Source organism: Crinia signifera, chromosome 9 (assembly GCF_055691185.1).
Source record: "Crinia signifera chromosome 9, ASM5569118v1, whole genome shotgun sequence".
Lineage (NCBI taxonomy): Eukaryota > Metazoa > Chordata > Amphibia > Anura > Myobatrachidae > Crinia > Crinia signifera.
This window is the reverse complement of record NC_139225.1, coordinates 135,561,361-135,633,449: the sequence shown is the minus strand read 5'-3', so window position 1 is coordinate 135,633,449 and position 72,089 is coordinate 135,561,361. Positions and strand designations below refer to the sequence as shown.

The 72,089-nt window shown below is 44.6% G+C and overlaps 1 pseudogene; it reads left to right on the top strand.

Annotated features, from left to right (window-relative positions):
- The first annotated feature begins 17,728 nt into the window (after positions 1–17,728).
- LOC146036933 (polymerase delta-interacting protein 3 pseudogene) lies at positions 17,729–36,067 on the top strand (annotated as a pseudogene).
- The last annotated feature ends 36,022 nt before the right edge of the window (positions 36,068–72,089 follow it).

The following is a 72,089-nucleotide window of genomic DNA, read 5'->3' as shown; positions in this document are numbered from 1 at the left end:
CTGCCATCTACTGTACTTACCCCATCATGATCACATACTGTCATCTACTGTACTTACCCAATCATTATCACATACTGACATCTACTTTACTTACCCCATCATTAGCACATACTGTTATCTTCTGTACTTACCCCATCATTATCATAAACTATCATCTACTGTACTTACCTCATCATTATCACATACTGTCATCTACTGTACTTACCCCATCATTATCATATACTGACATCTACTGTACTTACCCCATCATTATCACATACTGTTATATACTGTACTTACCCCATAATTATCATATACTGTCATCTACTGTACTTACCTCATCATTATTACATACTGACATCTACTTTACTTACCCCATCATTAGCACATGCTGTCATCTACTGTACTTACCCCATCATTATCACATACTGTCATCTACTGTACTTACCCCATCATTATCATATACTGACATCTACTGTACTTACCCCATCATTATCACATACTGTTATATACTGTACTTACCCCATCATTATCACATACTGTCATCTACTGTACTTACCTCATCATGATCACATACTGTCATCTACTGTACTTACCCAATCATTATCACATACTGACATCTACTTTACTTACCCCATCATTATCACATACTGTCATCTTCTGTACTTACCCCATCATTATCATAAACTATCTTCTACTGTACTTACCCCATCATTATCACATACTGTCATCTACTGTACTTACCCCATCATTATCACATACTGTCATCTACTGTACTTACCCCATCATTATCATATACTGACATCTACTGTACTTACCCCATCATTATCACATACTGTTATATACTGTACTTTCCCCATCATTATCATATACTGTCATCTACTGTACTTACCTCATCATTATTACATATTGTCATCTACTGTACTTACCCAATCATTATCACATACTGACATCTACTTTACTTACCCCATCATTAGCACATACTGTCATATTCTGTACTTACCCCATCATTATCATATACTGTCATCTACTGTACTTACCCCATCATTATCATAAACTATCATCTACTGTACTTACCCCATCATTATCACATACTGTCATCTACTGTACTTACCACATCATCACATACTGTCATCTAATGTACTTACCCCATCATCACATACTGTCATCTACTGTACTTACCCCATCATCACATACTGTCATCTACTGTACTTACCCCATCATCACATACTGTCATCTACTGTACTTACCCCATCATTATCACATACTGTCATCTACTGTACTTACCCCATAATTATCACATACTGTCATCTACTGTACTTACCTCATCATTATCACATACTGTCATCCACTGTACTTACCCCATCATTATCACATACTGTCATCTACTGTACTTACCCCTCATTATCACATACTGTCATCTACTGTACTTACCCCATCATTATCACATACTGTCATCTACTGTACTTACCCCATCATTATCACATACTGCCATCTACTGGACTTACCCCATCATTATCACATGCTGTCATCTACTGTACTTACCCCATCATTATCATATACTGTCATCTACTGTACTTACCCCATCATTATCATATACTGACATCTACTGTACTTACCCCATCATTATCACATACTGACATCTACTGTACTTACCACATCATTATCACATACTGTCATATACTGTACTTTCCCCATCATTATCACATACTGCCATCTACTGTACTTACCCCATCATGATCACATACTGTCATCTACTGTACTTACCCAATCATTATCACATACTGACATCTACTTTACTTACCCCATCATTAGCACATACTGTCATCTTCTGTACTTACCCCATCATTATCATAAACTATCATCTACTGTACTTACCCCATCATTATCACATACTGTCATCTACTGTACTTACCCCATCATTATCACATACTGTCATCTACTGTACTTACCCCATCATTATCACATACTGTCATCTACTGTACTTACCCCATCATTATCATATACTGACATCTACTGTACTTACCCCATCATTATCATATACTGTCATCTACTGTACTTACCTCATCATTATTACATATTGTCATCTACTGTACTTACCCAATCATTATCACATACTGACATCTACTTTACTTACCCCATCATTAGCACATACTGTCATATTCTGTACTTACCCCATCATTATCATATACTGTCATCTACTGTACTTACCCCATCATTATCATAAACTATCATCTACTGTACTTACCCCATCATTATCACATACTGTCATCTACTGTACTCACCACATCATCACATACTGTCATCTACTGTACTTACCCCATCATTATCACATACTGTCATCTACTGTACTTACCCCATCATTATCACATACTGTCATATACTGTAGTTACCCATCATTATCACATACTGTCATCTACTGTACTTACCCCATCATTATCACATACTGTCATCTACTGTACTTACCCCATAATTATCACATACTGTCATCTACTGTACTTACCTCATCATTATCACATACTGTCATCCACTGTACTTACCCCATCATTATCACATACTGTCATGTACTGTACTTACCCCATCATTATCACATACTGTCATCTACTGTACTTACCCCATCATTATCACATACTGTCATCTACTGTACTTACCCCATCATTATCACATACTGCCATCTACTGGACTTACCCCATCATTATCACATGCTGTCATCTACTGTACTTACCCCATCATTATCATATACTGTCATCTACTGTACTTACCCCATCATTATCATATACTGACATCTACTGTACTTACCCCATCATTATCACATACTGACATCTACTGTACTTACCACATCATTATCACATACTGTCATATACTGTACTTTCCCCATCATTATCACATACTGCCATCTACTGTACTTACCCCATCATTATCACATACTACCATCTACTGTACTTACCCCATCATCATCACATACTGAAATCTACTGTACTTACCTTATCATTATCACATACTGTCATCTACTGTACTTACCCCATCATTATCACATACTGACATCTACTGTACTTTCCCCATCATTATCACATACTGACATCTACTGTACTTACCCCATCATTATCACATACTGTCATCTACTGTACTTACCCTATCATTATCACATGCTGCCATCTTCTGTACTTACCCATCATGATCACATACTGTCATCTACTGTACTTACCTCATCATTATCATATACTGTCATCTACTGTACTTACCTCATCATTATTACATACTGTCATCTACTGTACTTACCCCATCATTATCACATACTGTCATCTACTGTACTTACCCCATCTTTATCATAAACTGTCATCTACTGTACTTACCCCATCATTATCATAAACTATCATCTACTGTACTTACCCCATCATTATCACATACTGTCATCTACTGTACTTACCCCATCATTATCACATACTGTCATCTACTGTACTTACCCCATCATTATCATATACTGACATCTACTGTACTTACCCCATCATTATCACATACTGTTATATACTGTACTTACCCCATCATTATCATATACTGTCATCTACTGTACTTACCTCATCATTATTACATATTGTCATCTACTGTACTTACCCAATCATTATCACCTACTGACATCTACTTTACTTACCCCATCATTATCACATACTGCCATCTCCTGTACTTACCCCATCATTATCATAAACTATCATCTACTGTACTTACCCCATCATTATCACATACTGTCATCAACTGTACTTACCACATCATCACATACTGTCATCTACTGTACTTACCCCATCATCACATACTGTTATATACAGTACTTACCCCATCATTATCACATACTGTCATATACTGTAGTTACCCCATCATTATCACATACTGTCATCTACTGTACTTACCCCATCATTATCACATACTGTCATCTACTGTACTTACCCCATAATTATCACATACTGTCATCTACTGTACTTACCCCATCATTATCACATACTGTCATCTACTGTACTTACCCCATCATTATCACATACTGTCATCTACTGTACTTACCCCATCATTATCACATACTGCAATCTACTGTACTTACCTCATCATTATCATACACTGTCATCTACTGTACTTACCCCATCATTATCACATACTGTCATCTACTGTACTTACCCCATCATTATCACATACTGCCATCTACTGGACTTACCCCATCATTATCACATGCTGTCATCTACTGTACTTACCCCATCATTATCATATACTGTCATCTACTGTACTTACCCCATCATTATCATATACTGACATCTACTGTACTTACCCCATCATTATCACATACTGACATCTACTGTACTTACCACATCATTATTACATACTGTCATATACTGTACTTTCCACATCATTATCACATACTGCCATCTACTGTACTTACCCCATCATTATCACATACTGTCATCTACTGTACTTACCCCATCATCATCACATACTGCCATCTACTGTACTTACCTCATCATTATCACATACTGTCATCTACTGTACTTACCACATCATTATCATATACTGTCATCTACTGTACTTATCCCATCATTATCACATATTGTCATCTACTGTACTTACCCCATCGTTATCACATACTGCCATCTACTGTACCTACCCCATCATAATCATATACTGTCATCTACTGTACTTATCCCATCATTATCACATATTGTCATCTACTGTACTTACCCCATCATTATCACATACTGTCATCTACTGTACTTACCCCATCATTATTACATACTGTCATATACTGTACTTACCCCATCATTATCACATGCTGCCATCTACTGTACTTACCCCATCATTATCACATAATGTCATCTTCTGTACTTACCCCATCATTATCATATACTGTCATCTACTGTACTTACCCCATCATTATCACATACTGTCATCTACTGTACTTACCCCATCATTATCATATACTATCATCTACTGTACTTACCCCATCATTATCACATACTGTCATATATGGTACTTACCCCATCATTATCATATACTATCATCTACTGTACTTACCCCATCATTATCACATACATTCATCTACTGTAGTTACCCCATCATTATCACATACTGTCATCTACTGTACTTACCCCATCATTATCACATACTGCCATCTACTGTACTTACCCCATCATTATCACACACTGTCATCTACTGTACTTACCCCATCATTATCACATACTGCCATCTACTGTACTTACCTCATCATTATCATATACTGTCATATACTGTACTTACCCCATCATTATCACACACTGTCATCTACTGTACTTACCCCATAATTATCACATACTGTCATCTACTGGACTTACCCCATCATTATCACACACTGTCATCTACTGTACTTACCCCATTATTATCACATACTACCATCTACTGTACTTACCCCATCATCATCACATACTGTCATCTACTGTACTTACCCCATCATTATCACATACTGTCATTTACTGTACTTACCCCATCATTATCACATACTGCCATCTACTGTACTTATCTCATCATTATCACATACTGTCATCTACTGTACTTACCTCATCATTATCACATACTGACATCTACTGTACTTTCCCCATCATTATCACATACTGACATCTACTGTACTTACCCCATCATTATCACATAATGTCATCTTCTGTACTTACCCCATCATTATCATATACTGTCATCTACTGTACTTACCCCATCATTATCACATACTGTCATCTACTGTACTTACCCAATCATTATCACATAATGTCATCTTCTGTACTTACCCCATCATTATCATATACTATCATCTACTGTACTTACCCCATCATTATCATATACTATCATCTACTGTACTTACCCCATCATTATCACATACATTCATCTACTGTACTTACCCCATCATTATCACATACTACCATCTACTGTACTTACCCCATCATCATCACATACTGTCATCTACTGTACTTACCCCATCATTATCACATACTGTCATTTACTGTACTTACCCCATCATTATCACATACTGCCATCTACTGTACTTATCTCATCATTATCACATACTGTCATCTACTGTACTTACCTCATCATTATCACATACTGACATCTACTGTACTTTCCCCATCATTATCACATACTGACATCTACTGTACTTACCCCATCATTATCACATAATGTCATCTTCTGTACTTACCCCATCATTATCATATACTGTCATCTACTGTACTTACCCCATCATTATCACATACTGTCATCTACTGTACTTACCCCATCATTATCACATAATGTCATCTTCTGTACTTACCCCATCATTATCATATACTATCATCTACTGTACTTACCCCATCATTATCATATACTATCATCTACTGTACTTACCCCATCATTATCACATACTGTCATCTACTGTACTTGCCCCATCATTATCACATACTGCCATCTACTGTACTTACCCCATCATTATCACACACTGTCATCTACTGTACTTACCCTATCATTATCACATACTGCCATCTACTGTACTTACCTCATCATTATCATATACTGTCATATACTGTACTTACCCCATCATTATCACACACACTGTCATCTACTGTATTTACCCCATAATTATCACATACTGTCATCTACTGTACTTACCTCATCATTATCACATACTGTCATCCACTGTACTTACCCCATCATTATCACATACTGTCATCTACTGTACTTACCCCTCATTATCACATACTGTCATCTACTGTACTTACCCCATCATTATCACATACTGTCATCTACTGTACTTACCCCATCATTATCACATACTGCCATCTACTGGACTTACCCCATCATTATCACATGCTGTCATCTACTGTACTTACCCCATCATTATCATATACTGTCATCTACTGTACTTACCCCATCATTATCATATACTGACATCTACTGTACTTACCCCATCATTATCACATACTGACATCTACTGTACTTACCACATCATTATCACATACTGTCATATACTGTACTTTCCCCATCATTATCACATACTGCCATCTACTGTACTTACCCCATCATGATCACATACTGTCATCTACTGTACTTACCCAATCATTATCACATACTGACATCTACTTTACTTACCCCATCATTAGCACATACTGTCATCTTCTGTACTTACCCCATCATTATCATAAACTATCATCTACTGTACTTACCCCATCATTATCACATACTGTCATCTACTGTACTTACCCCATCATTATCACATACTGTCATCTACTGTACTTACCCCATCATTATCACATACTGTCATCTACTGTACTTACCCCATCATTATCATATACTGACATCTACTGTACTTACCCCATCATTATCATATACTGTCATCTACTGTACTTACCTCATCATTATTACATATTGTCATCTACTGTACTTACCCAATCATTATCACATACTGACATCTACTTTACTTACCCCATCATTAGCACATACTGTCATATTCTGTACTTACCCCATCATTATCATATACTGTCACCTACTGTACTTACCCCATCATTATCATAAACTATCATCTACTGTACTTACCCCATCATTATCACATACTGTCATCTACTGTACTCACCACATCATCACATACTGTCATCTACTGTACTTACCCCATCATTATCACATACTGTCATCTACTGTACTTACCCCATCATTATCACATACTGTCATATACTGTAGTTACCCATCATTATCACATACTGTCATCTACTGTACTTACCCCATCATTATCACATACTGTCATCTACTGTACTTACCCCATAATTATCACATACTGTCATCTACTGTACTTACCTCATCATTATCACATACTGTCATCCACTGTACTTACCCCATCATTATCACATACTGTCATGTACTGTACTTACCCCATCATTATCACATACTGTCATCTACTGTACTTACCCCATCATTATCACATACTGTCATCTACTGTACTTACCCCATCATTATCACATACTGCCATCTACTGGACTTACCCCATCATTATCACATGCTGTCATCTACTGTACTTACCCCATCATTATCATATACTGTCATCTACTGTACTTACCCCATCATTATCATATACTGACATCTACTGTACTTACCCCATCATTATCACATACTGACATCTACTGTACTTACCACATCATTATCACATACTGTCATATACTGTACTTTCCCCATCATTATCACATACTGCCATCTACTGTACTTACCCCATCATTATCACATACTACCATCTACTGTACTTACCCCATCATCATCACATACTGAAATCTACTGTACTTACCTTATCATTATCACATACTGTCATCTACTGTACTTACCCCATCATTATCACATACTGACATCTACTGTACTTTCCCCATCATTATCACATACTGACATCTACTGTACTTACCCCATCATTATCACATACTGTCATCTACTGTACTTACCCTATCATTATCACATGCTGCCATCTTCTGTACTTACCCATCATGATCACATACTGTCATCTACTGTACTTACCTCATCATTATCATATACTGTCATCTACTGTACTTACCTCATCATTATTACATACTGTCATCTACTGTACTTACCCCATCATTATCACATACTGTCATCTACTGTACTTACCCCATCTTTATCATAAACTGTCATCTACTGTACTTACCCCATCATTATCATAAACTATCATCTACTGTACTTACCCCATCATTATCACATACTGTCATCTACTGTACTTACCCCATCATTATCACATACTGTCATCTACTGTACTTACCCCATCATTATCATATACTGACATCTACTGTACTTACCCCATCATTATCACATACTGTTATATACTGTACTTACCCCATCATTATCATATACTGTCATCTACTGTACTTACCTCATCATTATTACATATTGTCATCTACTGTACTTACCCAATCATTATCACCTACTGACATCTACTTTACTTACCCCATCATTATCACATACTGCCATCTCCTGTACTTACCCCATCATTATCATAAACTATCATCTACTGTACTTACCCCATCATTATCACATACTGTCATCAACTGTACTTACCACATCATCACATACTGTCATCTACTGTACTTACCCCATCATCACATACTGTTATATACAGTACTTACCCCATCATTATCACATACTGTCATATACTGTAGTTACCCCATCATTATCACATACTGTCATCTACTGTACTTACCCCATCATTATCACATACTGTCATCTACTGTACTTACCCCATAATTATCACATACTGTCATCTACTGTACTTACCCCATCATTATCACATACTGTCATCTACTGTACTTACCCCATCATTATCACATACTGTCATCTACTGTACTTACCCCATCATTATCACATACTGCAATCTACTGTACTTACCTCATCATTATCATACACTGTCATCTACTGTACTTACCCCATCATTATCACATACTGTCATCTACTGTACTTACCCCATCATTATCACATACTGCCATCTACTGGACTTACCCCATCATTATCACATGCTGTCATCTACTGTACTTACCCCATCATTATCATATACTGTCATCTACTGTACTTACCCCATCATTATCATATACTGACATCTACTGTACTTACCCCATCATTATCACATACTGACATCTACTGTACTTACCACATCATTATTACATACTGTCATATACTGTACTTTCCACATCATTATCACATACTGCCATCTACTGTACTTACCCCATCATTATCACATACTGTCATCTACTGTACTTACCCCATCATCATCACATACTGCCATCTACTGTACTTACCTCATCATTATCACATACTGTCATCTACTGTACTTACCACATCATTATCATATACTGTCATCTACTGTACTTATCCCATCATTATCACATATTGTCATCTACTGTACTTACCCCATCGTTATCACATACTGCCATCTACTGTACCTACCCCATCATAATCATATACTGTCATCTACTGTACTTATCCCATCATTATCACATATTGTCATCTACTGTACTTACCCCATCATTATCACATACTGTCATCTACTGTACTTACCCCATCATTATTACATACTGTCATATACTGTACTTACCCCATCATTATCACATGCTGCCATCTACTGTACTTACCCCATCATTATCACATAATGTCATCTTCTGTACTTACCCCATCATTATCATATACTGTCATCTACTGTACTTACCCCATCATTATCACATACTGTCATCTACTGTACTTACCCCATCATTATCATATACTATCATCTACTGTACTTACCCCATCATTATCACATACTGTCATATATGGTACTTACCCCATCATTATCATATACTATCATCTACTGTACTTACCCCATCATTATCACATACATTCATCTACTGTAGTTACCCCATCATTATCACATACTGTCATCTACTGTACTTACCCCATCATTATCACATACTGCCATCTACTGTACTTACCCCATCATTATCACACACTGTCATCTACTGTACTTACCCCATCATTATCACATACTGCCATCTACTGTACTTACCTCATCATTATCATATACTGTCATATACTGTACTTACCCCATCATTATCACACACTGTCATCTACTGTACTTACCCCATAATTATCACATACTGTCATCTACTGGACTTACCCCATCATTATCACACACTGTCATCTACTGTACTTACCCCATTATTATCACATACTACCATCTACTGTACTTACCCCATCATCATCACATACTGTCATCTACTGTACTTACCCCATCATTATCACATACTGTCATTTACTGTACTTACCCCATCATTATCACATACTGCCATCTACTGTACTTATCTCATCATTATCACATACTGTCATCTACTGTACTTACCTCATCATTATCACATACTGACATCTACTGTACTTTCCCCATCATTATCACATACTGACATCTACTGTACTTACCCCATCATTATCACATAATGTCATCTTCTGTACTTACCCCATCATTATCATATACTGTCATCTACTGTACTTACCCCATCATTATCACATACTGTCATCTACTGTACTTACCCAATCATTATCACATAATGTCATCTTCTGTACTTACCCCATCATTATCATATACTATCATCTACTGTACTTACCCCATCATTATCATATACTATCATCTACTGTACTTACCCCATCATTATCACATACATTCATCTACTGTACTTACCCCATCATTATCACATACTACCATCTACTGTACTTACCCCATCATCATCACATACTGTCATCTACTGTACTTACCCCATCATTATCACATACTGTCATTTACTGTACTTACCCCATCATTATCACATACTGCCATCTACTGTACTTATCTCATCATTATCACATACTGTCATCTACTGTACTTACCTCATCATTATCACATACTGACATCTACTGTACTTTCCCCATCATTATCACATACTGACATCTACTGTACTTACCCCATCATTATCACATAATGTCATCTTCTGTACTTACCCCATCATTATCATATACTGTCATCTACTGTACTTACCCCATCATTATCACATACTGTCATCTACTGTACTTACCCCATCATTATCACATAATGTCATCTTCTGTACTTACCCCATCATTATCATATACTATCATCTACTGTACTTACCCCATCATTATCATATACTATCATCTACTGTACTTACCCCATCATTATCACATACTGTCATCTACTGTACTTGCCCCATCATTATCACATACTGCCATCTACTGTACTTACCCCATCATTATCACACACTGTCATCTACTGTACTTACCCTATCATTATCACATACTGCCATCTACTGTACTTACCTCATCATTATCATATACTGTCATATACTGTACTTACCCCATCATTATCACACACACTGTCATCTACTGTATTTACCCCATAATTATCACATACTGTCATCTACTGGACTTACCTCATCATTATCACATACTGTCATCTACTGTACTTACCCCATCATTTTCACATACTGTCATCTACTGTACTTACCCCATCATTATCACATACTGTCATCTACTGTACTTACCACATCATTATCACATACTGTCATCTACTGTACTTACCCCATCATTATCACATACTGCAATCTACTGTACTTACCTCATCATTATCATATACTGTCATCTACTGTACTTACCCCATCATTATCACATACTATCATCTACTGTACTTACCCCATCATTATCACATACTGACATCTACTGTACTTACCCCATCATTATCACATAATGTCATCTTCTGCACTTACCCCGTCATTACCCCCCCCCCCCCCCCCCCCATGGCCGTAACCAGCACCAGGCTGAAGAGCCTGGGCTGGTATTAAAAAATAAGGAAACCAACCAGATAGGGCTTCGCTGATTTTTTAAAACCAGCCCCAGGCTCCAGGTCCGGGGCTGGTTCCCAAAATACGGGGGACAAAATGACTAGGGGTGCCCCGTATTTTAAGAACCAGCCCCAGGCCAAACCAGCCAGTAGGGTAATGCCACAGCCGGGTTGGAGACTTTTTATACAAGTCCCCCCGGCCAAAGCATTCAACCCTCTGACCGGTCAGCCTGGCCAGGGGTCCTGGGGGAGTGGGGACCCCCCCCAATTAAGGCCCCCCCCTCCAGGACTTACCTGACCAGGCTGAAGCCTGGTGCTGTCCTCGATGCCCCTGGGCGGTGGGCATCGAGCTGATCTTTGTGTAAAAAAATAGATGAAAAAACTATTGTTTTAAACCGTGGAACTATGAGTCCCAGCAAGCCTCCCCCGCAAGCTGGGACTTGGAGAACCACAAGTCCCAGCCTGCGGGGCATTAAAGGGCCCACTGGGTCTTGTAGTTCCACAGTAAAAAAAAATAGTTAAATAAATACACACTGACACATTAGAAAAATAAAAGTTTAATACATACATTACACAAACACACTGATACTTACCTATCTTGATCCAGTAGGTAGGTCCCAGGGTCCGGTCCGGTGGCTTGGTTCCGGGGCTGGTCCGGGGCTCCAGGGCTGAAGAGTCCGGGGTCCTGGATCCGTAGTAATCCAAAGGGTTACCTGGGGAAGGAAATCCTACTCAACTGTCCTGTGGCGACCACCCCGGCATCTTCTGTTGAAGTCGCGCTGCTCCCGGCTGCAGTGGTACCCGCTCCGCCTCCGCTGTACAATAGAGACGCAGAGATCCTTCTTCCTCTGCGTCTCTGCTCAGAATGATTTCTGGCCAATCAGGAGCCGAGAAAGTCGGCTCCTGATTGGCCAGAAATCATTCTGAGCAGAGAAGCAGAGGAAGAAGGATCTCTGCGTCTCTAGTGTATAGCGGAGGTGGAGCGGGTACCACTGCTGCCGGGAGCAGCGCTACTTGCAGAGAAGATGCCGGGGTGATCGCCACAGGAGCAGGTGAGTAGGATTTCCTTCCCCAGGTAACCCTTTGGATTACTACGGATCCAGGACCCCGGACTCTTCAGCCCTGGAGCCCCGGACCTGGACCAGCCCCGTAACCAAGGCCCCGGAACCAAGCCACCGGACCGGACCCTAGGACCTACCGACGGGCTCAAGATAGGTAAGTATCAGTGTGTTTGTGTAATGTATGTATTAAACTTTTATTTTTCTAATGTGTCAGTGTGTATTTATTTAACTATTTTTTTTCTGTGGAACTACAAGTGCCAGCGGGCCCTTTAATGCCCCGCATGCTGGGATTTGTGGTTCTCCAAGTCCCAGCATGCGGGGGAGGCTTGCTGGGACTCATAGTTCCACAGGGAAAAAAATAGTTTTTATTCTATTTTTTTTACACAATGATCAGCCCGGTGGCCACCGGGGACAGCACCAGGCTTCAGCCTGGTCAGGTAAGTCCTGGAGGGGGGGACCCCTTTATTGGGGGGGGTCCCCACTCCCCCAGGACCCCTGGCCAGGCTGACCGGTCAGAGGGTTGAATGCTTTGGCCACGGGACCTTATATAATAAGTGTCCCCCGGCTGTGGCATTACCCTGCTGGCTGGTTTGGCCTGGGGCTGGTTCTTAAAATACGGGGGACCCCTGGTCATTTTGGCCCCCGTATTTTGGGAACCAGCCCCGGACCTGGAGCCTGGGGCTGGTTTTAAAAAATCAGCGAAGCCCTATCTGGTTGGTTTCCTGATTTTTTAATACCAGCCCCGGCTCTTTCAGCCTGGTGCTGGTTACGGCTGTGGGGGGGACCCCACGCCGTTTTTTTTTTTAATAGGTAAAAGGGTGACAGCTATAATTATGCCCTAACACAGCCCATTATGATAATTTTGGTCACATGTGACGTGTCAATAGCCCAAATCGAGACAGTGTGTACGGTGGTACAATCTTTTTCTTGCGACTGTTTGGACGGGAGTACATCCGATGTCGCTAGTAAAATTGTACAGGTGTGTACGCGCGTGTCGGCTGTTGTTTGTGGACGGTCCGACGGGAGTACGGTCGGCCGAACGGTTGCCAGAAATAGGGATTGTATAGATGTGTACCCAGCTTAAAGCTGGCCATACATCAGAAAGATCGATCTTAAGAACGATTGCGCTCATGATTGTGTACAATTTCCCTTGAAATCCCCGGCAGTCCTTGGTGGTTTTTGGACACACAATCTACTCACAATCCATCATACAATCAGTCATACAATCCATCTGCTGCATGATTGTGTACACAAGATGTGCACACAATCTGCATACAATCCATCATACAATCAGTCATACAATCCATCTGCTGCATGATTGTATGATTGTGTACACAAGATGTGTACAACTATAGAGAGCAAGTATTGAGGAAAGTATCTGATCTCGCAGGCCAAATCTCAGTATGACTTCACGCATATAAGTCCAATTGAGACGATTGAAGGCTTTTTTCCGCATCGAGCGATAGAAAGAGAAGGCCCTGGTCTTTTGAGAGGGAGTCAACAAGATCAAATACCCTACGGGTGTTGTCAGATGCTTGTCTCCTAGGGCAGTATTCTTTGTCTGGTCAGAGGCCATTTGCAAATTTGTATATGAGCGATCAGGCCTGAATTAGGCCCATAGTCAGTAAGTCCCCTGTGGGATCGTGGTATGGAGGTCCCTGGGGCACCTGCGTGGGGAGGCAGCCCCATACAACCAAACTATGGCCTTCATTCAGGGGCGGATCCAGGATAAAATGACAGGGGGGGCACGTGCCCGGGTGCGCGCCCCCCCCCCCCCCCCCCCCCACCTTGAATCCGCCACCTCCTTCATTCAGTATCGGATGCAGAAGTTTGAAAATCTCACAGAAGCGATTTTTGGACTTCTGTGCACGTGCGGCAACTACAGCGCGCCTGCGCAACCTTTAAAAGTCTGATTGATAGCAATGGCTGTTGGGGGCTGGGGGTTGGGTGTCAATGTGTTTTCAAGGAGTGTTCCGGACATGTTTGGACCGTTTTTTGGGGGGGACTGTTCGAAGTTACAGGCAGCTGTAGGGACAGATGGCAAAGGTGCCCCTGCCTTCGCTGCCAGGTTGCACGGGAGGGGTCACCCTTATTTTCAGGTTCTGTGAAGCAATCGCATGTTTTATCTAAATTGCAACTGATGCTGAACAAGTCTCTAAGCTCATTCAAAGTAAATAATTCCTTTCTATGGCTCCGATGTATTGTTCTTAAAATGAATGTGTGTTCCTTTACAAATGTCGCACCTCCGACCTGCGTGCACAGAATCCTATTCTTACTGCGACAAAGGCGGCATTTCATCCTGGAGTGACCTTTGCCCCCCGTACACACAAACAGTGATGACCCTTCTGGCAGAGGGGAGGCGATGTTTAATTAGGAGATCTGCTAATAGTCTGGAAGAATAATTTATTCGCTGTGCGGAAACCTTCTGGGACTTTTAATGGGTGTCTAATAAGGCATCAATTATATATTTGCATAAATTTAATAAGGAGGCTGGTTTGGAGAATTCATATTGCCAGAATTAAAATGTGAACAGCATCCTTTACAGTCCCGAGAGACAGGGGAGGGGGAGACAGAGAGAGAGAGAGAGAGAGAGAGGGGGTAATGCAGAGCAAAATCAATAGTTATATATTTACAGAAAGAGAGAAAAGGCACTTAGCAGAGGACGCAGTTAAGTTCATGCAGTAAAATACAGACATTTACATTCTTACGCATCATTTTGGCGGAGTCCTGCAAAAAAACCTTTGCAGGATAATATACCCTGTATTATATCAGCAGTTATCATGTTGACAAGCATTAAGTTGACATGTAGCATGTCAAAATGCTTAGCATGTCAACAGTCATCATCTCTACACTGACGACATGTCAGCATCAGGGCTGCCGAGAGTGGGGGAGGGGCGAGTACTAATTACACGGGCCCGGGCTTGCTGGAGGGGCCCAGCGGGGGTTCTGGTCCAACCACCCCTTCCCCCTCCGTCCCCCCCGGGCAGCAGCACACACCTACAGTATGTGCTGTGCTGACAGCAGTCTCCGCATCAGCGTCTCACTGACAGTGTGAGAGCTTGTGCTAAGCTTGCTGTCAGCACAGCACATGCTGTAGCATATCTTCCAACTTTGCCGGACCAGGAGACGGGACGTTGCTGATGCGCGCCGCCCCAAGAATAGGCCACAGCCCCCCCCCCCCCCCCCCCCCGGAAGGTGCACACACCCAGCGCATGCGCAAAAATGCTCATGCGCAAAGCGCTAACATCGGCCCCGTGCAAACGCACATGGCCATGCGAACGGACCTGAATAAGGCCATTATGTATTCTTAACCATAGTGTATGTCAGGGATGCAGAATGGGAGACAATTACTGATTTCCCGTTGGGTATCCGGTGGATTGATTGACAGCAAATAGGTCGACCACTTATTGGTCGACGGGCAATATGTTGATACATGAAAAAGGTTGACATGGTCTAGGCTGGCATTGATCATAGGTCCTCTGTGGGAATGCTGGTAGACTCACGGATTTTGGATAGACAGGTCCACCTACGTTCTCCAAGGGCTCATTAGTGCGATTCATGGCGTCTCCTCTTGTGTACGTCTTGTGTGTGCACATTGCGCTAAATTGTTGTATTGTATAGGAGGGTTACAATGACGCAAACCACAGCACCTCCCACCTGTTCCCCCTTCCTCCAGCATCTTCCAGGAGACCAGGTGATAGGTCAGTGAGTATCCCGTAACAGGCGTTCTTATTATCCATCGCTTCTACATCAATACAGTCGACGTGAGTTTTTCGCTTTTTTTGGTGTTAATGTTGACACCGTAATTAGTCATTTTCGGCTCTCCATGCTTTGAGCCAGGAGCCGGTGCTTTACCAATCGGAGTCAACATGGAAGGTAAAGTAAAAAAATTGCAAAAATAAGCGGCAAAAACCTTTTATGTGTCGACCATTACCAGGTTAAAATATTGTATGTGTCGACCTTTTGACAACGTTGACCATACTGTATGTACTGTATGTATATAAACCAAATGTTATATCATGTTATATCATGTAGTGTGCATACTAAATATTGTTACCGATGCGTGCTCCCGTGCATCGTTAATGATGATTGATATCTTCCGAACATGCAGGATAATTTAGTAATATAGGCAAACCACCTGCGTGTTAAGCAGCCGGGGCTGTTGAGAGGGGAGAGCTACTAATTACCCAGACCCGGTTGTTGCTGGAGGTGCCCGGCGGGGACTCTGGTCTGACCCTTCCCCCTCCCTCTCGCTTCCTCCCTCTCGGGCAGCAGCAGCACACACCTACACAGCAGGTGCTGTACTGACAGCAGGCTAAGCATGAGCTTCTCGCTGAAAGCTATTGATGTGCTGTAAGCACAGCACATGCTGTAGGTGTGTGTGCTGCTGCGGAGGGGATACTAACACTCGCCCCTCGACTTCTTTAGAGGGTTTTTTAAACTCTTCTCCAACTAGGGGGGGCATGGCCATGCCTCCCGTGATTAGACCACGCCCCCAGAATTTTTACAGGGCCTGGCATACCTCTCAGCAGCAGCCATGAACGCAGGTGTTCCCAAGCGTATTAGGGGGTAGGATTCCGACATCAGCTCCAGCCTCAATCATGCTGATGGCTACTCCTAGCTTTGACTGGTAACCAGTGGAAAAATCATTTACTGGTGAGCCTCTAAGGAATAGAATTTGACATATTCGATTGGCTGCATTTTTTACCCTTCCAAGCCCATTAATTTGCAAGGCGGGATTTCAGTGTAGTGGCACAGTATTGACCTGATCGCTGTCCGCTGCTAATTGGGCACAGCAGAGGTCAAGTTTGAATCAGGCCCATATTATCACTATTATTATTATTATTATTCTCCAGCACTTCACTGTCAATTAACTTGCTCCCTATATATATTGTACAGGGAAACGGGACATTCACAGACCCTTTGAATTTAGTGCTAGCTGGTTTAGAATTCTTTATGCTATGTTATATAAAGGAAACCCTGTGTTTGCCCCTGGACAGCAGTGGAGCCTGCACAGTGCTCTGCATCAGACATCAGGGCATGTAGAAGATGAGTTATTCATTTTGTTTTACAAAAGTTCCAGTAGATGGCCTTAGAGGGAGAGTGGGCAGTATACTAAAGATTTTGGCCGCTGTGTTAAGAAACCTTACACCATCCCTACCTGCATGTGACATATCTGTAGGGATGGCCATCGGTCCAGATGCCATCGATGGTTGCCATTGATGGCAATTCTGCACCCATCCATCGATAGTGGCAAACTATTTGATTGATAACCATCGATAGTTTTAGCTATCGATGGTCAACCATTATATTTAAAGGGGGGGTTACACACTGCGCTCACCTTGTGTTTAGTCTAGCTATTCGCAGGCACTGCTTCCTCTTAAGGGTGTCCCAGTCCCTTTTAAGCTGAAATCATATAGATTGGGGAGGAGAAAGCGATGTCCTACTTGTGTTGGTAAAAAAACCTAGTCCCCATTCCCAGTTTCCCTAACTCACTACAGCCCGGTACGCACTACCATACCTAATGCATTTTACATAAATAAATTATCTTAACTACTTCATTTGCACTCTCTCTTATGGTTTTTTTACCACACGCATCTCAACACAAGTAGGACAGCGCTTTCTCCTCCCCAATCTATATGATTTCAACCATTATATTTGACTGAATGGCCTGTGAGCACGGGGGCGGGACTTCCAGGTGTCGGGGGGTGGAGCTATGCTATAGCTAAGCTATTATGAAAAAATAGGAAACATCGCTTCTCCTTTGCCATCGATGTAGGGAAACCATCTGGTACTCCCACATTGATGGCAAAAGTATTCGAGGTACTTGTGTAATATCTGGGCGCCGGATTTTTTCATTGTATTGCATCGCATCGCATGCAATATAATGGCATACAATTCATGCGTTGCGATATTTCATTGTAAAGACCCGATTTTTAATTGTATAGTCACCCATGGGTGATTTCATACCCCCACTATCCTTCTACGCATGGAGCTGATTTTATATAGCGTGGCGAGCCACCGAGCCCAAAGCGTGGCGAGCGCAGCGAGCCCCGTGAGGGGACGCAGAATACATGTAAAGTAATCCGCGTCCCCTCGCCACGCTTTGGGCTCAGTGGCCCGCTGCGCTCGCCACACTATATAATATCAACTCCATGTGTAGTTGGATAGTGGGGGTATGAAATCACCCATGGGTGACTATACAATTAAAAATTGGGTCTTTACAATGAAATATCGCATGCCTTGAGTAGTGGCATGCGATGAAAAAATCGGGCGCCCAGATAATACACAAGTACCGTATTCGACATCGGCCACAAACCATCGATGATTTTAAATCATCGATGGTCGATGGCCATCCCTACATATCTGTGAGAAAACACACCCTCATTAAACTTTCCCTGCAGCCCTCCAGATGTAAGGTATGATGCTTGCAAAATGCATGTATATATAAAATGTTATTGCAATTATTAAATTGAAAGACATATTTACATACAATTAAAAAAAACAGATTGTGGGGGTGCTAAATCTCCATAGGAATCCATTGCAAACCACAATCAAAAATATCTATATCATCTTAAACTACTGTATGTTACGTGCACCCCATGTGAGATTTACATACCAGATAATATGACAAATGATCATCCTGCATACTTGGGGACAATGGTCTCACTATCAGAGCATGCAATGCCAAGCTTAATTGGTTGTAAGATTTTTACTACTATTATTATTGTGTTGCATATTTAACATCAAACTGTCTGTCAGCCCTCCAGTCTGCATACAAGCACGCGCCGCCACAGCAGCACTAATCCCCGATTATACTCCTCCATGCTTTGCCAATGTGACGTACTGGAAGGACTGCTAGGGGCCGTGGGCTCTTCGACCTTATCTGAGGATGCCTTTGCCAGGCTGGATGGGGAGCTGCAGGCTGTAGAGGAGACACCGTAATGCCATCTGCAGACACAGATTAGCTCAGCTGTCACTTGCAAATTCGGGCCTCTAAACCGAGCCCATAGAGGACACTGGCAGCAGCTTTCATCTTCAGCAATCACACACGTGCTTGTAAGGGAATGTAGAGAACCGGTGTCAGGGGGTGAGTGCATGCAGGGGAACGTGACACAAAATCATTATGGAAGGCACTACTAGCTCACAATGCAGCATCCAAGCCGTTTGAAAGAGAATATTGTCCAGGATGATGAACATTTGTTCTTCCAATGTGAAAGCACTTGGAACCATTGATAAATACTTTGGATCTACACAGTGACAGAAGTTTCAAGGTTACTAAATCAGCCCGCACGATTTATCTTTCAGCAGACTAGCGCCGGTGCCATTATCACCAGCATCTCTGCCAAGCTGGCACCTGTAGGAAAATAGTCTTAAAATACCTTGGGTCGGATTCTGAGTCTCACGCAGAAGAGCAGACAGCAGTGTCTATTGGCTGTTGCCCGTCTGTGGGTTTATGTAAATGCTTCTACAAACTACAAAATTGCATGTTTTCTAAAAAAATTGCACATGTAGTTACGTGCGAATTGCGGTAAAATGTGTACATTTTGACATGTTAAAAATATGGCACATTCGAAATCGCATCCTATTTATAGATGGGCACTGGGACCGGAGATTTGGATTTGGACTCGTCGCCGAAAATGTTCAAAAAACGGAAAATCACATAAATTTTGCAGAGTTTTTTTGTACCTAGAGTAATATTAACCTTAGTAACATTAATTTCCAGCCCTTTCAAGACAATTTTGACCACTTTACAGCTCACAATGTTTTCATTCACTTTAGGCCAAGGTCTGCAGCAAGCTGGCTGGTTATTAACACACGGAACTTCTCACAGTATCAGTATGGTGTATTGGGGTGGAGTACACACAAACAAAGAGCAACATTTTTTTATGCAGCTTGTATAACACTGCTTGGAGGCAGAACAATCACACACGGAACTTATGAAAGTATAGTATAGGTGCAGTATACACAAACAATAAAGAAAAATAGTTTAACATTTTTACTGTTATTTTTTTGTAATGTGCAGCTTGTATAATGCTGCGTGGAAACAGAACAATCTCACACGGAACTTCTGACAGTAGTACAGCATATGGTGTATTGGATTGCAGTGCAGCACACCACACACCACAATGAAATAAATAAAAAAAAGCTGACTGACAGCCTGCCTCTGTACTGTACCCCCACTACACTGACTGACAGCCTCTGCCCTCTGCGCACTGACACAGCCTGCCTAACACACGACCAGTACAATAACCCAGCACAAACCCCTCTGCCCTGCACTGCACCCCTTTGCACTGCACCCCACTGCACTGCACCCCTCTGCACAACTCCCCTCTGCACTGCACAACACCCCTCTGCACAACTCCCCTCTGCACTGTACAACACCTCTCTGCACTGCACAGCACCCCTCTGCACAACTCCCCTCTGCACAACACGCCCAGACCCCTGCACTGCAGAGCTATGCGCAGCTTGTGGCAGCCTGTGAGAAATGGCACCAAATTCACAGGAAGCCGAGCCTTTAAAGAAACTTGCAAGCGTGGCTCATGGACGGCTCGGGGGCCTATCTTCGAAGCTCATCTCTAATCTTATTACATTTTGCCCTTTGTATATAAAAACACACCCAGAATTCATAAAACAAAAGAAAATCTCCTTCAAACTGGGCACAATACAGAAACAGCGTAATACATACAAACCGTATACAGCAAAAATCAAAACAACTACTGACGAGTAAGAAAACTAGATACTGTATGAATGAAAGCGCTCGTTCCAGCTTCTTAATAAAGATGAAAGGAGAGGAGATTGTACGGAATACTTTTCTGTTAATAATTAGGAAATGCAAGCTACTGTTAATGAACAGTCATTATAGTGATGATGAAGTGGTTCTTTCCTGTGCGCACAGAGGCATGTTCATCGCAGAAAGGTTTGGCATAAGGACCCTCAAGGAGACAAGTAACTGCCTGAATGGGGCTCAAACTGTCGCCTCTACCAAAAGGCCCAGCAATCCATGATAATAGTATGTTTCTCAAATGGATCATGGGGAAAGCAAGGAGGGGCACAAAGCAGCAGATTCCAAGATGAGTGGGAAAAAAACAACTATCCTATGAATAATACATATGAACTTCCTAACTGAGGCCCTAATTCAAGTTGGCCCGGTAAGCAGTGAACATAACTGTGAACATCCTGTGACATCAGCCGCCTGCCCGGGCATGCATCGGCTTGACCGCTTACCCATTGGAACACCCAGAGTGTTCCCATGGGCGAGTCCCGTTTTTGCCCCGGTCCTCCCTTCCCGCAGGGAACAGCTCGGTGAGTGTGTAACTAGCCAAAGCCGTTCCCTGTTGAGGTTTGCACATGTGCGGTAATGCGCAAGCACAAACCCCAACCATTGGGCTGGGGCTTCGAGCAATCCTGAAAGCATTGATAGGCTGTTAAATCTATTTAGGATTTGCAAAAGGTTTGTCTGATCTCCACAATGTGTGCCCCAACAGCTCCCACGGCCTAGGAAAGACCTAGGACAGGAGGTTCAGACACCAGGAAGGTGAAATTACAGGTGTAGGGTAAGAACAGCTGAAAGGGGAGGGGCCAGACAGACCAGAGACTGGGATGAGGCGGAGGATGGGGCGGAGACTGAGATCAAACAGTTTATGCCAGGTCCAATTAGAGATGTGCAGTTCAGATTTACTCAGTTTTTGTTGCCAAATTAACGCAAGGTCAGATTTTTCCGATTGGCTATCGGCTGTCACGTGTTTTGATAGCCAATAAGATCAGAGTAAAACCGAACCCACACATCTCTAGGTTCAATATACTAGTGTTAAAAATAAACTTTATAAAGAAATGTATTTTGATGTTCCATCAGCAGATGTCACAGTTACGCCTGTAAATGAGCTTTTGGTAGAAGAAGTACACCAGTACAGTATACATTAGATGGTTATTACACAGGTTTATGCAGTTACAGTTAATGCAAGTACTGTAATCGTACCCCTTTAAGAGCCTGTTTTCTTGTTCTCTTATTCAGTTATGAATGGATGTTCCCACAATGTCCGCTATTGATTTATAGACATCCGGCCTCTAGCACAGACTCAGCAGTTATGGCAATCTAAGAATCAGGCCATGTGTGATTCCGGATCTCTCTTTCATGAGTAAAAAGATGGATTTGTCATCAGTCCTGCCCTTGATTAACATTGACAGCCTGTAAACTATGTGCCTGGCTAGCGAGAGTGCCTGTATCATACTGTAGTCCCTGTCAGGTGTACATCATAGCTTTGGATGGTCCATATGATTGGTACAGGGATTTATAAATTGCGTGGGAGAACTTATTTTGTACCTGCTGTACAGCAATGTGAATGGCAGATCTTGTCAGATTGTTCCAGAATAATTTTAGGGACATATTTATGAACTAAATAAATATATGTAATTTCTTGCCTACCTGACCCTCTCCATGTGGGAGAAAATGCTCTGTTCCTGGACTTCCCTGGTAATGTAGGATTGCCATCACCTGTGGTGACACCTTTCTTATCAATTACCTAGCTCCCCACAGGTGATGGCATTCATACATTACCAGGGAAGTCCAGGAGCAGAGCATTTTCTTCCTGAAGGAGAGGGTCAGGCAGGCAAGTATCATTTAGTTGCTATATTGGGGAAATATTCCAAGTAGCTCTTGTTGGGAGTCAGACAGAGCATCTAATCAGAGATCCTGTTACTACTAAACTGTGGGGTCAGGGGCAGCCATACACCGCTAGGCTCAGAATCTGTCATAAACTGTCGGGTCAGGGCCAGCCATACACTGCTAGAATCAGAACCTGCCATACACTGCTGGGCTCAGGACCTGCCATACACTGTGGGCTCAGGACCTGCCATACACTGTGGGGTCAGGGCCAGCCATACACTGCTAGAATCAGAACCTGCCATACACTGCTGGGCTCAGGACCTGCCATACACTGTGGGGTCAGGGCCAGCCATACACTGTGGGGTCAGGGCCAGCCATACACTGCTAGAATCAGAACCTGCCATACACTGCTGGGCTCAGGACCTGCCATACACTGTGGGGTCAGGGCCAGCCATACACCGCTAGGCTCAGAATCTGTCATAAACTGTGGGGTCAGAGCCAGCCATACACAGCTAGAATCAGAACCTGCCATACACTGCTGGGCTCAGGACCTGCCATACACTGTGGGGTCAGGGCCAGCCATACACTGCTGGGGTCAGGGCCAGCCATACACTGTGGGTTTAGGGCTGCCCATACACTGCTGGGCTCAGACCCAGCCATACATTGTGGGTTTAGGGCTGCCCATACACTGCTGGGCTCAGGGCCAGCCATACAGTGCTAGGCTTTAGAACCTGCCCTACACTGCAGGCTAAGAACCTGCCATACACTGGGGGCTCAGGGCCAGCCATACACCACTAGGCTTAGAATCTGCTAGAAACTGCAGGGTCAGGGCCAGCCATACACTGCTAGAATCAGAACCTGCCATAAACTGTGGGTTCAGGGCCAACCATACACTGCTAGGCTCAGAACCTGCCATACACTGTGGGCTCAGGGCTGCCCATACACTACTGGGCTCAGAACCAGCCATGCACTGCCAGTCTCAGAACCAGCCATGCACTGCCAGTCTCAGAACCAGCCATACACTGGCAGGCTCAGAATCTGCCATATTCTGTGGGGTCAGGACCAGCCATACACTGGCAGGCTCAGAATCTGCCATATTCTGTGGGGTCAGGGCCAGCCATACACTGCTATGCTCAGAACCAGCCATACACTGCAGACTCAGGGCTAGTCATACATTGCTGGGCTCAGAACCTGCCATACACTGCAGGAAAATAATGTGCTGTGCCATACATTTTGGGCTCAGGGCTGGACATTCCCTGCAGGCTCAGAGTTGGCCATACACTGCTGGGCACAGAGCCAGCCATACACTGCTAGGCTCAGAACCTGCCATACTGTACAATGCTGGGTTTAGAACCTGCCATACACTGCTGGGCTTAGAACCAGCCATTTACTCAGAGCCGGCCATATTACCAGTGCACAGTGAAAACATCTGGTGATCCACCCAAGCAGTGAGCTTTACTATTGAGGAAATTGGCTAAAGCCACCTAAGCTAAGCATTAAATGATATCACTGTTCCCATAGGATACATTGTTTTAGTGTCCTTTATTATCTTTTATTATGATGATTATTATGATAACTTCATCCTTATACACCACCATTGAAACTTTCACTAGCACTATGCATTTCTTTGTCACACTTGCAGCTGTGCGGCTGTGAGCGCACCTGTTGGAATTGGCACACCCTCAATACCCCCATAACACACCTGTTGAGACTTACCAGTTGTCGCCCAGGAACTTCTTCATAACATTTCTGATAATGTCCAGCTTAGAGGAGTTTATAAGATTTCTGAGCATGCACAGTTGCAAAATATCGCTAAGTGAACCTAGCATTGGTTGCAGCAGTGGCAGTAACTGATGGACCCGGCTGTGCAGATAAGGATACTGACAGCCATGATGTCACAGGGAGAGCCAGCGAACTGTTGCTCTATGCAGCGCTGGAAAACTTTGCTGCCCGTGGTGATGCCATAGGGCATGCGTAACCATCACTAGCATTGGTTGCAGCAGTGGCAGTAACTGATGGACCCAGGTGAGCAGATAAGAAATGCTGACAGCGATGATATCACAGGGAGAGCCAGCGAACTGTTGCTCTATGCAGCGCTGGAAAACTTTGCTGCCCGTGGTGATGCCATAGGGCATGCGTAACCATCACTAGCATTGGTTGCAGCAGTGGCAGTAACTGATGGACCCGGCTGTGCAGATAAGGATGCTGACAGCCATGATGTCACAGGGAGAGCCAGCGAACTGTTGCTTCATTCAGCGCTGGAAAACTTTGCTGCCCATGGTGATGCCATAGGGCATGCGTAACCATCACTAGCATTGGTTGCAGCAGTGGAAGTAACTGATGGACCCGGCTGTGCAGATAAGGATGCTGACAGTGATGATATCACAGGGAGAGCCAGCGAACAGTTGCTCCATGCAGCGCTGGAAAACTTCGCTGCCCGTGGTGATGCCATAGGGCATGCGTAGGAAGACGTAGCACCCAATAGGGGTCATGAAGGCAGTAAGCATGGAAGAGGCTCTGTCCAGAGGGATCTGCCAAAACCCACACTTGGCATTCAGGGTGCTAAAGACCGTTGCACCTGGCATGTCAGTGATCACCTGCTCGATGGTGCAGAGTGTGTATCTGTTTTGGTCTGTTTAATATTTCATAAGACCCCTATCTGTCTTAATTGTGATTATGATTATCTCTTATATATTTGGCTACATCTGTCACTCAAAGTGTGTCTGAAGCTGTAACGCTGGGTGGAGCCTCTGACTCACATGACTGACTCACATGACAGAGAACCAGCCCAGTGAGCCCACAGACAGTGCCAGACACCTGGCCTCTGCCTCTCCATGTTACACAGCAAAGACACGGCTACTCACCAGACACACCAGGTGAGCGCCCCACACCTCCATACCTCCCAACATGACCCTCTCCAGGAGGGACAGAATGCTCTGTTTGTGGACTTCCATCTTAATTTAGGATTGTCATCACCTGTCATTTCAAACAGGGTAATTGATAAGAAAGGTGTTTAAGCACAGGTGATGGTAATCCATAAATTAAGAAGAAAGTCCAGAAACAGAGCAATGTGTCCCTCCTGGAGAGCAGGAGTATGCACCTCCCTCCACACCCCCCCCCCCCCACATTCACAGCATCCCCACTATTAAATGGCACATGCAAAACACTGACATGGCTATGGTCGACAATGAAAATGTTGACAAGATTTATTTTTCACTTTTTCAATGTTTTCATATTCATTCTCATGTGTCGACATGGACACCAATGAAGTGCCACACTTATGTCAACATTTACATGTGTTGACCTTTCTGTGTTGATTTTTTCTTGTGGCGATTTGCGGCACCCCCCCGCGACTCCCCTCCCGCGATTTGCAGCACACCCCCCACAATTTGCGGCACGCCCGGTGACTCCCGCGATTCGCGGCCCCACCCCGTGACACACCCCCCCTCCTGCGATTTGCTGCACCCCGCGACCCCCCTCCCATGATTCGCGCCAACCCTCCGGGCCCCCCCTCCCGCGGTTCACAGTGCCCCCCACGACCCCCCCTACCACGATTCCCCACCCCTGACCCCCCCTCCTGTCATTGCGGCAACCCCCCGCCCCCGCGACCCACCCTCCCGCGATTCACTGCAACCCCCCGCGCCCCCCCTCCCACGATTCGCGGCACCCACACCCCCCCGTGACCCCCCCTCCCGCAATTCACGGCATCCACCCACGCCCCTCCTCCCGTGATTCGCGGACACCCCTCACCTCCTCCCCCCCCCCACCCCCGCGCGCGATTCACGGCAACCCCAGGATTAAATGGCACATGCAAAACACTGGCACGGCTATGGTCGACAATGAAAAAGGTTGAAATGAGTTTTTTCTTTTTTTGAATGTTTTCATATTCATTCTTATGTGTCGACATGGACACTGATGAAGTGCCACACTTATGTCAACATTTACATGTGTTGAACTTTCTGTGTTGATTTTTTCTTGTAGCAATTTTTTTCCAGTGACAACTATGAACTATGTGCACGTCAACCTAGACATCATCAACCAATTCTTTGTATAATATATAACACCTGTTCTGTTTTACTGTAGGTGTTTTAAGTCAGACCTTTTACTGCTACTATTACTGTTTATGTAAATGCATTCTGAATGACAGCAACATCCTACCATCCTTCTACAAGAATATATAACCAACTAGGTGATTCATCGCGCCACGTGCCCCCCCCCTCCCGCAATTCACGGACCCCCTGCGCACCCCCCCTCCCGCGATTCGCAACCCCCATCGCGCAATTCACGCCCCCTCCCACGCTTTGCGAACCACCGCCCTCTCCCGCGATTCACCGACACCTGCGCCCCCTCCCTCCCTTAATTCACGGCACCCCCCGTGCCCCTCCCGCAATTCACGGCACCCCTAAGCCCCTCTTTAGTCCCCCGTATACTCACACACCCCTATCACTACCCAGCTTCCTGCTCTCCTGAACCGTAACTTCCACCACTGGGGAGTCGCTGACGCTGTTTTGCCCACATGCCCCTATCATGCCTCATAGCCCAGCCTCCTGCTCTCATGCACCCGAACTCCCACCCAGTAGGAGGAGACACTGACTAAGGGCCACCATCCTGTACTCCTGTACTGCCACGCTGGACCCTCACCCACTGGCAGAAGCTGCACAGTATCTCCCACCCTCCTCTTTAGTCCCCCTTATGCCCACACACCCCTATCACTACCCAGCCTCCTGCTCTCATGCACCCTAACTCCCACCCAGTAGGAGGAGACACTGACTCAGGGGCACCGTCCTGTACTCCTGTGCTGCCACGCTGGACCCTCACCCACTGGCAGAAGCTGCACAGTGTCCCCCACCCTCCTCTTTAGTCCCCCTTATGCCCACACACCCCTATCACTACCCAGCCTCCTGTTTTCCTGTGTCGTGACCTCCGCCAGTGGGGAGCCGCTGACTCAGAAACACCCTACTATACAATTGCGCACACACCTAAACAACATGCACACACAGCCCCCCCCCACACCCACAAATGTCACTGTACCATCCACACTATCAATGTACATCTTACTCTGTAACCGCTTTTTAATTAAACAAAACAATACACAACCCCTTCCACATCATATGCTCTCTATTTAACACATTTCACCTATAACTCAAGTTGCAATACAGGCCATCTTTCATACAATTCTACCCATCTTTCTCATATACAAATGTTCACAAATTAAGGGGGCGCAGCCCCTTACGACGGTGTGAAGAGCGCCTGTAGGGCGCGATGAATCACCTAGTTTATAATTAATTAATTTCATCTGATTTTTAATTTGGTGATTAGTAATTATTCATTTATTATTTATTATTACCATTCGTCTCGTCAATCATTGCCTAATGGGTGGAGGGGGCTAATCACTGACTAGGTGGCAGCTGAAAGAGTTCTATCTGGCCGTGACTTCTGTAACTCTTTTGATCGCTAGGGTGGATTCAGGTGATCTGGCTCGCTAGGAGGGTGTTTCCTTTGCTCACTGCTTCACATGCGTCCCTCGTGAAGCTGTGCGCTCTGTCGAGGAGGATGTCCTTTGCCGGTAGAGAAGTACTGGTCTTCGCTCAAGGTGTTATGAGTAGCTGCACTCCCCTGCTATAACCTCAAAACAAGCACCAAGACCCCTATCTGGCTTGATTCTGATTGATTGATTATTAATTAATTTTATGATGTGATTGATTCATGGTCGAAACCCCGTTTAACAACTTGCCTGATCCTGACCCTGGTGTGCAGTTTGTCTCTGTGCTCAAAGATCCCAATCTCAAATGGCAGACTGAACAACCTGTGGATAGCCATATTTCTAAAAATGTGAATGGTCTTGTGTGGCAGCCCACTACAGGATACCCCCTGTGCCCCTGGAGTGCCCCTGTGCCCCCAAAGAAGTGTAATTGCAGCCGCCCCCAAAGAAGTGTAATTGCAGCCGCCCCCAAAGAAGTGTAATTGCAGCCGCCCCCAAAGAAGTTTAATTGTAGCCGCCCCCAAAGAAGTTTAATTGCAGCCGCCCCCAAAGAAGTGTAATTGCAGCCGCCCCCAAAGAAGTGTAATTGCAGCCGCCCCCAAAGAAGTTTAATTGCAGGCGCCCACAAAGAAGTGTAATTGCAGCCGCCCACAAAGAAGTGTAATTGCAGCCGCCCACAAAGAAGTGTAATTGCAGCCGCCCCCAAAGAAGTTTAATTGCAGCCGCCCACAAAGAAGTTTAATTGCAGCCGTCCACAAAGAAGTGTAATTGCAGCCGCCCACAAAGAAGTGTAATGGCAGCCGCCCCCAAAGAAGTTTAATTGCAGCCGCCCACAAAGAAGTTTAATTGCAGCCGCCCCCAAAGAAGTTTAATTGCAGCCGCCCACAAAGAAGTTTAATTGCAGCCGCCCACAAAGAAGTTTAATTGCAGCCGCCCACAAAGAAGTGTAATTGCAGCCACCCACAAAGAAATTTAATTGCAGCCGCCCACAAAGAAGTGTAATTGCAGCCGCCCACAAAGAAATTTAATTGCAGCCGCCCACAAAGAAGTGTAATTGCAGCCTTCCTGCCCTAGCCCTGACTCCCCCAGGTCAGGGAGATCACATTCTCACCCATGAAGATGGTGATGGTGACACAATTATAAAAGAGGACAGAGAACAATCTCTTGCACACGAGACCACTGTGCTTGATATAAGACAGACCAGAGTCCACCTAAAGGTGTCGGCTAGTACAGCATCCCTAAAAGTCTCAAGGCTCCAAAAAAAAAGGCTGCAGTGGCAGACTCCCAAATTAATGCAGGGTGAGAGCTGCAACCAGCAGTGGGCGATTGGTGCAGCAATCAATTACTCTCATAAGTGGAATGCAAACAGTTGTATGCATTGAAAAGACAAGTCCCACATATGGGATGCGGTTAATTTCCCGGCGGTCGGGATCCCGGCGGTCGGAATCCAGACACTGGAATCCCGACCGCCGAAATCCCGAAACTTTCTCCCTCCGTGGGTGTCCACGACACCCAAAGAGGGAGAATAAAATAGCGTGCCGAGCGTAGCGAGGCACCGGGCCCGCTGCGTGGCGAGCGCAGCGAGCCCGCAAGGGGGGGCGATCCATGTCCCCCCCTTGTACGGATTTCGGCGGTCGGGATTCCAGTGTCGGGATTCCGACCGCCGGGATCCCGACCGCCGGGAAATCATATCGGATCCCCACATATGAATGACTCTCAGCAGTAGGAATAATGAATGGTGATGCAAGATGGAATTGTCCTTGGGCCCTCCCACCCATCCTTATGTTGCGAAAATAGGACATGCACACTTTAACAAACCAAACATTTCAGCGACAGGGCCTACAAAACTGTGGCTAAAATGATTGGTTTGTTTGGGCCCCCACAAAAAAAAAAATTCATAATATCTCCCTGTATAAACTGGCTCTACAGCAACAAGATGTCATCGTCACTCATCATCATCCTCCTCCTCCTCCTCCTCTGATTCCTCGCCCCCTTCAGTGTGTACTTCCTCATTCTCAGAGATTATCAATTCGTCCCCGCTGGACTCCACAATCACAGGTCCCGTTATAATCTCTGGAGGCAATTCCTGGTCTTCATTGAATAAGTGATAATTCATTTTTATAAACATCATTTTCTCAACATTTTTCGGGAGCAACCTCCTTCGCCGCTCACTGACCAGGTTCCCCGCTGCACTGAATACTCTTTCGGAGTACACACTGGAGGGGGGACAACTCAGGTAAAATAGAGCCAGTTTGTACAGGGGTTTCCAAACTGCCTTTTTTTCCTGCCAGTACAGGTAAGGACTGTCTGACATGTCTACTTGGATGCTGTCACCAAAGTAATCATCCACCATTTTTTCAATGTTGACAGCATTCAATGCACCAACAGTAGACATGTCAGCAATCGTTGGCAGGTCCTTGAGTCCGGACCAGATGTCCAAACTCCCTCCTGCCTGCCCTGCATCCCCGCCAGCGGGTTGTGTGGGAAATTGCAGCACAGGTGTGGGAGAAAATGAAGGAGGAGCTGGGGCCGTGTCACGGTCCCCTTCAGATGACAATCTCCTGACCAGCAGGTCTTTGCACCTTTGTTGACTTGTGTCCACCGGAAACAGAGACATAACATACGCTTTAAACCGAGGATCGAGCACTGTGGCCAAAATGTATTCCTCAGACTTTAACAGACTGACCACCCTCGTATCCTGGCAAAGCATATGGAGGGCTTCATCCACAATAGCGACATGCTTTGCGGAATCGCTACGCTTTAGCTTCTCCTTCACTTTCTCCAGCTGCATTTGTAACAGCCTGATCAGGGGAATCACCTGACTAATGCAGGCAGTGTCGGAACTGACTTCACGTGTGGCTAGTTTAAACGGCTGGAGAACCTTGCACAACACGGAAATCAGCCTCCACTGCACTTGAGTCAGGTGCAGCCCCGCTCCTCTGCCTATGTCGTAGGTGGCCGTGTAGGCTTGAATGGCCTTTTGCTGCTCCTCCATCCTCTGCAGCATATAGAGGGTGGAGTTCCAGCGCGTCACCACCTCTTGTTTCAGCTGATGGCAGGGCAGGTTGCAGAGTTTTTGCTCCCGCTCCAGCCTTCGGCAGGCAGTGGCAGAATGCCGAAAGTGTCCGCAAATTTTGCGTGCCACCGCAAGCATCTCCTGTACACTCCTGTCATTTTTTATGAAATGCTGCACCACCAAATTTATTGTGTGGGCAAAACATGGCACGTGCTTGAAATTGCCCATGTTTAATGTTACTGGCGTTGTCCGACACCACAAATCCCCAGGAGAGTCTAAGGGGGGTAAGCCACAGGGAGATGATTTCCCTCAGTTTCTCTAAGAGGTTGTCGGCGTTGTGCCTCTTCTTGAAACCGGTGATACACAGCGTAGCCTGCCTAAGAAGAAGCTGGCATGCAGGAGATACTGCTGCTGCGGAAGGCGATGCATCTACCCAGTGGGCTGTCACAGTCATATAGTTTGCCCTGATCCACTTGTCCACATGTCTGTAGTTAAGTGTACAGTGGGTACAGCCGCATTTTTCAAGGCACTGAGGACACTTTTTCTGACCTCCCTGTACATCGCGGGTATCGCCTGCCTGGTGAAGTGGAATCTAGACGGGATTTGGTACCGGGGACACAATACCTGCATCAACCTATTAAATCCCACTCCATTGATGGCGGACACCGGACGCACGTCTAACACCAACATAGCTGTCAAGGCCGCAGTTATCCGCTTTGCCATAGGATCACTGCTGTCGTATTTCATCCTCATGGAAAACGTTGGACGGTCAATTGCTTAGTGAAAGACGTAGCGGTCTTACGACTTCCCCTCTGGGATGATGACTGACTTCCAGGAGCAGCAGCGGCAGTAGTAGTAGGCGTAGCACTGCAGGATCCTCCAGAGGAATCTATGGAGTCATTCATGCAGGTGAGATGGACTGCAGGACTCCCCCCTATCCAGATCGAGGAGGAATTTGTCGAGGAGGGAGTTGGTGGTGTGCTTTTCAGGCACTTGGCTCCAAAAGGAGGACCAAGTGATTTAGGTGTCGCTGGAGTGCTAGCCGCACTTTCTGGACTAAACACTGAACCATGAATCTTCTTTAGGTGATGTTGAAGGGAGGTTGTCCCTAGGTGGGCAAGATCCTTACCCCTGCTTATTGGAGTTTTACATAAGCTACAAATGGCAATACTTTTGTTGTCCGGATGCGGATAAAAAAAATTCCATACCGCAGAGGTGGATTTATTGGTCCTTTGTCCAGGCATGATGATGGGCTTTTTCATCCCATGGACAACAACTTTTTCCCCCACAGGTGCCTCATTCCCCCCTGGTGCATCATTTAAGCAAACCAAGTCTCCATCCTCCTCGACAACTTCCTCCTCAGTGCCAGCTACATCAATATCCTCCTCCTGGTGTACAACATCACCTTCACTAATAAAATCTGGAACTAGACTGTGGGTGATCCTTCCAGCATATGTACTGCAAATGGTGGAAGGAGCCACCTCTTCACGTACAGTGATGGGAAGGTCCGGCATCACAACCACCGCCACCCTAGGACTCTCCGTGGGGATTTGGGATATGTTTTTAGAAGGCTGAGTTTTTTTCAGATTTATTTTCCGAATTTTTATCGGGTTTTTTTTCTGAAATTTTTTCAGACTTTTTTGAGTCTGTGTCAGCCTAACTCTCTTTAATTTCCTATTGGGCAGGGAGAGAGGAGGAGGAGGACTTTCCTCATCATCTGAAGCTGCACCACTAGTCATGAAGTTAGGCCATGGCCTTAGCCGTTCCTTGCCACTCCGTGTCGTAAATGGCATATTGCCAAGTTTAAGTTTCTCTTCCAACAATTTACATTTCATATTTTTATTCCTTTTACGGAAGTTTGGTTTCGATTGTACATGCCCTCTGCTTTCACACTGGGTATCGGCCGTGGCAGACGACGTTGTTGGCATTTCATCGTCTATGTCATGACTAGTGGCAGCAGCTTCAGAACTATGAGGAAGTGGATCTTCATCTTTCCTTTGTTTGTTAACCTGCATATTTTGTATCTCCATTATTTTTGTGGAGTTATGTCATAGGACAGCGCCACTGGAGTGCAATTAATATGTCAGTGAGTATGCACCAGCAGGCAGTTATACAGATACAGCAGTCCACTTGCCACCAGTTTTCAGAGAACATTTGATGCTCGTCAGAAAATTGTTGTGACTGATGCACGCCAAAAACTAGGGATAAAAGATGCCCGTGAAAAGTTGGTGGCCAAAGATGCTCGCTTCCGCATAAGGGGTAAAGTGCAGGACGCCCGTGAAATGCTGAATTCGAGAAAGCAACAGATCATGGCAGGAGACAAGCCTATCAAAGTGATGGATGCTCAAGAAAAGATTAGTTTAAAGAGGAGTGCTCCAACAGTAGCTGCTAAATCACCTATGGCACAAGGTTCATAGGCAATAAACCTCACAAAAACCATCCAGATTCCACAACACAAGACCATTTTAGATCTGAATAACTCTGTCAAGGGAATGCGAATAAATGTGTTTAACCACCAGCCTGTAAAACAGGTCTCATCTCAGGATGATGACTATAATGATGAGGATGATGAGATGGAACTTGCTCCCATCCCTTCCAAACAGATGAAAATCACAGCTGCAAATACTTTACAGAAAAGACCAGGAACATTGGGCAACCAATTTTCACTTGGCCAAACATTACCTTTCACTAAAGTTGTACAGAATGATACATACACCGCTCCCAGTGCTACACCGACTGCCCCAACAGTACCTTTACTGCGGACTAAAACGCTGACCAATATGTCACGTACTCTTATTACAAAGGAGGCCCTATCAGCCGTACCACCTCCAACAGAGTCTGTTTTCAGCCCCCTAGAAGGAACGAAAATGACGGTAAATAATTTGCACCCAAGGGTCACAGAGGAAGATATATTATATTATATATTATTATTAGTTATTCTGTGTATGTGGAGCCCTGAAGCGTGCCCACTTACTAAGCCCAGGTGTTGCGGAAGTTGTGTTTGTCAGAAAGGAAGATGCAGTTGGTGCCTACAAAAAATACAACAACAGATATTTAGATGGACAGCCAATGAAATGTAATCTTCATTTGAATGGCAGTGTCATTACATCAGACCAGCCTATTCTGTTGCGATTAAGTGACACACCAGTAACAGCTAAGAAAGAAGGGGAAATAAGAAGAAATAACACCTCATCCTCCAATGCTACTCCCAACCCACCAGCTGAAGTTGATCCAGACACTATCCTAAAAGCACTCTTCAAATCATCAGGGTCATCAGCAGTAGTCCAGCCAACTGCTTTTAAGATAAAGCTCTGAGACCTACATTGAATTAGGTGTCAGTAAAAGAGATTTTGGAGATTCTCTTTGACCAATTCAGTGATGGACCCAGAGACTAAGACGCAATGACTATTTTGTTTCCCTGAGATTTTGTTTAGTGCTGCTGACCAGCAGTGTAATTCATGATGAAAGGAAGTAGGTGGTAGGTATTGGACAATCAAACCTCTTCACTGCATAATAGTGTAGCTCATACTCCATGGTAACTACTGTAGCCACATTTTTAGTTCTTTCCCCTAGCCTGAGTATTCTTACAAAATAAAAAAAATGGTTACTTTTACTATCATGGACATCTAAATGTACATGAACTGGTTTACCTTGTTTAATCTCTAATCTGTTTCTACTAAAGGAAAGTTTTGTGTTCTCCAAAGTAATGAAGTCGATCTCCCATAAAGGATTTAAGAGCAACTGGATAAACCACAGAGATGGGGTTCTTTAATGTATTTGAAAAGACAATTTTTTATAACCAATTATAAGTTTGATGTTGATTCGGTTTATATTCTTTAAAGAGGATATCCATGTTCATTTTATTGGTAATGTGCATAACAACAAGTGATTGACTCCTCTGCGCTTTGTTCACTCCATCATTAATTAGTGTTTCCTGGAACAGGGTGAAATGATGTTTTGGAGGGACGCAGAGTAGTACAATGTGTCTCAAAAAAATCAGATATAGCAGCCTAGTATGTAGTTGTGCTACTAGGTAGGTACACTTAGGCAGTAACACTGCCAGTGGCAACAGTGGACTGAGTAAATAATACTGGCAAGTGGCAACCTCCATTCACAGTATTCAGTGCAGGCAGCACCAGTGGACTATATATAATTAAATTAATTATGAAAAATATAGCAGCCTAGTAGGTAGAGAAAATAAACTAATAGGTACTAGGTAGGTAGGCAGGCAGGCAGTAGCACTGCCAGTGGTCACCCCAAAAGGTCGTTATTATATTACACACCACCAGTAGCTTTATGCAGTACACCAGCAGAATTTATATAATAATTAATTTTATTATTAGGACGGTACTGCTTGGCAGTGGCACTCAGTGGCACACGTCAGTGCACCAGCAGCATGGAATTATTTTTTACAGTCCCACACAGCACAAGTATTATTTTTTAATTAAATTAGATATACCTGTAGCAGCCTAGTATGTACTAGGTAGGTACACTAGGTAGGCAGTAGCACTGTCAGTGGCAACAGTGGACTGAGTAACTAAATAATACTGGCAAGTTCAGTGCAGGCAGCACCAGTGGACTATATATATAATATAATTAATTAATTATTAATATATAATATAATATTACAGGCACAGCACAGCACCAGAGGTAGGCCCCAGCACAGAGGAGACAGTAGTACTACAGGTACACAGTTAGACTCTTCTCCTAAGCAGAGAGGAGAACAGAGTACACAGCAGCACTGAGGGAGACAGCCCCAGCGAATAAAATAATTAATTACAGCACAGCACACCAGAGGTAGACCGCACAGAGGAGACAGTAGTACTACAAGTAAACAGTTAGACTACACAGCAGCACTAAGAGACAGCCCCAGCGATTGAAAAATATTGCGCTCAAGGTCAAGCTCAAGTTTAAGTCCCAGCAGCAGCACCAACACACCCTCTCCCAACCCACTACTAAACTGGAGTGAAGATGGCGGGCGCGGCAGCCGCTTTTAAAGCCTCGCGAAATCCGGCGCCGGGAGATGACGTTCTAATCACGCGGACGGACCCGAGTCAGGCGGGAATCTCCGAGCGCTGCTCAGAATCGGGCTCGGAATGATGACGTCCGTGGGGGCTCGGATCTCTGGAATCCGAGTCTGCACATCTCTAATAATAACAGTATACACCCTTAGTCTTACACCCATCATTAGTGGTCACCATCACAAAGGTGGTACGAAAAGCTCTATTAGTGATGGGTACGACTAAGTACCTAGTGGAGCCAGATTAGGAAGGTTTGGAGGTAATTATACAACTCCCCCACATGGACTTGTCCTTGGCTCAAGTGGTCAATTCTTGAGCAATTATCCAAAGGAAATTGTCCACACACAGTAAAAATATCAGAGAGTTTAGTACATAAACGTCTATGTTTCTGAATAAACAATCATAATAAATAATACAAAAAAATAAGTGGTACATTCCCATGCAATCAGCCTTCTATTTAGTCTACAGGTGGGCGGGGTGGGGTGATTATCTTTGTTAAAGTGGGTACATTATCCATCTTCTTGCAAGGAATGTTTTGCTTGTTTTCCATATTCATGCGGTGTGCGTGGGTGAATTTTCGTACACTATATTCCTGTGCTGTGCGTGAGGAAAGTCCACAATTAAATTTTGTTTTACATAAGACGGAGTGGCTTCCCAAGGAAAACAAATAAATACAGAACGGCCTCCGCCACAGCTTAATCCTGTCCCAGGGGCTTTTTATGAATGCAGCGGGCCTGTGCAAGGCTAACACATACACCCACTCCTCCCCCATTCCCAAAAAAGTCACACGGAGCATCCATTTGCATTTATTTCTACTTTACATCTTTGAAGATGTTATTTGCAGTCAATACTGAATTATTATTATTTCATCACTATCAACAAAATGGAAATCATAAAAATATATTTCTATACTGTATATTTGGAAGCTATCTGACAACTCTAGAAAGGTTTTCTAAATGTCAGACTATTCGTCAGCTTAAACGCTTGGCTAAAAATGGGATGCTCCACAGGTAGAGCTATTACCATTTATTTCAGTGGGTCGCTCTGCTATTGAAATGAATGGGAAAGTCTCAGAGAAGGTTTGAACTCGGCTTTTTTTTAATTGACAGAAATCATTTAGTTTTAACACTCCATGGAATAAAGGGTTCAGACAATTTTTTTTTATTATTCAATGACTTTCAAGGATTTTTAGAGCTTTAAAAAATTGCAAAACTGTAATTTTATTTTATCACCTCCATATATATTCAAATATCTGAATTAGCATTTACTATTACTTGCATGTAAGTGGTCTGAATAAGAGGCTTCAAACACATACAGCCACTTAGTCCACACTTCAGAATTAAGCTGATTCTGGTTGGCTCGGTCACCTGCGATCGCACCTTACCGAGCACCAAAAACGCCGCCCATCGGAGCGTCCACCCCCTGCCGCCGCCGAATCCCAGGGACCATTGAATGATTTCTCCTGGGCTCACAAATAAAAATCTGTGGGAACGGCCTTATTTGTGAGCACCAGGAAGAAGAGGGGGCGCACAGCTGACGTACTGTGACATCACCCACTACCTCCAGCACACATCGTCCCCCCCATGTACCCATAGGATCACCCAACATTTTCAAGGGGATGCCCTTAAAATGCTGGGCATTCCCATGGATGACCCGGCCCACCCTCGCCCACCTTGATCCTTGTGAACAGCTTGGTGGCTTGTTTAGAAGCCATTTGCAAATGGGAGCTGCACATTCAAGCGCAGTCCCCTAAACATCGGGACGGGGGCGAACTCTCATATATGGCCCCCTTAGACCATTGTGTCCTTCTCTATTTGGCTACATAGTTTGATGACAAGAGATAGAACACTCCATACAAGCGCGAGAGGAGGGGACATTTTCATGTTGATATAAGCAGCTCTTTATTGTCCCGCCTGTTCCTTTCTTCTAAATCAAACACATGGGAGCAAATACATTTTCCCTTTTGCATGTCCCATTGTTCCACCCATGAAAATGTAAAACAATTTTAGCTTCATGCCATTCTATGTTGTTATCGCTACCAAATAACTTCTGATAATTCCTTCTCTTATGCCAATGGCAGCCCTCACAATGGCCCTGATTCTGGTTCATTCACTCGGGTACAAATTTGCACCCTTGCAAGAGAACCAGATCCCATCTTGCGAATGGTGGTACGATGGCCCATCATTCGCAATGCGCATATGCTCGCAATGGTTGCGAACGGATGTTTTACATAAACATCCATTCGGAGCCTGCGGGGTAACATCCACATCATTTAATGGTCGCCAGCCATCGAATGATGTGGAACGTGCACGCAGATCTAAGGTTGCTCAGATCACATTCGGAGGGAAATGGACAGGCAGCTGAAATCCGGTGATCTGTATTTCTCTCTTCAAGGGCCAGATGTACTAAGCTTCAAAAGTGGAAGAGTGATAAACAGCCAGCCAATCAGCTCCTACCTGCCATGTCACAGACTGTGTTTGAAAAATGTGATATATCCAAGAAATATAATAGGGATGGCAATATAGACCAACAACTACCATTTGTTTAGGAGCTGCATGGAGGAAATGCCCCAAACTGAGTGTCAGTAGAGTAGGGGTGGCCAAACCGGTCCTTCAGATCTACCAACAGTCCATGTTTTGCAGGCCACCTGTGGACCTGTAGAATGTATTGGTTAGGAATGAATGCAGCACATGTTTGAAAGTGTGGCAGTTAGTAATGATGACACCTGTGCACCAGCTATGGTGTCTGGGAAATGTGACAGTTGGTAGATCTCCAGGACTGGTGTGGACACCTCAGCAGTAGAGGATAGAGTTTACAGCTGATAATGATTGGAAAAGGAATAGATAGATGTCCATCCAAGTTCATTGCAAAGCTCTGTCACCAAGACCTTTGCCACAGAAGTTGCCACCATTCAAGGAGAGCAAGCTCTAAGTATTTCCGGCATTTCATGCCAATTCCCCTTGCATTTATGTGTGATTACTTCTATAACTCGTCTGGAAAGAGTCTGCTTCGAAGGGGCATGACTTTTACAAGCTGCTGTCGAAACCGCAAACAGCTGTTCTGTATTCCTAAGGCCTTCTGTCCTGGATAAATATAAAGTGATTGCTTTCATATCATCCAGCGAATGCAATTCCTTCACCAGCAGAGGGGAAAACCATCACAACACATTCTCCTGATTGATATGAAAAGTTGATACAACCTTTGGCAGGAAAGTAGGATTGGGTCTAAAAAGATCACGTTGTCTTCAAGGGAAACTGGCAGCTGGAACTGCCAATATAAAGACTGCTTTCATTACCTTGCATCTCAGAGGCTTACCAGGCAACAGTTCCAAATGGTGTTTCTGTAAATGCTTTAGGTACCAAAAATAAAGCCGCAATAACTCAATGGACCAAGAAACAACAGCAATAGCAATGGTGTATATTACAATTACTAGCACCGTCTTGGTTTAGGCAATTGTATTATACATATACCATTGCTATTGTTGTCATAATTTGAGCCACTTTCTAAGAGTAGAGGGGTTTCCAGAACCAGAACCCCCCCGCCGCATTTGCCTATGCCCCCAGTGCCTAAACCTAATCACCCCCCTGCATGGCCTAACGCAAAGAGACTCTGCATGCCCACAATCCGGAATCTGACTGTTAGGATTCCTGTATCAGCATTCTGTTCCATGTCAAAGTTCTGGTGCCAGTATTCTGGCTGACAATCAGCATGCGCACAGCATCTATTCAGACAGGCAGGGGGGCTGGGGGCATGGCCAGCAGTTTACACAGCGCTGGCTATGCCCCCATAGTGACGGGAAATGGGGGAGTGGCCTGCAGCCGCAGCATCCTGTGAAGCCACACCCCCTATGACATACCATGCCTCTTTTTCAGGCATGTCCTGATTTCTAAAGTGAAAATGTTACGAGGTATGCAACTGTCGGGATTCTAACTGCACACCCCCCCCCCCCCCCCCTGCAGCATTCACAGAGCATAAGCCCTTGGTATCTGGAGAAAACTGAAAACACCACTTTCCTAAGGCTATCCAATATATAGCATTTGGGGGGGGGGGGGGGGTGGGGGTGGAGATGAGGAGGTTGATCATTTTTTAAATGACCAGGGTCTGCTGGAATGTTAGAAAACATTTTGTGAATGTAGGGAGTACAGTGCTAGTGTGAAAACTTCCTATTCACATTTCTATCACACAATAATCTCACTCACATGACATTACCTATTATCTCCAAAATCTGCACTTTGGGTGGAGAAAAGATTCAGGGACAATGGAATTCAAGCACAAATGTGCCTGACAGTGACTGCAATCCATAATTAATGTATATTTTTTTTACAAAGCAATGAAACATTTATGAAACAACTGACTGTAATTAAAAATTAATGTTCATTTAGAAAAAAAAAAATTAAAACAGAATTATTTGTAAAAAATTAAACTGAAAAGCCAGAACAATGACTCTCGGTGCATGCCTACTGCTGCTATTGTTTTATGGGTTACATTTCACCCATGTGATGCTGTACTGTTAAAGCCAGGTCACTACAGAGTAAGACGATGGAGAGACAATCAGTTACTGAGGAAGTGGGTTACTTGGTGCATCCACTACTCCCACATATACTCGGCTGGCCCCCACACTGTAAACTGATTAGATGACATACGCAAGCCATCTATTCACAATCTGCTTTGCAGCTGGGAAACTCCAGGGGCAAACGCAGGATTTTCAGAAGGGGGTTTCCAGAGCGGCGGAGCAAAGCACGGAGATAGACACTTAGGTGACCCAGTATATGCCGGGTCAGTTAAAGTACTGTATTATAGATATACCAAATGTATATAAATAATAATAATAAAATGTATATATATATATATATATATATATATACACACACACACATTTATATATATATATATATATATATATATATATATACACACATACATTTATAAATACAGGGGCGTCAACAGCAGTGTAGACCCCTGGGCATAGCAATGTATTGGGGCCCCTACCGATCCTCCAGCGGTAGGGGTGGGGGAAGCTTTGATGTCCCGCGGGTGGTAGGGGGTATTATATCAACCGCTCAGCATGTAGGGCATGGATCAGTAATTTCCACTAATTACCCCTTTACTGCACAGATGGTGGGAGATGGGGTGGGAGAAGGGGGCATTGGGCTGAATGAAGGGGCCCTGATACATAACTTCCAGGGTGGTAGAGGATGTTTAATATGCAGAGGAGGGTGTATAGTGGAGTGGGCTTATTATTCATAATTTTCTGGTGGGAGGACAACTTGCTTGACTGCAGATATCTCCAGTTCACATAAATAGATTTCTTAAGGGCCCTACATACGCAGAGATGTGTGCCAGAGATACATAACGGGAGATTCAGCACAAGAGATTTCACTCTTGTGGCTCATTTCAGACAATGAGCCACATACAGAGAGATTTGTGTCAGAGATTCAAATTGGGAGATTCAGCACGGGAGATTTCAAATCTGTCACAGAAAGTGAAGTACAACACTGCACTTCATCACAAAAATGTTATTATTACTGAACATTACTTATTACTCTTTAATAAGTATTCTTTCACCTCCCCCTAATATTGCCCCCCCCCCCCCCCCCCCCCAAAAAAGTTAATCATTGGTGGCTAGTGGTTCCCCCTGCACCGACCGATCCCCCCATATGCAAACTTTTAAACATTGGTGGTACAGTGGGAACGGACATAAAAAAAAATACTTACCAAGTCCGGGGTCCAGCGTCTCATCCTGTCATACAGACAATCATTTTGTAAAATAAAAAATGGCATGGGGTCCCCCCCCCCAGGCATGACCAGCCCCGGGCTTTTTGAGTGGTCCTGGTTCCCAAAATCCAGAGGACAAAGTGCGTGGGGTCCCCCGGATTTTGGGGACCAGCACCAGGCTCTTGAGCTGGCCCTGGTTTCCAAAATACGGGGGGACAAAATGAATAGGGGTCCCCCGTATTTTGGAGACCAGCACCAGGCTCCACTAGCAGGGGGTGTAATGCCATAGGCAGGGGACACGCTTGATGGTGTCCCGTGGCCAAAGCATTACCCACCCTAACTAGTCAGCCCAGGCCGGGAGTTTTTGGGGAGGTGGGGACCCCCCAAATAAGGGGGTCCCCCCTCTCCAGGGCACCCCAGGCCTGGGCTGCAGCCCGGGGCTATCCCCTGCACCCCTGGGCGGTGGGTGCAGGGTTGATAGCTTGTTTAACAGTAATATTGTCTTTTACAGTAGGACTACAGGTCCCAGCAAGCCTGCCCCACATGCTGGTACTTGGGAGAACCACAGGTACCAGCATGTGGGGCATTAAAGGCCCGCCGGTACCTATAGCCCCCCTGTAAAGGAAATATTAAAATAAAACACACAAACACTGGTTTTAAAATATTTTATTAATCTGATTCTTCTTTTTTCACCCAGGGGAGCTCAGCCCCCCAGGGCTTCTGCGGCATCTTCACCTGGGGGCGGCAGCCGCCTAAGCTCTTTTGCATGGCTGCCGCCTCCCAGGGCTTCTGCCTCTTCATCTGTGTTCTTCACCTGGGGGGCGGCGGCCTTTTAAGCTCTTTTGCATTGGCCGCGCCTCCCAGGACTTCAGGAGCTCTTCTCTCCTTCTCCGCCGTCGGACTGACTGCCCCTACCCCGTCTCGAGCTGGCTAATATAGCCAGCTCTAGGGGGCGGGGCAATGACGCGGCGAGCCGTGATTGGCTGGCCGCGGCCATTTTGAAATTTAATTTTTTTTTTTTTATTTTTTTTTTTAACATGTCCGCTGCGCTGCCACCCCGCTGCCGCCGAGAGGAGAGGTGAGGTGGGGGTGACGATGGGTGCTACAGCTGGTGGGGGAGGGGGGTCAGGGGTGGCGGCGGCGGGTTCTGCGGCGCGGGGTGCGGCGGGTCTGCGGCGTCCGCAGTCGCTCGGCCCTGCTCATCTGCCCGCAGCCACACATGCGGGAGATGAGCAGGAGCTTTCTGAGCGACTGCTCTGTATTGTACAGCCCGTCCGTTCTGAATCTTGGACAGATTCAGAACGGCGGGTGCGCGCATGTAAATCGCTGTGTGGGCTATATACACAGCGATTTACATGCATCTTCAGGCATTTTCTGAGCGATTTGTTAGAATCGCTCAGAAAATGCCTGAATATCGTGCTGTATGTGGGGGCCTTTAGATTTTAACGGAATTAAAAACTAGAGAATCCCACCTACCAAGTAGTATTGGGGACTAGGGGATCAGATTTCAGGAGGCAGAGCAATCTGCCAACAAGAATATAAAACTACTGTACATACCAGGTGTGTGAAGCTGGAGCAGTAACCAGCTGCTGGAAGGCTGATATCTCTGGTTCTGGGAAGCTTCTAGTGTCTATCAAAGGGGGAGCGTCCCAGCTTTTGGAATATACCCTCAGAAAAACTCTAAGTCAGACAGAACCTGAAATAGGTGACTGGGAAGAGCAATTAACAGGCTTGGATGGGGACCCCTGCTTTAAAGTCAGATATCTCCAGTTCCCAATGGCCGATTTTTAAAATTCTTGTACCCATGGAAAGAGGGGACCCTCAGCTTTCAGCCTAGGGCCCTTAGACTCCTGTGTTTTCTGGGTACTCAGAAACCTCCCTGCGTGCGCCACTGGAATCAGAGTGCTCCATACAAACCCCCCCACCCCGAAAACTGGGACTGTTGTCTACTGTGCACATCTTGACCTCAATGAATATAGGGCCAGTTCCAGCGACCATTCTACAGTGCAAAAGCAGATCTATGGGCCATTTCCCTGGGGATTTCTGTTGCGCCAATTGATCTATGGGTGCATGGGCTTGTGTACACCACACTACCTGCACTCATTATAGATACATTCATATCCACTATAAACCAGCATATATCAAACCTCTCAGCTGGCCTCACGGGAGCACCGCCCCTAGACACTAGGCCACCACCCCCCATTTTGGCACATGCCAAAATCTAGAGTTATATACTATTTATAAGTTGGGAGGTAAGATATATAATAGTACAAAAAAGCGCAAAAGGGAAGTAAATCCCAACAAGTTATATGTCAGGAACAATGTATAATGCTTAAGGACCCCTGTGGCACATGCGAGCATGTACCAAATCCCTTGCGACAGTGATTGTGTGTGTTGTCTCCAGGGAATTGTAAGGTTTTGTAGTTTCAAATTTTGTCTGTGGTGCCTGGGGAGCAGCTCAGTCTGGCTCAGAGAGGAAGTTGTTGTAATGAAAGGTTACATTTCATGCAATGCCAGAACAAGCCTTACTCTGTTCTGACTATAACCTGTTCAAGTTCTGCCAACTGCACTTAACTACAGCATAATGGGCGAGGATGCCAATGCTCGTGTGTGAGTCACCGGCAATAAATATGCGATACGTCTTTATTATGTAAAACTCAGATTGCAAGGGCAATCTTGTTAATAGGGCAATGTATGGTGAGCAACCACAGCAATATATCATTTTCCGTATTGTGCTTGTATCTTCAAGTCATGAGTGTGGTGTAGAAGATCTACAGTAGACCATTAGGCCAACTCCATATGGGAAGGGCGTAACTACCATAGGTGCAGGGGGTGAAGCTGCTATGGGGCCCAGAGCTGAGAGGGGCCCACTTAGCCTGGCAAAGTATCATATGCTGTATACATTTTTCAGCATTACTGTAGGTGATAAATAGGGGCTCTTACAAACTTTATGGGGCCAACATGTATCTAGTTATGCCACTGCCATATGGTCAACATGAATTAGGACAAAATGTCATCAGGGACCAAAGGTCAACAATGGGTAAGGTGGACAGGGTCCTTAACATCAACATGACGATGGTCCACACTGAAATGCTCAACGTGTTCTTTGGGTGTCATTTTGTATGTTTCATCTTATGTGACCTCGATCAGTGGAAACGTATACCCTCATGGACTCGCCACGCTTCAGGAGACGTCACTATTCCTCGTCATAGTCCACAGAAATAGTAAATCAAGTTGGGAAAACATAGGAAACCCAATAAGCTTGTGCTGACCATTTGTGTGATGATCATCGTCATGTTGACCATCAGCAATATCAAACATTCACCTGTGAATGCTAAAAATTTAATAACCAATATACACTATAGCACGCTGCATACGCAATTTGGGCTTACTTGCATAACGCAGCCTTTGTGCGGTGATGCACACACTAATACTGTAGGAAATAAGAGACCAAGGGCGGGAATCTCTAATCTAAATATAAGGTAAAACCCCGTTATTGGTGTTTTTACCGCATTTTGATATGCAGCAAACCCCGAATGGCGGGTTTTCGCTGCAGGGGGTATCGCCACCAAAATCCTATGGGCTTAACACACCCACGCCACCCCTAACGGACCCCCACGCCTCGCGCCGACCCCCCTCACCTGTGTCCGGGCAGAACATCGCTGCGCTGCCCAGACCTGTGACCTCCTCCTCCCTGCACTGTACATCCTCTTCCGGGTGCAGGGAGGAGAAGGAGGTAAGGGAGGGGGGAGCCGCCGGGATCTACTGGGACCCACTGCGCATCGCTGGCTTACCGTTGCCATAATTATGTTAGAGCAAATGCGATAATTATGACTGTGGTAGCCGGCGCCGGGGGGGGGGGGGGTGCGGATGCGGATGTTGTGGTTCCAAAACACAAAATGTATTTGATTACCAAGAAAAGAATAATACCAGTTAACCGTTTTTGCACAATTAAGATTTAACAAATAACAATGAGAGAGAGATTACATTTACATCTCAGAAACAATATTGTACATAGCACAGATAGTACAATGCAACCAAATTATATGATTCCAGGATCAAAAACAGCCTGATTCACATGTGGAATGTACGGGGGTGGAGAATGGATGCAATGAGTGGTGAGTGTGGGGGTCAGTGTGTGTGTCTGTGTTTGTCTATGATTATCTTTGCCTTTTACCTTCTGAGACCCCGTATACACTAGGTATAGGGGTGTATGCTATATTACGCAATGTCTCTTCTTATTGATCCAGAGTTTAGTCCCGGCTACAACATGTCGTGTCATAAGTCAGTCCAAGAGTCAGAAAAGGGATTTGTTCTTGAAATTTTGGATATGTCTCTCTCCAATGTCCACTGGAAAACTGGTTTGAACCAACTGATTTACAACCTTCTCTGGGTAGTTTCAATGAATAAGTAAAAAAAGACATTGTTTCCCCCAGCTCACTGAATGGTATTAGTAACCAGTCTAGAACACTAAATAATATAATTCAGAGATATTGGTTACATACACCTGCGCAGGTGTATGATATTCCCCCAAGCCACATCAAGGCTACTATGTATATTGGGGGTCCCTAGCGCTATATCTAGGTGCAGGGAGCTGCACCCCAATAAACTAGCATACTCTATAAAGCCCAGAGCGGCACACCAGTGAGATACTATAGTATTAAGATTAAGCGAGGGCTGTATAGGCATGAGGGCATTTAAGAGCCTGTGAATTTTGTGATTGTCCTAATAAAGTTGTGTGATCAGCCAATTAGGTAGAAAAGGGGTGGTAGCTTATGCAGGGGTATATAAAGGGGAGTCAGATGATGCTGCTTCCTCTTTGAGTCTGGATTCCCACCCTCCCCCACTTGCTCTTTTCAATTGCTAACTGGCCTTTCGGCCTTCACCTAATTCGGCTTTACAGAATTAATAAAAAATTGGTGGGAAGGCGCTCTCAACCAGCGGTCAATTTTGAGGTACAGGTGGTCACTGTGCGGTATTGCCCCCCTCTGCTAGGACGGCTGGTGAGTCCTGCCTCAGCGGGGGGCGTTGACCACTTCCTTGAAGTGTCCACGCCATGCCATAGGAGGGGCGGTAAGACCGTCACAGTGCGGGCTGTGCCTTAAATTCAATGGGGGCGGTTCATCACCCTGGTTATAAGTTGGGGCGTTGCCATTACTAACCTTTTTTGACCTGAGCTGGTCTCCAAGCGCTTTCCTGGCCATCCCTTTCAATAGAGTCATACCATGTAAATAAATATCTTTGACCTGTTAACTTATGCAGTTGTTGTCCGTGTGATTATTTTTAGATAAGGTGTCCGTGTGATTCATTTCTAGGGGTAATTTAGAGTTAAGTTAAGGTAAATGCCAATCATGATAATTCAATAGACGCCTTATAAATATTAGTGATCGGAATCCGAAGCTATATATAGAAAGTAAGATAGAGAGGGGAAAAAATTAAATGTAATTAAAATATTGAAGAAATAGTGTTAGTGAGAAAATATAAAATAGTGCTGTGTTAAAAGGATGTAAGGGTGTGTCGCACTAGAGCCACCCAGCTCAACCAGTCCAGGTGCACCGCACCCCACACCATCGTTACCCTAATTTGGGTCCATGGTTAACCAGCAAGGAGCCACATTATATTGGCTCCTTGCTTGATATATCTAAACTAAGAGCTACCTACCTTGGAGCAACCCCAGACTACTCCATGTGGCATATCAGGACCTGCATCTCCTCCTAATGTAGTTTCAACGAAGCAATATCTAACATATTTTCTGTATATTGCGAATGCTTTAACAAATGCAATCCAGAACAGTTTGATACTACAGATGAGTACACTATTTTACTCTAATCACAATTGGCTGAATTGTAGCTAATATACTAATGTTTTCAAATATAAAGACAGTGCTCTGGATGTGTAGTGACTATGTGTAAATTATGTGTTATATACAAAGGTAATTATATGTGTAACATTATGGCTTTTCTCAGCAAGTACTCGTTCTACCGTAATAAGCAATGGCTGCGCTAATGCGCAAAGTATCGTATTGCTCAAAATGTGTACGCAAGCAACCTGCTAACAAACGCCATAATGCATTCTAATTTAATTTCGACTTTGACACACCTGTCGACATTTTCCACCAGTTGACACTTGTTCCACACGTCGAAGTTATGGTGTTGACCTTATGGCTTTCGACCTATCATGGATATCCAAAATAATATACAACGGTCTGAGGCTCAGGAGGTCGATCAAGCTAGCGGAAGTCATATGGAGATGTAATACATCGGCCGATGAGAATTTGGTACACAATCATAAAACAAACAGGAGTCAAACCCACCTGCAGTGCACATGGTTTTGTCCATCTGAAAGTGAATTTGCCTTTGCCATTGAACCAGAATAAACCCCTACTGTATGTTGGTACATCTGGGTAATAGCTCCGTGAGGAGGAATCAGAAGAGTCAATTAATATTTCAGAATGAGATGTTTGCAGGGTCATTTTGGTGCAGTATCCCAGAACAATCACCGAGCAGTGACTGTTATGTGAAATCAGCCTATCAGTGATTAGGGGCGTGGCTCACTTCCTGGTATTATAGTTGGTAAATTTGTTTCTGATCATAGAAGGAGTCTATGGAACACAGAGGGGAAGAGTGTCTAGTGAATATGAGCTCCTCAGTGGCAGCTGGACTTACCTGCCACAACACCTACCTTATAGAGATAAATATATCTATTTATCTATAGACATCCCCCTCTATCTACAGTATATCGGTAGAAAAGAGCATGAAAGGGGAGTTGAGGGCGAGGAGCATATGAATGGGGAGGGGAGTAAGGTGCAGGCTTCACTCAGTGTAGGAACCAGCCAACAGTAACCAGCCACACACTGTAGGGGTTGGAGCTGGGTGCGGGGTGGAGAAGATCCCAACAGGCGGAGAAGGAATAGGTTGAGCAGCCTGAAAGGGGATTATCTCCATTCCATCCTCCATGGTAATAGATGGAGGCCGTACTCTGTCCTATGACCTAGTAGACTGACTGGAGCCTCTCAAATATTCCTTGTTCCACCTGCTCAGACACCTATGGCACAATCCAATAGCCTGTTCTAATCCCCCAAGTTCTTAGAAAACTGGACTTTCCTGGACAGTTTGAGGGAATGAGCAAGTCAGGGATAAAGCTAGGATTTTCATCACTTGGGCCAAGGCAGTAATTTGGCTTGACTTCGTCGCCCTCCTTCCTGCACACATATGGATATCACATACAGCACCCACGGCATGTGCCCCTATAGTATCCCCCCTAGTTGTAGTAATAGCCATTGTGTCCATTGCCAATGATGGCTGCTATGGTTTTACCTAACAATGTTGCCATGGTTTTACCTATTGATGGTCATTAATTTTCTTTGACTGATTGGCCTGTGGGCCAATCAGAATCTGGGGGTGGGGCTTCATGGGTGTCAAGGACGGAACTGTACTCCATATCCTGGCCCCTTGAGGAGAAAAATAAACTTTGGATATTCTTGCCATCGATGGAGGGAAATCGTCTGGTTCTCCCCATTGATGGCAAAACTATTCTACATCGGCCATAACCCATCCCTACCTAGCTGCTGCCCTGCCAAAAACGGCTAGCTGGATTGTGTTGCAAGTAAATATCTGCTTCATTTAGTATCATGAATATAGCAAGCCTGTCTCCCAGTTATGTTACTACTGCTATGAATCTACACATGGTGAACAATTGTTATTACCAGGGCCACCAAGAGGGGGGGAGCGGGTAATAATTACGTCATTAACGCCATGTCTGCAACTGTTAACCACCACCCCCTCCCCAGTTCCCACCCAGAAATTCCCATCTAAATTGCATGGATCTCATTACTCAGCCAGGACAGGGCCACAATTATGTTCTTTGCATCATCAGGAATTGGGGGCCTAATGATACAAATCCCATCCTCATAGGTCCCGCCCACTTGACAACAAGGAGAAGCAGGATCTGGCAGGGAGCCTACTTTCCACTCTTTCTAATATGCGTGAGTCTCCTGGATGTTCCATAAGTAGGAAAGTTCTCCACTTGCTGACCCCTGTGGGTGGTGGTATGATAATGTAAACCTAAAGAAACACCTTAACAAAACCACAGATTATGTACTTAGGGGTGCAGAGTTGTAGCCGGCCCTAGGCATAGGCAAATGCTAGGGGTATTCGTTGTCAGCCTAGAACTGGCTCAGCTCAACAGTGGGCCGCAGTCCACCCACCGGCTCCATCCAATCTGACTTCACCTGTCACCATTACATTGTGCTAGCAAAGGCAGTGTTCAATTGCTCCTGCAATGGTAAAAACAGTCAATATGGTACAACATGTAGATTGTGATTAAGTAGATAAAATACCATATGATGCTTGTAATGGAAGATGGTAATATATTCAGGTGGCCAGCGTCCCGGCTAAATGGTAGCTAGTACCATTAGATCCAGTAGGGTGATATATACTCAGAATCGTGCTGGTGGTTCATGAGGAAGTCCCATAAATGTATTGGGTACAACTGAGTGGCATAACGTGAATAAGGGACACTATTATGTGGCGTAGCATGCATAAGGTAAAGGGGTACTACTGTGTGATCTAGCAGGAATAAGGGGTACTGTCATGTGATGTCAATAAGGTTGCAATATTATTTAGTGTCATTTGAATTGTTGGTACTACTACAGCAAGAACGTGCCTTTTTTCTGGATCATGCACCATCGATGGGCACTGTCCCTGTTTAAGATTTGGGGGGTGGGCCCGCATATATGAATGCAAAGTGCCAAGGTGTATGCTCTGTATAATGCTTCACATAATATAAATACTGTGTACGACAAGCAGTTCACAGAGCAATTAGCAAGAATTAGCAAAACAGAGCTTATGCAAAAATAAACACGAGCAAAGACAAATATTACACACCTGGGACTTCTATATTGTAATTGCTTCTTTACAACCCTATAATCCTCTTTACTTGTTAAATTATATGTTTTGCGCTTTTTACAAGCACTATCACTCTTCTTCTTGTTCGCTGATGCTTCTGCACAGTCAGGGTGAACTCGCTTTCAGCCTCTATCATTGCCCAAAGTCTCCTATTCCTCTCAGATTAGATTGGGGTGACACTACAGCAGGTTAGTAACAGGGTAAAAGGACAAGAAACAGCAACACAGTATGTAAAAAAAAAGACAAGTGCGCCACCTAGTGGTAGTTTGCAAGAAAAAGGGAAAAATACACAATAAGACAAAACTAAGGAATTTATTATTTTTAGAGCTTTCCAGAGAGAATATCAAGAGAGCGGGCTGGACACAAATTACTCAATCCCCTTCCTGATGAAGGGGTCCATGTCTGACCACTGCACCCCCTCCTACACATTACCAGTCAGCTACTTATGCCTGTCTCCTCTAACTGCTGCAGCTGACTGGGGGTGATCGCCCCCCCACCCCCGATCTGCTCCTGGATAAGCGGAACATAGTGCCATCCTGTGGTGGGGGCAATAAATACTTCTAATAATATTTTTGTCCTTATATCTGTAAAATCAAATTCCATACCATGCATCTTTAAATTAGGCCATCTAGAACCTGGGCTGGCCACGATCCAAGCGGCACAGATGTGGAACATTCTCAGCCAGATACTGAACTTATATGAAAACAGCAGAGATGATACTCCCTGTTTCATTCCCTGTACTAAAATGGCCACCGAGCAACTATTGAGCATGTGCAGAGCCATCTTATGATTATATACAAGCACCAAGTAGAAAATGGCTTTCTGGGGACGGTATCTGGTCAACAGTGTCTATGTTGAGTCTTGACACAATATTTTCAACATGCATATAGTCAACATGGATAAAATGTAGATGTGACAATGGTTGACACATGAAAAGATCAATGTGAGTTTTTTTTTTAAAGAAATGTTTCTTTTTTTAAAACTTTTTCATACCATCCATGTGGACTCTGATGGTAATGGTAAAGTGGGCCAAGTGCAGCGGTAATGGGGTGAGGGACCATGCCCGAAGCATGGTGAACAAAGTGAGCCATGCCAGGTGACATGTGGGGTACATATGATGAAATTGACACCAAAAACACATTAACTCGTCAACCTTTTGCTTTTATCGACCATTTGAAGTCGACCGAAATATTGTCATCCTTTTACACCATAACCATTCGAAATTAAACTGGTTTGGACCTACAAAAAAGTTGTACAGGAACCTAGAACATCTTGGCTTAGACCTGAGTCTTGGTTAGGGATATGACCATTGTGCCAATATGTGTGAAAAAAAGAGCCCTTTTTACCCCATGTGGAGGCCATAATGGTAGTCTATTGTCCGGTGATGAAGCTTTCTCTTGTACTCAAGCGGAACATTAAATTGGAATCATTCCGAATCTTTATGCATTATCTAATAGGTGATATATGCTTATTAAATGCATCCAGATTACAGTGAAGCTTTGGAAATCTATGAGGGGACGTTCAAGTCAAAATGATGGCACCCTGATTATGATGTATGACGAACAGGATATGACATATAGCATCACCGGAGCCCGCAACGATCCGAGCTATCGGCCTGGTGACATTGCATAGTGCAGCGGCCATTTGCAGATGGGGTTTGCATCAGCACACAAATGCGCATGCGCAAACCCCAACCATCAGACAAATTCAGTTTTCTTAAATAAATCGACCCCATCATGTATGATAAGCTGGATATAATATGATGAGCTAAATATTATGTAGGACGAGCTGAATATGACATATGACCAGCTGGATATGATGTATGACGAGCTGTTTATGATGTATGATGAGCTGGATATCATGAGCTGGATATGATGTATGACGAGCTGGATACGATGTATGATGAGCTGGATATAATGTATGATGAGCTGGATATGATGTATGATGAGCTGGAAATGATGTATGATGAGCTGGAAATGATGTATGACCAGCTGGATATGATGTATGATGAGCTGGATATGATGTATGATGAGCTGGATATCATGAGCTGGATATGATGTATGATGAGCTGGATATGATGTATGATGAGCTGGATATCATGAGCTGGATATGATGTATGATGAGCTGGATATGATGTATGACGAGCTGGATACGATGTATGATGAGCTGGATATCATGATGTATGACGAGCTGGATATGATGTATGACGAGCTGGATATCATGAGCTGGATATGATGTATGACGAGTTGGATACGATGTTTGATGAGCTGGATATCATGAGCTGGATATGATGTATGACGAGCTGGATATGATGTATGATGAGCTGGATATCATGAGCTGGATATGATGTATGATGAGCTGGATATGATGTATGATGAGCTGGATATCATGAGCTTGATATGATGTATGACGAGCTGGATACGATGTATGATGAGCTGGATATCATGAGCTGGATATGATGTATGATGAGCTGGATACGATGTATAATGAGCTGGATAACATGAGCTGGATATGATGTATGACGAGCTGGATACGATGTATGATGAGCTGGATATCATGAGCTGGATATGATGTATGACAAGCTGGATACGATGTATGATGAGCTGGATATCATGAGCTGGATATGATGTATGACAAGCTGGATACGATGTATGATGAGCTGGATATCATGAGCTGGATATAATGTATGATGAGCTGGATATGATGTATGATGAGCTGGATATGATGTATGACGAGCTGGATATGATGTATGATGAGCTGGATATCATGAGCTGGATATGATGTATGATGAGCTGGATACGATGTATGTTGTGCTGGATATCATGAGCTGGATACGATGTATGATGAGCTGGATACGATGTATGATGAGCTGGATATCATGAGCTGGATATGATGTATGACGAGCTGGATATGATGTATGATGAGCTGGATATGATGTATGATGAGCTGGATGTGATGTATGATGAACTGGATATCATGAGCTGGATATGATGTATGACGAGCTGGATACGATGTATGATGAGCTGGATATCATGAGCTGGATATGATGTATGACGAGCTGGATATGATGTATGATGAGCTGGATATCAAGAGCTGGATATGATGTATGACGAGCTGGATATGATGTATGATGAGCTGGATATGATGTATGATGAGCTGGATATCATGAGCTGGAAATTTGCTAAGAATACGTATATGAAATTTTGTATTCGTATTCTTAATACGAATGAATACGACTGCATACGGCTGTTTCAGCCGTATCCAAAGTCGTGTTCCGGAGGGGAATTTCCAAAGCAGTCAAATACGACTGCTTTGTAAGCCTCCGATGGCGTAACCATTTGTATTAGCGGCCACAAATATGAATTCGTACAGGCAGTCTGTACGGATCAGTCAGATCCGTGCAGGCTGCAGTGTGTAAAAAAATAGTAAAATAAATGAATTTTAAAAAAAAAAAGGCGTGGGGTCCCCCCTACAGCTGTAACCAGCACCAGGCTGAAAGAGCTGGGGCTGGTATCAAAAATCCAGGAAACCCGGCAAATCGGGGTTCCCCAATTTTTTTAAACCATCCTCAGGCTCCTGGTCCGGGGCTGGTTCCCAAAATATGGGGGACAAACTAGGGGTCCCCCGTATTTTAAGAACCAGCCCCAGGCCAAACCAGCCAGCAGGTTAAGATCACAGCCGGAGGACACTTATTATATAAGTTCCCTGGCCCAAAACTTTAACCCTACTGATCAGTCAGCCTGGCCAGGAGCCCTGTGGGAGTGGAGACCCCCAATAAAGGGGTCCCCCCCCCCTCCAGGACTTACCTGGACACTTATTATATAAGTTCCCGTGGCCAAAACAGTAACCATACTGACCAGTCACCCTGGCCAGGGGCCCTGGGGGAGTGGGAACCCCCCCAATAAAGGGGTCCCCCCTCCAGGACTTACCTGAACAGGCTGAAGCCTGGTGCTGTCCCCGGTGACCCTGGAGCGGTGGTCACCGGGCTGATTCAGTGTAAAAAAAAATGAATTAACTATTGTTTAATACTGTGGAACTATGAGTCCCAGCAAGCTTGGACTTGGAGTACAACAAGTCCCAGCATGCAGGGCATTAAAGGGCCCACTGGCACTTGTAGTTCCACATTATGAAAAATAGTAAAATAAACACAGACACCCGGCAGGTGCACAGGAGCATTCATTACTCATTGACACATTTTAAAAGATCCACAGGTGGAGCTAATTACTTCACTTGCGATTCTGTGAGGAGACCTGCAAAACATGCACTGTGTGGGGTCCCGAGGACCGAGTTTGAGCACCTGTGCACTATATAATGACATAGGACATCCCCAGTGAGAGATGCTGATCATCTTATCACAGGCGTAGCTGCTATAAAGTGCCAGTTTGCTAGTATGAGTCACTCCGGCTTACAGGACACTCGGTAGAGCCCCTACTGCGAATGACAGACAGGGGGGCTGAACAGGTACATTATATAACTGCATGGTAATACCATGCTGCTCGACAGATCATGCAATCCTGTAATCAGCCTGTGCACTGTGAGTGGAACTTGGCACATCCCATATAAACATAATATACTAATAATATGAATACGATTTTCCTGGATATGATCCTAACACCGTCGCTCTATATTTTCCCCATCTATACCGCTTACATTTTCTAGCATGCAGATGATAAACACGTACTAGAGCCGCATTCGCTTCCATTAAATAGGTCTATTTTTAGTGACGCGTCTTCCAGACCGAAGAATACAAATTAGGAAGCGTTGACAGGCACGCTGATACACAACATAATACAGTCGGAGTAATAAACACAACATCAACACTTGTCGGCTCGCAACGCGAAAGGTCGCTATAAATGTAAAGGAGGTTGGGAAAATATGCCTAGCCTTACATTTATTATATAGCGCAACCACCAGGTTCTCCGTCTGGACGCGTAAATTGATTTTAGCAAGAATCATGCCGAGGCCCTAACTAGCATCCTGCAGAAATGTGTCGCATGTAGGGCACCCAATAATTCTGACACAGAAACCAGGAGATCCAGGCGGCATGTCATGCTGCTACCTGTCTATAACTGGCATCCCATAACTTCTATCCTGTGGCTCCGAAATACGTAGGGAACTAGGGAGAGGTGTAGTCAGTCGCACAGAAATGGTAGGGTTTATATGTACAAGTGGACCCTCATTGTATGTTATCCATGATAGATTTCTGATAGATACGAGGGTGTGCTACCATAGACACGAGCAGGACATATTTATTAGGAGAGAAAAAGAGTGTCTTTTTATGGTGCACCTAGAGAAGAAAAGTTCATAAAACGTCACTTTTATTTAGTTCATTTAAAATAGTTGTGAATATAAAAGAACAATAAGACAAGACATGAGACAACAATTAGTGATATAAAAAAGGATAAAAAATCCTTCACCTAGTGGAAACCCCACTGCCTATTCTCCCAATAGTCTTGATTAATCTGGCTGTATAGGCTTGTGTTGGTAACAATAATTATTTGTAACGTGGATCAGGGTATTTATTAGTAAGATACAATATTTCTAATGACCCTGGGCTCTCTCTAACAGCCGTTGGCAAGCGCCTGAGCACGGATACAATTCCGTCTCAGCGCTGCTGCAGGCTTGTTGGAGCCAGTGGTGCCACGTCCTGTGTTCTCCCACAGTACTGAGTCTGAGAGGTGCCTGTGTGCGCTTCCTCTCTCAGGTGGGTTAGAACAATCAGGTACACTGCCGGTTCTGGCGCCAGATACCGTGACAGTGTCTAGGGTAGGGGACCGTGTCCAACGATAACCCCAAACGCAGCCCAACAGTTAAAAAATACAGTTAATAAATGGGGAAGGGAAAGTGGGGTATTAGACACACTAGGTGTGTAGTTCAGTCAAGCGTACGCTTTCGCAAAAGCTTCCTCAGGGTCCTTAGTGTGTCTAATACCCCACTTTCCCTTCCCCATTTATTAACTGTATTTTTTAACTGTTGGGCTGCGTTTGGGGTTATCGTTGGACACGGTCCCCTACCCTAGACACTGTCACGGTATCTGGCGCCAGAACCGGCAGTGTACCTGATTGTTCTAACCCACCTGAGAGAGGAAGCGCACACAGGCACCTCTCAGACTCAGTACTGTGGGAGAACACAGGACGTGGCACCACTGGCTCCAACAAGCCTGCAGCAGCGCTGAGACGGAATTGTATCCGTGCTCAGGCGCTTGCCAACGGCTGTTAGAGAGAGCCCAGGGTCATTAGAAATATTGTATCTTACTAATAAATACCCTGATCCACGTTACAAATAATTATTGTTACCAACACAAGCCTATACAGCCAGATTAATCAAGACTATTGGGAGAATAGGCAGTGGGGTTTCCACTAGGTGAAGGATTTTTTTTTCCTTTTTTATATCACTAATTGTTGTCTCATGTCTTGTCTTATTGTCCTTTTATATTCGCAACTATTTTAAATGAACTAAATAAAAGTGACGTTTTATGAACTTTTCTTCTCTAGGTGCACCATAAAAAGACACTCTTTTTCTCTCCTAATAAATAGGCTCCGAAATACATGGAAACAGCGATAAGATCCCTTCCTAATAATCCTCTGAATGCTACAAAATAAATAATATATTAATATAAAATAACAATAGAAATAATAACCAGATTAAGAATTAGATGTACAGATCGAGCCGCTTTCTTCCATTGCCGGCGCTCGCCAGAACGTCCCCGCTGGCGAACGCTGTCGGAGAGGGACTCCATCAGACTGGGACGCACGTGCGTCTCACACGCACGTGCGCCCCAGTCTCTCGGCGGCTGGGCGGTGGAACCCTGCCCGTCTCCGCTTAAGGGAGGTGGGCATGGTTAGGGGGGTGTGCGGGGAGGTGGGGGCAGGCGTAGGCGACCAGCGGCGAGGCAGCAGGGACCCAGGGGTACTCCATTGGAACGAGCGTCTCATGCGCGCGCCCCCATCCGACGGCTGGCTAAATGGGCTCCATCTGTAACGGCTGTCCTGCGGCATAAGTAACATTGGGGGGTTATTCTTGTTCACTCTTTCTGACAAATTCCTTCTTAGAGGGACAAAACCATGTGCACTGCAGGGGGGCAGATGTTACTTGTGCAGAGAGAGTTAGATTTGGGTGGGGTTTTACTTCAAAGTGAGATCTATATTGCAGTGTAAAAATAAAGCAGTCAGTATTTTCCCTGCACAGAAACAAAATGACTCACCCAAATCTAATTCTCTCTGCACATTTTACATCTGCCCCCCTGCAGTGCACATGGTTTTGTCCATCTAAGAAGGAATTTGTCAGAAAGAGTGAACCAAAATAAACCCCACTATTACAATGTCTTCTAATGCTATTAACTACTCCAAGATCCTCGGCAGGAACATGTGGCCAGGGCAGAGAGAGTTTTAATAATACAAAGATGATATTTATAAGTTATTAAGGTAAATTTGTATTATTCATATCATCTTTGTATTATTCATAGCACTTATAGTCAAAACTCAACAACAATCATGTACGTGTGTGCTGGGGTGGGGGGGATCTCTGGTTGGCCCCACCTCTACCTCTAATGTCAGGTTCTGGATGCCGCACTCAAATGATACATTGATACTCTATTAGAGGGTCAGAAACAGGGTTGCCTATCCTCCTGGATAAAACTGGTGGCCACCCTACTGGAGCTCTAGTATCTGTCAGGAGAGTACAGGGACAGATAAACGAACAAGAAATCCCTGGCAACAAGCAGGTCAGTAAAAAAATATATAATTAATCATGTTTGGGGGCGCCAGAAACTGTTTTTGGCAAGAGGGCGCAAAATTTCGCCACTGACAAGGGTCGAGCAATCTGCTTTGCACAGGGGGAGATTTATCAAAGCTTGGAGAGAGATAAAATACCAACCAATCTGCTTATAACTCTCATTTAGTAGGTTGTGTTGGAAAAATGGTAGTTCCCATACCTCCCAACTGTCCCAGTTTTTTTAGGGGTGTCATGTTTTTTGGGATGATCTTGCAGGAGGGGCAGTTGGGAGTCCCCCCTTCCCTGCTCAGCTGAGGGGCAGAGGTAGAGGGGCTGGGGTCATGGCCAGCAGCACACAGAGCCGCTGCCCATGTCCCCACAGCATCAAAAATGGAGCGTGACCTTGTGAGGTCACACACACACACCCATTTTGGGCAATTTTAGTTTTTCACATGTTGGGAGGCGTGCAGTTACAAGCTGATTACTTGGTTCTTTATCTCTCTCTCTAAGCCATACCTCCGAACCAACTGTCCCTATTTTTGCAGTCCCACCCAGAGCCAGCAGTGTCCCGCGTTGGGTGGGGGTAGTTGGGAGCCCTCCTGTCGCACAGCCTCTACTCACAGGAGACAGAGGGGGTGGGGGCATGGCCAGGAGCTTTCAGAGCGCTGGCCATACCCCCACAGCGGCATGGTTTTTGTGAATGTGGACATTTCAGCAAAGCCACACACCCTTTCCTGATGCCACGCACCTTTTGGGGGCCACACAGGAGTCCTGATTCTCTAAAGGAGAATGTTGTGAGGTATGTGTAAGCTGTGATAAATCTTCCCGTCAGTGGCTAAGGTGGCATTGCCAGGCCTTATATAAGCTGTGCTGTTAGAGATAGCAATGCGCTGTTCCTGCTCTGCTCACCAGCACCTGTTTGTAGCTCTGCAATATAACAAATAGCAGAAGTTTTCCCCCTGGAATAGGCCTGCAAAAGGAGTTGTTATATTAAACATTACCCATAAATGTCTGGTTGTTTCATGTGACCCTGAATCCTTTCTCTGTGTGTTCCCAGGGTCACAGTAACTGAACGGCAGCTGCAAATGAGAACACCTGTAAATGACAACTATGCAGAACTAATTGCAGGCTATGTATCATCCACTTCCACAAAGTAGCATTGATTGTACGTCCTCTGTGTAACCCTCCCGCTTTCTGTATAATTACTCACCTAAACCTGATTGCTGCTTTTATTTTGTTTGCCGCTCCGTCTTGGTTAAATCACTCTGTCCAATTTATTTTAGTGCAATTATTTACACACACAATTTGTTTTCTGCTCTGAAAAGATGCCAATAGGCTTTAATACAATCTCAAGTACAAATAACTTTCAATTACGCCGCTCCTAACTCTCACTTTTTTGTTTCATTTGTTTCCATTTAAAAGTTTCAATTGAAAAGTTTTGCATGGGTGGTGCATTGCCTCGTCTGCTAAACGGTTCTCACCAAATTATTATTATTGGCGGCCGTCAAATACGCAATGGGTTAACTACCATGTGAGCAGCTGCTATGGGGCCCTGGAGCTAAGGGGGCCCAACTTTCCTGTTAAGGTGACATGTTTCACCATTGGGTGGTACAGTGGACCCATTACAAATGTTCTTTTGGAGTCTTAAAATAACTATTTACTCATTTGTTTATAAGCAGGGGCGCAGAGGGTGGGATGGGCAGGGGTACTATTTACTGTACCTGGGCCCAAGCAAGTTGGAGGAGCCCAGAAGGGGCCTGGGTTTCTAAATTGCCATGTCTTCCCCAGACTTTGCCTTGCCTGAGTACCTGGGCCCAAAAGGGGTCTTAATGGCCCTGTATATAAAGCATACGGTGGGAACATAGAAATGTGTACGGTAATAGGAAAGTGGGAGTAGAGATATTCAGTAGTCCTGTTCTGTAGGAACTACCATGGGTGTAATAAGTGTGGCTGCTAAAGGACCTGCAGTAAATGATGGATACTCCAGCAGGCCCCAAGTCCCCCAACTCTCTACAGTTGCCTTGAAGCTCCGGGGCTTACAATAGCATTGCTGGGCCTATACAAACCTCTTTGGGGCCTGGTGATAGATTGCAGGGCCGCCAGCAGGGGGGTTCTGCGGGCACAGCTGTCCCAGGCCTGGCCACCCTGACAGAGAAGGAAGAAGGTGTATATCTTATGGACTTAACCTTAAGTAACAATATGTATATCTATTGTTTAGTTTGATAGTATATTGAAAAACATACATTGGTAAATAACATGTAACACAAATGGGGTTTATAATACTGTACATATACTCTCACGTGTCCGTGATGCTTAGTACTTCACACACTTAAGATGCCCCGGAGAGGAGATGCAGGTGTTTGATGATGGGGCGTAAACCATCATGGGGACAATGCCACAATTGGATCCTGTTTGCATGAGATCAGTGCTAAACTGAAATAATTAGCATATAATCACATAGTTAGGTCACACCCCTCCGCAGGGGTGGCGGTATAATTGCAATTATCTCTGCATTCTGTAGCAGCCGCTTGCACTATTACTTTCAATGGGAGAGAATGCACATGAATAGTCACAGCAACAGCATGCACCATTGATTTCCCTGGGGGTATGATTTCGACAAGATTGGGTTCACGAATAGTCACAGCGGGCGCATGCCCAAAAATAGTCACAGTACCATTAATTTCAATAGGAGCGGGTGCTTAGGCACATGCCAGCGAATAGTCACAGCAGCCACAAACACCACTGATTTCAATGGGAGCTGATGCATATGTACATGCCCGGGAATAGTCTCAGCGAATGCATGCACCATTGATTTCAATAGGAGTTTGATTTCAATAAGAGTGGGTGTGTATGCATATGACCGTTAATAGTCACAGCGGCTGAATGCACCATTGGTTCCAATAGGAGAGGGTTTGTATGCACATACCCATAATTAGTCACAGCAGAAGCATGTACCATTGATTTCAATAGAAGCAGGTGCTTAGGCACATGCCAGCGAATAATCACAGCAGCTGCATGCACTGATTTCAATGGGAGCAGGTGCGTATGCATGTTCTTGTGAATAGTCACAGCAGCCGCATGCACCATTGATTTCAATGGAAGCGAGGGAGTATGCACATGCCCAGCGGAACTACCACGTGGACTAAATATGTGTACTGTAATGTGATTCCTCCCGTACCGTAATAATAATGTATGTCAAAAAATATTGTTTAACCTTTACCTTTTCTGTCTAAGCTACCTACCGACTCATTATGATTGGCATTTGTAATGGAATGATGTTATCTATTACTAGTGTAAGGCATGAGATTATTCTACCATGTTAAGGCCAAGTCATTGCAGCATTAATCGTAATCGATACGATAAATACATTTTCCTACAGACGCCTCTGACTACATGTTCCAGATGATTGTCCCGGTGCATTGTTCCGCGTTGTAACTGCGTCTCTGCTAATCATTTCAGGCTCAATAAATGGAGATGTTCAGAGGTGTTTGAGGTTAATGGTCTGCTGTCTAAATATGAGTTATTGATCATGCATTAAGGTCAAAGACAGGAAAGATAACATCTATATTCTTGTATGATCGGAACAATCATCACCCAGACTAAACAGCACAGACACCAATCATAAAGCAGGTCAGCTGGCTGTATTGCTGTGATCCTGGGATGTTTTTCTATTGCTGAATAATCTCCAGGCATTCATCAAAATGTTGTTACATGGAATAGTGTGCGGATAGAAAGGAGGAGGGCGCCAACATTAGAACTTGGCAGACTCAAATTAATAACTGGTGTAATAACCCGGACATTCCTTTAGATATTTCAAATCTTCGGAGATATGTACAAATAAATCTCTGTCTTGTGAAGGTCTTTTTCCCTTCTATTCGGCACTGATTGCCAATCTCAGCACTGAGGCAGGTTCAAACAGCGCGTAATAGGATCTGCAGCCAATCACAACTCAGTATAATCAACAGCAGCTCCTATCTGTGTGTACGAAGAGGGGCTGATACCTGCTGCACTGCCTGGTCTCTGCTCTCTTATCACCGCTGCCAGCTGGGTCCTGGCCATAGGCATGTGCAACCCATTTTTTTAGGGGGTGCACCGTCAAAGGGGTGTGTCTAGCACCACCTATTGGGCGTGTCTAGCATTGCCCATTGGGTGTGTCTAATGCTGTGTACACACGGTCCGATTTCCTTTCCGATGTTGATGATATAGTCAACATCGGATCGGCATCGGATCGGAATCGGATGCAGATCGCAAGTGTTTTAACCCTTGCGATCCTGATCCGATCCCGATGCGCGTTCACATATCGGAAGCCAGAAAGTCTTGGCTGCCTTGTCTATATAGTGCAAATCGGATGTGCCTTAAGATCCTATCCACGATCCTATCTGATCGGATCGTGGATAGGATCTTAAGGCACATCTACCGTGTGTACACACCATAACACTGCCAATCATGCATGTTTACCATCATCTATTGGTACTCGCTAAAATATAAAATGTCTCTCAGAACATAATCTCCGGCCTATTTCAGTCTTAATATTCTTATTACTCTGTATAACAGTGCATGCATATAAAGTAAAAAAATATATGGATTATGCAGGTATTTAGTGATATGACAACGGTCTAGCACAATTAACAATGCAAAACACACAATTGATTGATGGGCACTAATTTTAATGGAATACAGGTCTAAAAAGCAAAAGAATTTGGTAAAAGGTATTGCTGGTATTGCTAGCGGCAGGGAGTTGTTCATAAGGGTGGGCAAAGCATTTGGGGGTGCCTGTGCACCCCTAACACTCAATGTTGGCACACCTATGGTCCTGGCACCAATACAATGTAACTGCCAGCACATGTGCACTAGTGGTGACGGTACTGCTCATGCGCAAATTTCTGGCTTCTATGGCTGCACCAACTGCAGCCCATAGAAGCCATATTGGGCTACATGGTAAGGCAGGGTGTGACTTCCTACAGGAAGCCAGTTCTATGCTTATCACAGCCCGGACTGGCAGTCCTGGAGGGAGGGAACACCTGCCGATGGGACTGCCTGTAGTGTTTGTGACTGTCAGGTAGGACTTCCAATAGGAAGCCACTGTCAGTCACAGTGAAGCCAGTGTGTGTCACTCATTCTTACTAAGATGGGAGTTCTATTGAAGATGGGGTGTTGCACCTAATCAGATCCCCATAAAAATGCTGGGCATACCCCTGTAGAAGCAGGCATGGCGATGCTTCCTGGTGGCGGGCGGCTGCCCCATCTTTGGCGAACAGCAACAAAAAAAAGTCAGTATAGACTTTTTTTATCAAAGGGGCGAGAAATCACTAGAGGCTCAGCGACCTTCAAACGATTGCTCTCCTCTTTGGCTGCATGCGAGGGGATGTGTTTGCGTACACATCCCAATCGCATGGTACCGAGGGGATTTGGCAGCGGGGGGGGGGGGGGGTTCAGCTAGGGCAGCAGGCGGCATTTATGAGCTTGTTAGGCAGCCAATGCATGCTGCATAGTGATCCAACCTGAATCAGGCCCCAAGTCTGGCTTCAAAGGTTCCCCATTCCCTTACCAAGCAAGAAAAAGTATATGGCTGTGGGCAATAACAGTTATACTAAAAAAAAAATCGATCTGTTTTCATAATACATCTGCAGTTGAAAAGGATTTTTTTTTTAAATAAAATGTGAAGGAATAATAGAGAAACACAACAATGTATACAAAGAATCCAAATCCTCTTGTGGGGTTCCCTGGAGAAGACCATCGCTGGGGTTAGACTCCGTGCCCCTGTCCCGGGTCTAGTCAACTACCTGGTGCTACAGTTAGAACCTGGGGTACTTATGTATTATCTGGACTCCCATGTTAAATGCACCCCATTTTTTTATACCGCTACTATCCAACCAGGCTCGGACTGGCCTGGCAGTGCACCGGGGAATTCCCCGGTGTGCCCCGTTGGTTTGTAACCACGCCCCCTTGTGCAAGGGGGCGGGGCCTACAGCAGGCTAGCCAGCGTAGTAGTTATTGCCGCCGGATAGTCATCAGCTATTGACTGACCCGGCGGCAGCAGGCTGCAGCAATTGCCGGCATTTTTCAGGCTCCATTCACAGAGGAGCCTTGCGGAGTCACGTCAGGTGTATTGACATCTGCCGCATCATAACGTCACGCGGCGGACCCGCCCGGCGCAGCACACCCGCCCGGCACAGCACGTGGTAATCTGTGCTAGGAGTAGCTGGTTGCTCCAAGAAACTACAACCAGCCTCAGCCCCAGGACCACCCAGGTAGCTACCCGGCACACACACACCCAGCAGCCGCATCAAAAAAGAAGACAGAAGAGAGATCAAGGAGAGAAGAATACTAATAAAGTAAGAAATGTGAAAAAGAATGTCAGGAATAACAGTGAGAGATGGCATGGGTTGACTTTAAAGAAGTATAGGAGTGAATACGAGGAATATGTGGAAAAATTACGGGGAGACAGGAGAAATAGATGAAGAGAGGATGAATAGTGGAAAGATGGAAGAATAGAGGGACATGGAAGGAACTGGTAGAGACAGGAGAAATAGAAGAGAGTCTCAACAAAAATTTGAGTGGGGGGACCTATGTAATGTATTATATGGGGGGGGGCCTATGTGCTGTACTATTATCTGAGTGGGGGGACCTATGTAATGTACTATATGGAGGGCCTATGTACTGTACTATTATCTGAGTGGGGGACCTACTGTATGTAATGTACTATATGGAGGGCCTATGTGCTGTACTATTTAAGTGGGGGGACCTATGTAATGTACTATATGGGGGGGGCTATGTGCTGTACTATTATCTGAGTGGGGGGACCTATGTAATGTATTATATGGGGGGCCTATGTGCTGTACTATTTGAGTGGGGGGACCTATGTAATGTACTATATGGGGGGCCTATGTGCTGTACTATTATCTGAGTAGGGGATTTATGTAATGTATTATATGAGGGGGGGGACCATAGGCGAATCAAAGGGGTGGTCCGGGGGTGCACCGGACCACCCATTAGACCACCAGCCGCTTAAAATTCAAAGAAATGACAGCCGGGCAGAGAGCTGTGTGCTGCCCGGCTGTTTGGTCTAAGGAATTGCTTGTTGCCAAGGGGGATGTCTTATGCCGCTGGACACACCTAATTGAAAGAAATGACAGCCGGGCAGAGAGCGATGTATGCTCCCCGGCTGTAGTCTAAGCAGTGGCATATATATTTTAAATTTTCCCTTTGGACTGCCGGCAGGAGCGGCATTGGTGGTATTGGTAGCTGCTCCTGATTGGCTGCCTGGCCCCAGCGCGAGAACTAAAAATATTGATGCTCCTGCAGAGATTACAGCAGGGCAGCGCACATCGCTCTCTGCCCAGCTGTCATTTATTTCAATTAGGTGAGTCCAGCGGCGTGAGACATCCCCCTTGGCAACAAGCAATTCCTTAGACTAAACAGCCGGCTCTCTGCCCGGCTGTCAATTCTTTAGGTGCATCCAGTAGTATGACATCCTCCTTGGCAATTAGCAATATCTTCCCCACCTTGGCAACGAGCAATTCCCTCCCCCCAATGGGCATTACGTTGTGGTCTAAAGTGTAATACCACGCACAATTTTGTGATGCCACGCCTCCGTCCCATGAGGCCACGCCCCATTTTCGCCGCGCAAAGGTCCCCCTTGCATGTGGGTTTGGATTTGGGAACAGCCATTACCATATTTCTACATTCACCTATTGGGGGGGCGTGCGCCCCTATGTGCTGTACTATTATCTGAGTGGGGGACCTATGTGCTGTATTATGTGTGGGGACCTACATGCTGTACTATTATCTGTGTGTGGAGGACCTATGTGCTGTATTATATGTGGGGGGACATACGTGCTGTACTATTATCTGTGTGTGGAGGACCTATGTGTTGTAATATCTGGGAGGGTGGTATTTGCTGTATTATCTATGGGACCTATGTGCTTTATTATCAACGTGGGGGATTTATGGATCAAATGTCACACACCTGTGATTTTGGGGCAATTTTGACCGATTATCGGCCCAAAGTGCAGAAATCGGATGAAATTGGCCCAAAATTCTATAGTGTATAGCCACTCCTCTCTGGTCAGATGGCCACACCCTTTCAAAAAGACCACGCCCCTTGGTGGGCCCCTGTGAGTGCATTTCCCTGGTGGACCCTTCGTGCCCCAGTCCGACACTGTATCCAACTACGCATGGAGTTGATGTTATATAGTGTGGCGAGCGCAGCGAGCCACCGTGCCCGAAGCGTGGTGAGCGCAGCGAGCCCCGCGAGGGGACGAGGTCTCATAAGAAAAACGGGAGTCCAGATATTACATAAGTACCGAACCTGGTTAACTCATCCTCCAGTCCAGAATTACTCACATCATTTCTGAGGAGGAACTTCATCAAACCTTCAAATTTCCAGCACAGCATTTCTCCAGCTAAAGGCAGCACTGACTCAGGTCCGGTGACATCCACACCTCAGCAGTTTAATTTTGGTAAAAGGAGATGTGGATCTGTAGCCCTGCATTTCTGGAATGGATTTCCCCAAATTTATCTTAATGGTAGTTGTTTTAGTCATCAAAAGGCACACTCCGGCTTGCCCCATTTTCATTAAAGCGCTAGATGTGGATGATGAATCTGTAGGAATAAGGGAGCCAGAATTAATCCTCTGCTAATCCCCTACTGTATTGTTCTAGGTATTGTATTGTATTGTATTGCAGCTGAGAACAATAGATGATAATAAGCCTTGGTGAGCCATGGCTCTCCAGAGAAGGCTGGTTGAAGAAAGCTCCATCTGTACTTCCTTACAAACCTGATGACATTCTTCTCTTGTTGTGGGTTCGTACTAGGATACATTAGAGCTACCGAAGGAGTTAATCGGATAGGTGACAATCTGCGGGCATCTGCGGGATCCTAGCGATTCCGCCAGTTATTTGAAAGTAGCAACAATTTAAAGGCCATTATATTTATCCCCAGGTCTGTAATAGGGATGTGGAATAATAAATCTACAAAGTCTAGATAAACAGTCAATAAATAGGTCAACAACACGTATTAGGTTGACAGGTAGAAAAAGTACAAAAAGTCAAAAGGGTAAAAGGGTTGACATGCCAATATTTGACACAATTTTTTTTTTTTTAAGTTTTTTTTTTTTAAGCCACATCTTGTATATTCCATGTTATGTAACCACTATCAGTACACACGTGGACCCTCGTAGGCTTGCTTAGCTCGAAACACTTTGGGCAAGCTGACTTTCGTCTTTCAACATTTTGTACACGTCGACCATACCGTGTTGACTTATTGATTGTCTACCTAGACAATAAGTGTTTCATCTGGATACCCTCTGGTAGTTGCTGTATCTTTATCCTTCCTTATGCTTCTCTGATACTATCTTGTAATAAGAGTTTTTAAGATTATTTGAACCCTCTGAAGAGGGCAGGTAAAGACCAATCAGCTTCCAAATATAATAGATTTAGAGAATATAGAGAATGCTGATTGGTTGCTAAGGGAAACTTCTCTAATCCTCTTTAGAAGTATTGCTATATCTCCATCAATGTTCCTCTTATATCCTCTCCACAGCGAGACTGGAAGGAAAATAAGAATTATTTCTAAGTTTACAAGTCTCCACTCTCTCATCACTTACCTTAGACACATGAGGCAGTCGCTGCTGTGAGGAATCCCTGCTATGTGCAGGAGTCTTACCTGTAACAGGAGGGAGGGGCCTAACATCAGCGTCTCACCTGTATAGGAAGGAAAGTGAAAGCTGTGCAGGACTTCCCAGCGGCTGCTGTCACCTCTCTCCTGTCACTCAGATTCTGGATGACAGAGAAGAGATCTTATAAACATCATGAAAATGAAGAATTTCCGATCCTGGAGACAGAACTATAAAGGAAGAAACATGGCAACACTGGGGCTAGACCTGAGCCCAGCACTGGGGAGACACAGACTACACCAGCAGGTGAGGATCTACTACTGTGTATATACTGTATATTATACTGGGACTGTGATGGGTGTAACAGTAATGGGTACAGTGGTGTATGCATATAATACATAGTACTTGTGTATGTACACTCAGATATGTAACACTTAGTAACACCTGTATGTGTATGACATTAGACATGAAACTGTCCCTCTTCCTGTGCAGGTATGGATGTCACTATCAGGATACTGGCTGTCACATTGCTGTACTATACCTGCTGCTGGCACACAGCGACAGGACACCCGCTGCGGGCACACTGCCACATGCACAGACATAGGTCTATACCTCCCAGCACTATGGCACAGGTGAAAGAGCTGCAGAACATACATGTGAGTACAGGTGGCGGAGTGGTCGGGGAACGTGCATGTATACAGACCATATGGGGTAATATCTATAGGAGGACATGTAGCATTACTGCCACTAATTCTACTGTCTCTGTCCAAAGGAAATGACAGAAAACAAACCCAGATGTCACCATGGGCTTCGCCTGAGGAAGTTCCCAAACTGTGATTTACAGGTATTAGTTATAGTCGTCTTCACCCCGATTTTATCCTGAACTCAAATACTCTCTGACCTGTCAATCATCTCCTATCTCTAATAAATGTGATTTCCCATCACCTGCGTTATATGGAAATGACAATGACATGCCCCAGAAACGTTCTGTGTTATACAGCATGGCTCCAGGGGACTTATTCCCACCCTGCTCAGCTTCTTCATTCCCTAATGTTAGTCCCATTTCCACCATCAGTCTGCCCCCTTTCAGGGTACTGGGTGCTCCCCTGTCTCTGTGCTGTGTACACACCTGCCCCCTCTCAGGGTACTGGGTGCTCCCCTGTCTCTGTGCTGTGTACTCACCTGCCCCCTCTCAGGGTACTGGGTGCTCCCCTGTCTCTGTGCTGTGCACTCACCTGTCCCCTCTCAGGGTACTGGGTGTTAACCTGTCTCTGTGCTGTGTACTCACCTGTCCCCTCTCTCCTCTCAGGGCAATGACAGACTGATGCTCACACAGCTCAGGGTATCACTGGCTGTGACAGTCCTGGAAAATATGACAATGACCAGTCTGGTGAGACAGAATCTGGAAACCTTCTCTGTTCTCCAGGCGGACCTGTCCAAATGTGTAAGTAACAGCATGGTAACTCCTGAGACCATGGGCTCATTACTGAGTCACCCTACATAACATGTACCATCTACATAACAGGTCCTATCATTATCTGTCCTCTGACGTGGTCCATTTATTTATGCATTAGGAGATGATAAAATCCCCTGAGGTGGTCGTGTGTCGGCATCAGTTGCACAAGTACACAGAGAGGGTAAGTTGTTACTGACATATGTTCCATGACGACCTGGTTAGGGCTCCTGTGAATACATCTAATACATCCATGTGACTACATTTATTCTCAGGCCTTAAAATACATTCCATGACTAGATTCTGTGTAACATATTCCCAGTATCAAAGCAAGGAGTCTGTACTGGAACCACAAGATACCACAAGGTATCATGGAGCCCTAACTTTGGCATAAGTCAAACATTGGATCAAATCATTGACCCGTAAGACTGAGAAGTTGCACTGACAAATCTGTTTCAGTGAAATCATACAGATGATGTTTTATACTTTTAGGTGTCTGCAGAATGTCTGCAGGAGGATGTGCTGCTGAACCTGGTCTGGATCCTGGATGAGGACCTGCGTTCCCTGATTCATGGGAAGCCACAAGAGAAGGGGCCACAGAGACAGGACCCTCAGCTACACCCCACAATACCTGCTCCAAAGAAACACAGAGGACGGGGGAAACATAAGAAACATACAATGAAAGATGATTCTGATTCATAACAACAGCCTAACGCCCCACAGTATTGCCGTGATGACACCCCAGGAATAGTATTATACGGGACCAGCTCCAATTGTGTATTCACTATTATAGTATTATACGGGACCAGCTCCAATAGTGTATTCACTATTATAGTATTATACGGGACCAGCTCCAATTGTGTATTCACAGGCACAGAACCAGTGTTTGCAGAATTCACACTGTATTTGTATCCAATCAGTTTGATGATGATTAATATCTGTTTTTATGTCTTGTGATGATTATTGTTATTGTCATTATTTAATATGTTATATATTTTGCTAATATTTTTAGGATTTTATTGCTCTCATTTATAATAATTTGTTTTTCATTTGTTGCTGAATTCATTGGGGGAAATTTACTAAGATGTGAATTCTACTTCACATGTGATGTTGCTATGGACAACCAATGTGAATCTACTTTTTATTTATTTAGC